General features: G+C 35.1%; 2 protein-coding genes and 2 long non-coding RNA genes across 4 annotated transcripts; 2 read left to right on the forward strand and 2 right to left on the reverse strand.

Moving 5' to 3' along the window:
• Window positions 1–6,455: 6,455 nt before the first annotated feature.
• Window positions 6,456–12,672, reverse strand: LOC147076207 (uncharacterized). Its single transcript, XM_085940318.1, has 4 exons — window positions 12,502–12,672; window positions 10,739–11,059; window positions 8,309–8,461; window positions 6,456–6,737 (listed from the first exon to the last, which is right to left on the reverse strand). Exons 1-4 carry the CDS (start codon window positions 12,628–12,630, stop codon window positions 6,456–6,458), a joined length of 885 nt encoding a protein of 294 aa, XP_085796444.1. The 5' UTR covers window positions 12,631–12,672.
• Window positions 12,673–13,796: 1,124 nt separating this feature from the next.
• On the forward strand, window positions 13,797–23,304 carry LOC147076208 (uncharacterized). The gene is made up of 5 exons (XR_015069566.1): window positions 13,797–14,005; window positions 17,242–17,394; window positions 19,803–21,212; window positions 22,051–22,203; window positions 22,405–23,304. It is a non-coding gene; the product is annotated as an uncharacterized LOC147076208 (long non-coding RNA).
• A 14,193-nt stretch (window positions 23,305–37,497) lies between these two features.
• Window positions 37,498–40,235, reverse strand: LOC147076209 (uncharacterized). The gene is made up of 3 exons (XR_015069327.1): window positions 40,089–40,235; window positions 39,377–39,514; window positions 37,498–38,507 (listed from the first exon to the last, which is right to left on the reverse strand). It is a non-coding gene; the product is annotated as an uncharacterized LOC147076209 (long non-coding RNA).
• A 20,348-nt stretch (window positions 40,236–60,583) lies between these two features.
• On the forward strand, window positions 60,584–62,581 carry LOC147076210 (uncharacterized). Its single transcript, XM_085940321.1, has 2 exons — window positions 60,584–61,172; window positions 61,961–62,581. The coding sequence occupies exons 1-2, from the start codon at window positions 60,702–60,704 to the stop codon at window positions 62,579–62,581; spliced, it is 1,092 nt and encodes a 363-aa protein (XP_085796447.1). The 5' UTR covers window positions 60,584–60,701.
• The last annotated feature ends 9,508 nt before the right edge of the window (window positions 62,582–72,089 follow it).

Consider the following 72,089-nt stretch of genomic DNA (forward strand, 5'->3'; position numbering starts at 1 on the left):
CCATAAATTAACAAACTATAACTGCAGAAGGGAGTAAAATAATGTTAACGCGCGTATTTGAACATGTACCTACCTACCTTCTTAGGTCAATAATTATTATAAAGCAATCATTATTCGTATGATGTTTATCACACTTGAATGGTCAAAGACATTATAATTAGTATTATTAGAATTATCTTCGAATGTGTTAATCTTGTCCATTTTTTGAATAATAAAATGCCTAATTCTTGTCAAATTTGAAACAGTGAGATTGTTCAAGTGAATGTACGCCAAAGCGATTATGAGCAATCTAGGTGCTCTTATTCTGAATGCACGCAGGAAATCAGGTATTATAATAATCTATTCATTTAAAATAATCCACATACGATTTAAACAGTGTTAACTCTGAAAAAAAAGCTCGATATCCGAATGGGAATGACTGGAGAAACTTTTAACTCGATGCGGAATGTCTGGGACTCACGATTGTACTTAATCAAAATCAAATTGAATTACATATTGAAGACGGTTTGAGAGAATTTTATCTTAGTGGATTATTGGATTTGCATCCTTCTGCTTCTAAGGTAGGTATGGCATTTGCATCTTTATGCTATGCATATCTTGGACTAGGACTTTCATCTCTCTGCCACTAATAGATAGAGCCAATGCAAACGTTTGACTGACAAAGCTCAGCGTACACTATTTATGTCGGATCTTAACAGCCTATCTTCCCTCTGCGCCACTCTAGATAATATTTAGCAGCCTTCCAGGACACCGGAATTCAGTTGACTTGAAGAGTAGGCAAGCCGGGTTGAAATGCTCTTTTGGCATACGCAGCACGTAGCTGAGCCATATCCAACATCGCATCTTCACTTCAGTGTGATGAGTGGCTACGACTGACTTCTAGGAGATGAAAACTCAAATTCTTAAGATTGTTTTATTAATTTTTACAGGTACCTATTACTGCCTCACAGCAGACAGTGGAATCGACAGAAGCATATGCAGAGGCATCTATAGAGGTCGTCTGTAGTACGCCGCGGCCTTCAACTAAAAGAAGAAGGATCCGTACTACACCCGACGTGGGTGAAATGTGTGCCTCAGCAATGGCAACCCTCCAAAGCGTGAAAGATATGCGTAACATTCCAGGTCACCCCATCGAAGCATATCCCGACCATAAGGATTTCTGTGTAATGGTGGCAAAACAATTAACTGAGAGAATGACACCCTTCAATGCACAAAAGTGTCGCCGTGCAGTTAGCGAATTATTATTTTTATACGACATAGATAATCCGGAGAATAAAAGCTGAATTTGAAGTGACAGCGAATATAATATATGTAAATTTCATTTAAATTGACCGACATTGTCCTTCACGATTCATTATATTAATTTATGTTGTGAACGTCTTAAATTAATAATTACTAATTTTCACTTCATCAAATAAATAAAATTTGCACTTAAGTGTTCTTACTTATTTGCTCTAAATCTATATTTTCACAATAGCCTAATATTTATAATGCTCTATTTTTATTCTAATATTTAGCATTATAAATATTAAGCCATTGTGAAAATATAGACTTAAGAGCAAATAAGTAATAACTCGAGTACCTATTCACATTTTATTGATTTGATGTAGTGCATATTACTGAATAAATAATTTAAGGTGTTCACAACATAAATTAATATACCTAATCGTGAAGGACAATGTCAGTAAATCTAAATATAATTTACTTATGTATTTAATAAAACATGGTAATTATAATAACGATTGATGTAAATGTAATTTTCTGGCATGTTTAAAAATCGTATAAAAAATCAATGTAGGTATAAATATTGCCCTATTATAAAAATATGACCAAATAGATAAATGCTTACTCATATGCCCATTGTATTCTAGATTATATTATATTCACACGAATATAATACAGTACACTTTCAGTAATCTGCCGCTCGATTAACCGACAACTACTATAATCCGCCGTTATTTTTACTAGTTGAAAGCACAAAATCAAGTTCTATAATTTGCCGGTATTCGATTGTCAAATTCAGTAGTCCGGCGTGTACAAGTCTACAACGCAGATGAGACGGGTTTATTTTGGAAACTTCTCCTTCGTAAAAAGTACATTCATCGCGAAGAAAGTAATGTTCCAGGGACGAAAGTGCCCCAGGACCGCATCACAATTATTAAACATAGTTTATACCTGTGTATAATTTTGTAAATACTTTATTTTGAAACTAAATAAAACTAATTTGCTCATATAAATTTCTCAAAAAAACTATTTTTACGTAATACTTGTTTTAATTTTTTATCAGATTTTGTATGTATGCACTATAATCCGTCGCTTTCACTAATTGGACACTTGTCTGGTTTTTGGGGTGGCGGATTATTGAGAATACTGTATTGTTTCTGTGAATCGTTAAACTACGCAACATTAGTGAAATCATGGTTTATTTTACCAACGTCATCAGTGTGTATTTTATTTTCATTATTATTTTAATTTGTATCTAAATGAAAACTTTTTACCAACAAAATCTATTTTGTTATTTGTAAGGATGAGATTTTAACCGATTTGTATCTTTTGTTTATTTATATAAAAAATTAAATTGTCTAATAACTTGTATTATTTTTTAATACCTACCCTGACCCTAAAACTCCAGCTAGTCTCTGATTATAAAATGTTACTTTGAATCGGACAGTGGTCATGGATAAAATGGAAAAACCACTTTTACTCACGGTTCAATGAAAAATTGGTGACAGTTGAGTAGGTACAGTCAAACGGGGTTATTCCGCATGGTTTTTCTACAGTGTCATTAATTAAATTTGTATTGGACGGGTCTGAAAACTCAGTGTTTTGCTTTACACGCCATGCTTTCGGACAAAGGTCGACTACATAATGGACGGGTAAATCGTATCGCCATTATTGGCGGGTTTTAACTTCTTTTAATATCCTAGTTTCTTTGCCATCCACAAGAACTGTCCCCGAGAAAATAGTTAAGTTTTATTCGTTCTCTGTACCTACATAATATTATGTTTCGGCGTTGTATAACTTTCGTGTAATAAATAATATACGCCATGGTTCTGGATTTCATTGTACAAATTCTTTTATTTTCCTATTTTTGTCCCTTGTTTGATTATTGACGATAGGTGGCGCCCAGCAATTCAATAATAGGTATTTGTTTCTGATTTTACGTTTGGATTCACCGCAACGATCAGTTCCCACAACCCTTCCCTGTAATCTATTCCCATCTTGGATAATTACACCCTTTTTAGTCTCATGAGTCTGCTCGTTTCACGAGGAGGTGGAACGAGTTTGAGTTAGTTGGTTTTGTTAACGTAATGTATGGTGAAATAGTGTTGTGCAGCCGCGATCATTTCTTACTATATCGACGCAATTCGCGCACATTTCTTTGTAACAAACTGGCCATTCTAAATCTCTTGTTACTATACCGCATTTCTTAGCGTTGGCCAATTGCATCGTGGGTCCCAGGTTCGAATCCTGGGTCTGGCAAGTACGCATATTGTTTTTCAATTTGTGTGTGGGTCAGAGTATGGACCTAATAGGTTGAGCAGGTGGCTGACATCCATTTCTCGTATAAACAAAATCTGTCAGTACAAACCTCCACTATGTGGTGGATCCTATTAGGATCAGACATGATCGAAAGAAATTTAATAGAATCAATTAGTCGAGTCGATCTATTTTGTTATATTTTTCTGTCGAGTAGCAACCCCCACTACCTCTCACTAAATACTAAACACGCCACGAGAAGAGTCTGAACACGTTATCTATAGTCAAGTTTATTAATTTCCGTAGAGATGACGTTAGGGTGGAGCGAAGATACTACCCATAAATTCGTTTCGGAATATATAGCCCGCGAGTGCTTTCGAATTTTAAATCTCCACTACTTATATAAAAATAAACAAGCTAAGCAATTTGTTTATAATGACTTGGAAAATACAATGAATATTTCTGGATTAGGTGAGAAGGAGATTAAGTCGAAAATTAAAAACAAAAGGTCAGTATGTATAGGTTTTTATGTATTACAAAATATTTTGTTTTTATTACAATAGCTAATTAATAACTTAGAAACCTAAAAAAAACCATTTCAGCATTATCAGACGTTATTAAATAAGTGAGGGTAAAATGACGTTCAGAAATGATAAACGTACTACATATTAAGGTAGCTTATTAAAAAAATAAATAATGTTACGGAATGATCCATTTATAGGTAAACAAGTGCACCTACATATGAAATTCAACAGCAACTGCATAAAACATTGTGGCAAAATTTTTGGTAAGTTCCAAATGGAAAACTCCATATATTGGGTAAAGGAATTGACTGATATGAGTAGGATAGGTTTACTCTGTAACAGTGATATGTTTATTTCTAATATATCTTGATAAAATAATTTATGATCACCAGAATTACGTAGGTACGGTGATGCAGTTTTGCTCCATTTTCGACAACAATAAATTATATCGTGTTTTACATGTAGTAACTAAATAGGTATAATCCGTTTCAGTGCGTCGTTGGAGAGTGTACATAGAACCTGCCACGCTTAAAGGCGAAACTAGAATTTATATTCAAATTTCATCAAGCAACCTTGATCAAAAGGATAAACAATATTATTTTTAATATATTATATTTCGAAATTCCACATAATTTAATAGAACACTAACGATACGATACCTCTCCATATTAGAGAAATGTGGAATGGTGTAGGGATTGCTATTAGGTAGCGAAACTTAAAATTACTATACCCAGTGGAAACTTTTAATGGTGGTTTCAATATTTCGTGAATTTAGAATATTATTACTAAATATCACCATAATTATTTTATAGATAAGTTATTAACGTTTAGCTTGCCCACTGTTGCGGCACACCCCCCTTTCGCCTAGAAATTATTAGTCGTTTTATAGTGACTAGTTGTTCATTTCCATAATCTTTTGTTTGTATAGTCTAAGACAGAGTAGGGTGAGGGGTGCAATCACTTATCTACAATAAAAATACAGGCTGCCAAGGAACCAAGAATATATCTTATTTAAGAGATGAATTTTTAACCACTGCACATAACTACACCCCTTAAAGATGGTATTTATTATTCAATTATTATAGAAGACATTCGAGACTTTGTATTTTATGGCAGGTACTACATTAAATCGCCAATTTAATGACATCTGACTTGATTCGCATGAAATACTTTTCAGTTTTCAAGATGTCATAATTTTATTTTGTTGCTTAGATCGAACTTATGGAACGGTTAACTGTCAAACGGAAGTGTGATACTGCGCATACTTTGTCATTTATGATCAGTATTTAGACGAGCAAATTATGGATAGAGTGACGATCGAACAGCGATTCCAAATTATAAATAATCTCTCACTTATGCTATGACGCTCGTTTTGGGATAAACGGGTTTGTTAATAAACGAAATTGGCGCATATGGAGTCCAATACCAACCTACAGACTTCATTACATAAAAAAGCACTCACTTGTGTGGTTGACATGCTGGTGGAATCATCGAACGTTATTTACGAAATAGTGAGGCCGGAGTTCGCGTTACGGTCAATGGAGATCATTTTGCTGTTGAAAATAAGGATGGCATTGATCCGGACAGGATGTGGTAGGTATCTACAGTATGAAACTACGTAACCAACATTATTCATGATTATTATTAAACTGGCGCTAGGGGCCGTTCAGGTCCATGGCCGACTGTACAACGTTTCTCCAGGAATCTCTGTCCAGCGCTCTCTCTTCCCAGTTGACTATCCCCAGCTTTTCCGCATCCCTTTGAATGTTGTCCGCCCATCTCCGTCGAGGGCGGCCAAGAGGTCGAGTGCCAGCTGGTGTGCCTTTGTAAATCCATTATTCATGATATTTGTGATATATGGCCAGCAGTGCTGGTGGCCCAAAACCGGACGTCAAGAATGCGCTTCGTCAAAAACAGCCGCGGAGGCCATGTGCCACAAATCATTTTGAACTGTTAGACACTGTCGACTGTCTGACAGTACAAGCTAGGTAGGTACTTATATTCATTAGTGTTAAAACTCAAATACGTTAATACTAAGTAGCTATAACTGCTAGCGAGGATGTTATGCACACATAACATTACAAGTAACTTAGGATTACTAAGTCCTGAGCAGCAATCACATCCGTGTGAATCATTTTTGACTTTTGAGAATACTTCCGCATCGAAAACTATAAAAATAAATTTAACTTTTCCTCCTACTTATATAATTATATATAATTTTTCTTAAAAAAAATCCGATCGCGGAAATAGTTTGCAATAACTTACTTCACCACGTTTCACGATCGTGATGTAGGACGATATCTACGTTGCAAGTGTTGCAAATCAATATATTATAATATTTGAGGCTTTCATGGTTGTTTTTTTATCATAGTGGATTTTTGGGTTTCCACCGTGTGTCCTTCTTCCTTCCTTAATCGACGTTTCGGGCTCGTTGCAGAGGCCATTATCATATCATCTCTTGATAGTGGCCTCTGCCCCGAGCCCGAAACGTCGAGTAAAGAAGGAAGACACACGGTGGAAACCCAATAATCTACTGTTGCAAATCAAATTACGTGAGAAATGTATTACCCTTGTCAGAATAAGACGAAGTTCCTTCGGAGTATTTTGTTTTAAAATTTCTCTTTTAATGTTTTCTTCGTCTATCGTCACTTCTGAATACTGCATCATTCGATCTTGGATTCCATCAGGCGAGGATTGTCTACTACTATCGGAATCGCGAATCCATGTAGAAACCTAGAAAACAAAATTATCGTTACACTATAAATTCTAAATTATGTTTTATACTATTCCGTTTAAAATATATTTTTTCAACGTTTTTGCTTTCGAGCATCTTCAGGCATCAAGGCTTCAGTTGATGCATGGTCTAAAAAGATCGTCACTAGGTGATGCGCGGATTATGCAAATGACGCGAGCCGAACGAAATATAATTTGTCATAAAAATTCAACACGCGTCCATTTAATGTTATTTTATTGTTAAATTAGTAATAATAATAGTATATTCATTGACATGTTTTCTTTTTCAAGTAAATGGGTAACTTCTAAAGGATTCAAGCTCTGTACTATTCCATTTAAGTCGTTTTATTACGACCCGGGTTTCGCCTTTCGGCATTTTTAGGCGTGGTGTAGACTCACCATGGGTTAACACAAAAAACGACTTAATATGACTTAATATATGAATTTTAATTCAAATTCCATCAAGTACCTTCGGTCGATAGTAATAATATTATCAATGGGAAACGTTTTTTAGTCATCTTTACACGATTTAAGAATTTCCGACACTATCACAAAACCAATTGACGTGCTTACACCTCAACTGTCGATCTCCGATTGGCGAAGAGTAAAAAACTTCGTCCTACATACTGTTGAAAATTATTTGCCGTTTCACTTATGTATGCTCTTAAGTAAAGAAATGAGAGTTAAAATGACGATAGGAAATGATAATAGTATGACACGACCCCGGACGTCAGCCTTATGCTGATGCTCACTATAAATCAGTAGGCGACGTAACCACATACCCCGGTCACATAGTGAACGTGGAAAACAAATTGTATGCGCCGATCTGTTGACGAACTGAGATGAAAATGTCCAGATAAAAGTCCCGCTGGGTACACTGGCGAATCCGTCAGGTGAACCGTGGAAGATATGAAAGTCGGCCATGAGTGCTTTAAAAGGTATATGTTATAATAACTAGCTATATAATGTAATATAATGTATAAAACTGTAAAATCGATATGTTAGAACGTAAGAATTACATATAACTTGATCCGCTTATTAAGGCGATGTCTTTACCTACCAGAGGCACCTTAGGAAAAATACGAAGCTTGCAAATTGAGACATTTTCTTGATAATTTACGATTCCAACTGTGTTAATTAATAAATGTGTATTTGAAAACATTAAAAAGAAAAATATTTTTTATTTTAAGTCAAAGATAAACTTACAATTCTAAAAAGTGTCATAAAATGTGAATTTGTTGAATTAGACCCCATCTTATTATTACACATATTTTTAAGTCATATTTATTATTAAAATTCAGTTTATTAAGTTTTCTAAGCAACGCTAAGAGATTTATTTCTGTATTTCGTATTTCTCCCGGCAGATTCGCAACTATCGTTTTACTGCGCATGCGCCCCGCTATAAAATATGCTCTTGCACGATAATACGTGTTACCACGTCCATTTTCTTGTTATGGCCGTGATTATACGTACTGTCAGCAGTAAATCCATGCACGTGTTTACGTGGTATACTCTATCATATCACAATTATTACACAGTAATAAATAAATAAATATTATAAACGTTCTTACCTGTTCTACTGGCTTGCATTCGGAATATGAGCAACCCGGTTGTGAATCTTCATATTTGATTTGGCATTGTGTGTCTTCTATAAATTCGTCCTTCGAATCAACTAGTTGAGGATCTGTCTCAGACTTTAGACTAGCAAGGTTAATGTCAGGCCACTAAAAAAATAGAATAAAATTCAATTGCCATTATTTTAATACGAGGGAGTTGCTTTTGTTTATAACCACAATGGTATTGAATCGAGAGAAGAAAAAAGTGGATTTGGGACTAGGAGAGGCCTTCATCTAACAAGCAGTGGATCAATTTCAGCGAATGATGAGGGTAACAATATATAGCTATCAAACTAGTAGATACTATGGATACTTGGATACTTGCCAGATGCAGGATTCGAATCTGGGACCCACGGCGTTATAGTCCTACGCTTAAGCCGCGCAGCCACCGTGGGTGTCTAATTGTGGGTACTTTATTAACTTTATAAAATATTGGCGACAAAATAAGGACAAGTAAAACAGTTTTGAAAAGCAAATTATATAATAGACATCGTAAAGTATGTAATGGCGTCATCTGACATGCCAATAGCACAGAACAGATTAAAGTGTCAATGACATTGAGCTTCTTTACGAGCTGTTTGTTGGCGAATTTATAAGCGGGCGATTGAACTACTGCGATTTGATGATTACACACAAAACTTTCCATTCGCTGAGAAGCCACAAACCAGCGACTATTTTGACAGAAAGTAGTTCGTTTTTTTACCGGGAGGTTGCTACTGCGCAGACGCAGTGTGTAGCGTGTAAAGTTGACCGGTTTTCAACTTTTCTCAGTAGAGTGTTTACAATCTGCTTGTTAGCTTGTTCGATGATTATACTGGGCGACTTTACAGGCAGATTGTAAACAGCTTGTAAAGAAGCTCAATGTGATTGACGCTTAAGACATAATTCAGACAGGCTATATCTCAATTTTATACATTTTGAAGAAGGAATTTGAATGTGTGACCTGCAAAAATGAAAAACACATTAATGACGAAAAATAGTGTGTGTTGCAATTTGAATGATCGTCAGTGCATAAACGGAGAGCAGTTGTCAGAACGAAGGGCAAGCTAAGAATAACGTATTCTTGATACGTGTTTAATTTTATCTTATATTCTTCTACATCCAAGATAGGTTGCCTGTTATTCTACACCCGTTAGGTATATCAGTCCCATTAATTCTATGTTCCCTGGTCTAGGCTGTAAAATAATCACTCAATGCTGTTTAAATATGAGACGGTGACATACGAAGTTAGTGAAGAGGCTATAATTAGTTGTCGTCAAAGCCTCTGTAACCACTGTCAAAAAAAGAATGTAACCAAAGCCACATGAGTGGAAAGAGATGGATGATCATTTTATTCAGCATTAAGTTTATTATGATAGAGGGTATAAATATGAATTACAGTGAAACTAGTGACATAGGTAAATAAAGTAACATGTGATTACAACATATATTAATTGGTTGGGCCAATTATGGTGGCTCCATGTTTCCCTATACTTCCCTCCACCGCAAATCCCAGCTATTATCAGATATTGAATAACATTCAGTTACCTCATGACAACGGGCGCGTGTAGGCTTATTACAACTATACCGTCGTTTATTGAGTAATTTAAACATACAGACTGATTCAAAAAATAAAGTGCATACAACGAGCGTGTCCAGTGCAACCGTCGTGGAAGCCATAAAGCGTCAATTACATTGAGCTTCTTTATCAGCTGTTTATTGGCGAATTTACAATTTGCCTGTAAACTCGCCCAGTGTAATCATCGAATAAGCTAATAAGCAGGTTGTAAACACTCTACCGAGAAAAGTTGAAAGCCGGTCAACTTTATACGCTACACGCCGGAGTGTGGGCCTACTGCGTCTGCGCAGTAGAGAGCAGTACCAACCTCCCGGTAAAAAAACGAACTACATTCCGTCAAAATAGTCCCTGGCTTGTGATTTCTCAGCGAATGAAAAGTTTTGTGTGTAATCATCAAATCGTAGTAGCTGAATCGCCCGCTTTTAAATTCACCAATAAACAGCTCGTAAAGAAGCTCAATGTAATTGACGCATAAATCCAACCGAGTCTCCGTGCAAACTCCGTCAATTAGACCACTTGTGTCGTGTTAGCGGCACAGGGTGTATCCTCATTTAGCATAAATTCATCAAAAGTGTACTGTGCTAGGACGAGAGAGCACGCACCAAGGATCAGCTTTAACCAGACAACAGAACATCGTAAGAGGTCAGTGTTTGGCATCCTACGTGTAACCGCCCCCTCTCAGCATCCTCATCCACCATCACAGTCATTCCACTAATCAATCACAGTCCACTATGAAAAACGCAACCATATATATTTCATTCAATTCCGAAGTGTTTGAATTAACAAATATGTAGTAGGTAGCAATAACACATGAGAATGGAACGTACCTGTGAATCGTTAGTGAACATTGACGAATCTAAGCATTCACCGAGGTCTTGGAAGGCTTGTGCTCGAAGGAGATCCACTTCATTATTACTCAGAGATAAGTCATGCATACACTTGTGATTGATCAGAATCTTTTTTGAAGAGAAAAATGCATAACATACATCGCATACAAAATTATTGCGATAAAAGGAAGCCCTTGTCAATTTTATACAGATTTCTTTTTCAGAAGCATTCACTATTTCCTGCTTAATGTCATGTTCTTGTATTGTAATTGCATCGTACGGCATTGCGACTTGCGTCTCAGGAATGTCGTGTGCTCCGTGCTGAAAAAATGAAAAGAATGCTCCTTGAATTATTTTCTTATGAATATTGTCATAAATGTTGTATATATAAATTTCTATAATGGATGAGCTATCTTTACCTAGTATCAGAAAAGGTTATCTTCAATATACCTATCTATAATATGTCAGTAGTGTTATAGTACTCTTTGTCAACATTACTTGTTAGCAAGAATCAAGACTAATATTAATACTATCGACCGAAGGCACATGGATTTAGGTCTTGTACTATTAATTCCATTTGAGTCTTTTTTTTGAGACCCGATCGGTGTGTATTTATCTTTTCGTGAGTACACATAGTGCTTGAAGATGCCAATAGGCGAAACACGGGTCGCAAAAAACGGCTCAAATATAATAGAAGTACAAAAACCTAAATCCATTAGAATTTGTTAAAAATTAACTGTTCACCATCCCCAGTAACCATAACACACAATAATGGTTCGTATGGCAATATTGTAGATATTTTTATGTATTGCGTTGTGAAAATTGGTAAACGTCAAAATGTTCTTCGCGGTGTTGTTAGTTTTTCCGGCACTTTAACCACTGTCGTTCTACTGCGCAGGCGCAAAATTCGCATAAGTTCGAACGGTCACGTGAAAATTTAGAAGCTGCTGAATTTTTTTGATAATAAATATGTACTTGTACAATCTTGCAACTTGCACGATAATATGGTTTGGTATGGCCGCGATAATACGTACAACCTGCAGTAAATCCATGCACATATAAACGGGATATAATAATTTCACCGAATCCGTTATTTTTGGATTACAGTGACACATAACTACAACAACGATTTGGATTAGGTAATATGAATAGAATGTTCCAGTAAACATTTCTGGCTATTTAACAACTCATTTCTGGCGAGTTGACGTTTACTTATATGTTCCAGCAAGCATCTGACCATCCATTAACCATCAAATTCAAAATGATAAATGTAAACAACACGACCTAACCTAAAAACTATATTCAGTTATTATTTTCATAAGCCGGGACCCACAATATTATAAACCGACGCGTAAGCCTCACGGCCATCGTTGGGTGCATTAATAATATTTTCTATATTTAAAATAAATGAATTCGACAATTAAATGTGTGTCCTTGTACCTAGACAACGGGCTATTATAACGCAGGCTAGAATTTCATGATACTCATCCCAAGGTGACATTTCAGTCAATGTGTTGCTGTTTTAGAGACAAAGTATTATTGAATTAAATTTAAGATACTGGCAAAACTGATGATTAGTTGTCGGATCGCGTCCTCGTAAAATATCTGTCAAATCGTTTAAATTGAACCATCCGATTTCATTTGTTTGGTTTGAAATGGTGGTGAATTGCGATGAAATATACCTACAATAAAAACGAACTAACGTCTATATACTTTCTACAAATTTAATAATAATAATTTAGGTACCTATATGCAAAACTAACCTCAAAAATGCACGTGGCTTCGTCAGCATTCTCTTGCTTTATGTTGGTGTTGGTGTCTGATTCTGGTTTGCTTGTATTTTGCACATTGCAATAAGATTCAAGCTCACATATTTCGCGTTTTACGTCCATTTTACGTGTTTGAATAATTGAGAATAAGCTAAGGACAGAACACAATTTGGCAGCCGTGAAATGACAATATGCCACAGTGTTGCCATCTTTTTGTAACCGAATTATTATAAGAACACAATCCAAGAAATTATAGTACGCGTTGTCATTTTAGCTGTTTGATATACTTACCTAATATATTTGATAATTTGAGATATCATAAGCTTCTTTTTTTTATTTAGCTTACTCTTCCGATCAAAAATGCTAACTGGTGAATTAAAAAAATATAATTTTACATGAAATACACGAAAGATTTATATTTTTATAGAAGGTCCCTAGGTAGGTAGGTATATTATTAATCTGATGTTGATCAAAGCAGGTGTATTGAATAAATTTTATTTGTATGATCCTGACCAGTTTAGGTAGGTAGGTACCTAACACAAAAAAATTATAGCTTGACCGATTTTCGAATTACTTATAATAAATAACATTACATTGATCTTATACATACGTGAAATATTGGGTGCAATCCGATTCTCGGTGCAAATTATTATGAACACATTGGATAACTACCTTGGCTTTAGTCTGCAAAATGCCTAAAGGCTCTATGACATTGAGCTACTTTACACGCTGCTTGTAAACTCGCCCATTGTCATCATCGATCAAGCTAACAAGCAGATTATAACAATCTACCGAGAAAAGTTGACAGCCGGTCAACTTTACACGCTTTCATGCTGGTTTGTGATCCTACTGCGTCTGCGCAGTAGATGGTGGCGACCTCCCGGTAAAAAACGAACTGCTCATTTTGACATTTAGCGTTTTGACGTTTTAAAATGGAAACATTATTCGGCAAGCATTTTACTTTCATTTACTTTCCACTTCATAGCGCTAGAGCCCGATAAAAGTAACAATATAATTTATTATGATTTCAACTCGCTAGCTTGTGTATATTATCTATGTTTTTGTGCGTATTTTATCTATTGTCTATAATCTGCAACTACTGGCTTGTGGCTTCTCAGCGAATGGAAAGTTTTGTGAGTTATCATCATCACAATCGTAGTAGCTGAATCGCCCGCTTTTAAATTTTCCAACAAACAGCTTGTAAAGTAGGTAGCTACAACCCAGTTCTCGGAAAACATAAAAATTGTGATATGAGGAATAGTAGAAAAACTGAAAAAGTGGCAACACTGTCATTGAATTTAATGTTGTCTTTGAGAAGAAAAGAAGACGTGTATTCTCACATGTCCGTGTCACATTCTTGATTTAAATACGTGAAATGGATATAAAACGCGAAGTAAATGAATTCGAAGCTGATGCTGAAGAGGAGAGTAGTCGAGAAGCGAACGGTATGGCGTATATTAAGCAAGAGATTCCTGATAGTGCCAGCGCCAATTTTGAGGTTAGATTATTAAAACATATATTTTACCAACTTTAGTTTTGTTAACCGATTTGGCCGATTAACTCAATAAGTCTTATATATTTACATGTTCAATATCGTAACCTAACTACCAGTGTGCGATTAAAGGTCTATGAGCCCATAGAGCAACGCCTGGATAGGTTTGTTACTAATGGAAACAAACTTTGTTGATATAGGTATTGAAATGTGGTGGCTCATTGCTGACTCAAGTAGAAAGCCAAAGACAACGACTGGTCTTACTTTTCCGCCCATCCCGTTGTTGTCTATGGATGGCATGGCAATATTCAATAGAGCTCATACTGACTCGTCTGTCGAATTCACACAGGGAATGGTTAGATTTGGATAGATGAGTTACTGTTACATGGTAAATAATAAACTAGCATGAACACACCTTCTTCAAATGTAATGCATAGGTCAATGCTACATATTTTTTGGAAATCGATATTACCACCGGTTTTTGTGTGAAGGACTAGTCTGAGTTTGACAGCTGATGATAAACAGGAATGTATATTATTTAACACTGATAGTTAATATACTTATTTGATTTGAGATTTTTGTGTAATTCAATTTGAAACGAGAAAGGGCGATTCAATATGTCAAGTAATCTGGGATCTGATTTTGACAGTTGAAAAGTGGACCACTCGTTGCTTGTGCAAAAAGTTATGATCAGGCTTTATTAATCTAAAGATGGCGGTGGCTGGCCACATTCTGATTCTTCTGAAGGCAGATAAAATCGGAAAAGATGAACCTATAATTTATTGCTTCAACCGATTGATGAAGTTTTAACTGAATTGAACCTCCATATAATAAAAATACAACATGCAGAAATGCGATGTATGTTTGTGTTCAATTTCAGACATCACAAAATTCTTCGTAGGTATAATAAAATAATTGTCATCCAATAACATAATATGTATCCATTTGTTGCTTCGAGCCCTAAAATGCATCTTGCTAAAATTAACTCTTTGACTGATTCTGAACAAGTTACGGAAAATCAATTATAAAGATCTCGAACCTCATTAGTCATATTCGGAATGCAGGCCAGTACATTTATATTTGCATGTTTTATTTATTTCAAATACAGACAATTAAATAGATGCAAAGTACCAAAAATACAACAAACCATATTTTACGTGGAATGGGTGCCAAGTACCATCATACGTTAAATAGCAAAGTGGCTATGGCTCCAGAAGTAGGTATAGAAAACATTTTATAGTCTATCAAGAGCTGATGGCAGTGATTAATGACTTCTATATTTTACAAATCATGGATTGTTATCTATTATTATCATATTGCTTTTTAAGTAGGTATTGTTACCTATGAGGCGAAATGTGGGGGCTGCATTGTAATTTTACTGACAAAAATGAATAAATGTTTAAAAAAGGTTTTTCTCAATTTTCCACACTTTTGATTCATGGCACATAGAACCTTTCTACTCAATGGTATTAAATTATTATTAACTTGATAATATTATTTTGTTTTCCATACATACCAAACAGACTCATGTATTAGAACGGAAATTCCCAGATTGGAATACACCTGCGTATTCGTCGGAAGTTGTTTGTAGTATATTCACGTTTAAAGTATGATTTAGAGGTTATGATTGTTGAATAATAGAGAACATTAATTGTTTTCTGTGTTTCATCATCGGTTCTGCATTAAAAAGAGACAATTAAAGTTATTTTCAGCTCAGGACGAAATTTAGTCAGTACCATACGCATTTAACCGCGGGGATAATCGTAATGATTTTTTATTTGATTATATTTATCTGTTATAGACACAGATATTCATAAAATCTGACTAACAATAATAAAACAGATTTAAATAAAATATGCCATAATCGATACTCACCATAGACAAGAAATAACGCGTATACATATAAACACGATCAAGATGTCTAGTTGTTCTTAGGTCACGACCATGCCATGATGATAAGTAACGATGTTTCTTAGCAGTGGATCCTGCTTGCTAGTGTTATACCAAATATGTTAGCTCAGAGTATTGGCGAAGGGTTGAGGTAGGCTCTTAAGATCCGCCGTAAATAGTGCACACTAAACGTTGTCAGTTGTACTTACTTGTTTTCATTGAAATAAGACAACAGTTTTCATATGGATTTTATAGATAAAACAATATTTTTGATCTATTATAGTTTGGTTAGGCAGGGCTTAATGAATTAAAAAAAAATGAACCAAAAATTTGTGTATTAATATTATGTATTCTTAATCCAACGAAAACAAATAAGTATAAATGAAAAAATGTTCATAATTTTGTCGTATCCCCAAAATATACTAAAACTATAATGGTTTGGTGGCAGGGATTAATTGATTTTTAAAAACTACACAATATCATCTGTAAATTGTAGTCTTAGTTCAAAACAAATACGTATGACTAAATAAAATTTTATGTGCACTATTTATGCCGGGTCTTAACTGCCTACCTGGCTTTAATCACCAATGTATGCTTCAGCCATGTTCATCTCCATACGACTTTCAGCACCTTTCCTGAAAGTCTGTTTTATGGTGGAAAGCAGAGCTTACAGTCATGATAAAAACACTTTCTGCCCAACTTACGAATGCTGACTAGATTTATTTTTGAACGTACATAATTTTGAAAAACACTTTCTGAGGAAATATATTATAACCAATAGAAAAAATCTTTTTGAAAAAAGTAAGCCACCCCAGCAGGGATCGAACCCTGCATCTCCTGGTTTACGCCACGTCCGTCGCATTTACCTCTATGCTACGCAGTGACATACTAATTGCGACAAAATTTAGCTATTGGTCTTTTTAATACCTACTCATCACGATATAGATTAGTAATTGAAGTAATATGTATCTACTTTGATTAATAAAAACAAAAACCGATTACCAAAGAAGCTTGATGTCGAAGAAAGCTGATGAGTAGGTATTAAAAAGGCCAATAGTTAAAATTTGTCGCAGTCAGTATGTCACTGCGTAGCATAGAGGTAAATGCGATGGACGGGGCGTAAACCCAGGAGATGCAGGGTTTGATTCCCTGCCGGAGTGGCTTACTTTTTTCGTAAAGATTTTTTCTATTGGTTATAATATATTCTCTCAGAAAGTGTTTTTCAAAATTATGTATGTTCAATAATCAGAGTGGTACATTCTTAAATTTTGTGAATTATTCGTTGAATAAAAGAAATAGTTAATTATAGATTTATTTTTATTTTGCAATACAATCGTATATTAATTTTTCAGAACTGTTCATTAGGCCTTCAATACATAAGGTCAGAGACTCATCCTCAAGGAATTGAGTTCAGCGACGGGTATGTTGAAGAGAAAATACGCCAAAGCAAATTCGACAACTCACAACCCGGCTGTTCTTATGTTAATAGTGGATCAACAAATCAGGTAAACAATATTCTGTGAAACTTCAACAATGTTGGTTACGTCATAGTTCAATCTTTCAACATACTTAGCAATGACTGCAGTGAAAATTAATTATATTTATTGACAATTTTTTTTCATGGTTTCGTCATTCCGCAAAATATTTTGAATGATCCCTATCTCAAAAATTCTACAGTATGTAGAGTGCCAACTCTATTTCGAATAGGCGTACACAGCAGACATATATACTAATTTAATATAAAATCTACAGAGAAAACCATTGAAAACAAAGAACGACACGCGTGAGGTGACCTCATTATTGTTCTCGTGATTTCGGCAGATTTCTCTAACTAACTAAAAGTTCAAAATGTTCTAAGGGATGGGAGCATCAGTCTGATAACATTTTAAATAAGTACCAAGAAAAACAACATTATATACGTTTTTTTCCCGTAGCGGCAGCTTATTGTGACAGCACATAACGTGATCATAATGTAACTGAACCTTAAAAGGTCTGCGTGAGAAGTAAATGGTATATTTATCATAAACATTTATTTTGAAAGTATCTAAATTTGAGTGAGTGAGTCTTATTTGATAAGGTCTATTTTGATCCACAAAGGGGTGTCCCCAGGGATCAGTTCTTGGACTCCTATGGAATATCCTTTTTGATGACCTTCTGTCAATCCCGCTTCCAAACGACTGCAGTATTATTGCCTATGTGGATGATGCTCTTCTTCTTGTGATTGCGAACAGCCGCAATGGTCTTGAACTAGCTGCTAACGAGGCTTTGGAAACCATTATGACCTTGGGTTTTACTAACAAACTCACTTTTGCTCCGCATAAAAAAGAATCCATCCTTCTTAAGGGAGCAGCCAACCTCACTTCAATGTCGCCCACCATCCATATGGGTAGTACTTTAGTTAAAGTCAAAGACAAGGTTACATATCTAGGCATTTTACTGGATGACAAATTATCATTTCTGCACCACGCCAAAACATCGGTGGCTAAAGCCAAAGCAGCTTACCATCGGGTCTCTTGGCTTACTGGAAGTAATTGGGGTCTTAAGATCAGATTTCTTGAAATAGCTTACGATGAAATCTTTATGAGTATCGCTGGATATGCCGCCAGCACGTGGTATCATAGATGTAAGTTATTGTCCATCCGGAAAACTCTTCTCAGCGGTAAACGCTCAGCATTACTTCCCCTTATTAAGGCTTATAAGACGACTTCTACCGACGTGTTGCCTGTCCTTGCTCGAGTGCTTCCGTTAGACCTGCACATTCAAATCCATGGTGCCACGACCGCCTTGCTTTGTCTGGGAGCGGAGGTTGGCGGTATCTTTATATCGCCACCTTTAGGTCTTGGATCCATGAGCCGGTGCGCTCGAAAAGTTATTGTACGCGACCTGGCGTATGACACGGCGCTGGGTGCGTGGCAAGGGCGATGGACCACTTCTTCCAAGGGCAGACAAACGCATTTGTTTTTTCCTAATATAAAGTGCGCATCAAGATAACCAGATTGACTCCAGACCATTGGACTTCTCAGTTCTTAACCGGACATGGTGGTTTTGACTCCAAGCTCTGTCAGCTTGGCCTAATAGAATGCCCGACTTGCTTATGTGGCGAATTGCTGGATGCCGATCACATCCTCTGGGAGTGTCCCCATATGTCGGTTGAAAGGAAAGAGCTTCTCAAGTCGGTCCGACCCTCAGTTGGACCGGTCGGCCATTGCGACTTGGTATCTTCGAGGGAAAATTTCTCAGCTTTTAAGAAGATTGCGGCATTATACGGAGAGCGAGAAGGTCTTTTCTCATCAAGAATTGACCGTAATACATTATATGGAAGTAGGGATCACGCACACTTTAGTGCACGCCAACCAAGGTCTTGAGATGTTGCTCCTGGGAAACTTTCGGCACAAATTTAAACAGCGCCTATCGTTCGTTACGCCACGGTATACGCCTGCATAACGGGTGTGGAGACGTGGCGGGTGGTGGAGGAAAAAGCAAGTCTACCTTGATATCAGAGGAGTACAAGCTGGCACTAAAAGATATAAAAACTTTTCGCGAATATGTTTACCTCGAATTCAGCATCTCTTATAAATATGCATTTAAGACTGGAGCTTACAAGATCAAGGTCAATGAAGGTCAAGTCTGGAGCCGGCTTTTGCATTCCTGTCATCGTTAGGCTCTATGCGCGGTGTTAAGTTAGCATTCGTTTGAATTGAACTATTTAAATTCCATTAGTTTTCAGTTGAAATGATATAACCGATATCACTACATTAATAGATATATATTAATATTTACCCCTTTTCTGCCGTATTCGTATTCAACCGTTTCCAGCATTCCAAGACGTCTTTAAGGTGTTTTAATTTATGGGGTATTATTCATTTATATATGCTTTTGTCTTAACATTAATCTAATATTCTATTTCTTTAAGATAATTCCTGCAACCTCTGCCCTGACATGCATCTCGTGTCTGGGATCGTCAGAGAGAATCTCAGAAATAAACGAACCATACGATGAAATTCAGATTGATGAACAACAATTTAAAAAAGAATTTGGAGAATATGAAGCGATTACACCATTTATTTGTGATCAATGTGACTACTCGTGTATAACGTCTAGCAAGATGAAATTACACAAAATGACCCATTATGGTGTAAAGCCATTTTATTGTGATCAATGTGATTACTCATCTTCAACATCCGTTCTCTTGAAAAGACACAAAATGACTCATTCTGGTGAAAAGCCATTTAAATGCGACCAATGTGATTACTCATGTATACAATCTAATAGGATGAAAAAACATAAAATAACTCATTCTAGTGAAAAATCATTCAAATGTGTTCAATGTGACTACTCGTGTAAAACATCTAGTTACATGAAAAAACACAAAATGACACATTCTGGTGAAAAGCCATATAAATGCGACCAGTGTGATTACTCATGTATACGATCTAATGGGATGAAAATACACAAAATAACTCATTCTGGTGAAAAACCATTCAAATGTGTTCAGTGTGACTACTCGTGTATAACACCTGACCGCATGAAATCACACAAAATGACTCATTCTGGTAAAAAACCATTCAAATGTGTTCAATGTGACTACTCGTGTATAACACCTGCCCGCATGAAATTTCACAAAATGACCCATTCTGGTGAAAAGCCATTTTATTGTGATCAATGTGATTACTCATCTTCAACATCCGATCTCTTGAAAAGACACAAAATGACTCATTCTGGTGAAAAGCCATTTAAATGCGACCAATGTGACTACTCGTGTATAACACCTACCCGCATGAAGTTACACAAAATGACCCATTCTGGTGAAAAGCCATTTTATTGTGTTCAATGTGACTACTCGTGTAAAACATCTAGTTACATGAAAAGACACAAAATGACTCATTCTGGTGAAAAGCCATTTAAATGCGACCAATGTGTTTACTCTTGTATACAATCTGGTGCAATGAAAAGACACAAAATGACTCATTCTGGTGAAAAGCCATTTACTTGCGATCAATGTGATTACTCATCTATAACATCTAGTTACATGAAAAAACACAAAATGACGCATTCTGGTGAAAAGCCAAATAAATGCGACCAGTGTGATTACTCATGTATACAATCTAATGGGATGAAAATACACAAAATAACTCATTCTGTTGGAAACCCGTTCAAATGTGTCCAATTTCCTCAATTGCTTCATCTGCCCAATAAAAAATCTGATATTAATTTTCAGGGAAATGATTTCAATGAGGAGTATGTTGAAGACACAATAAGGCAAAGCATTCATGAGGATTATAAGCCAGGATGCTCTTATTCGGAATGCAAATCATTAACTCAGGTACGTACAGAATATTCTATAAAAGTTGAACAATGTATGTACGTTCTATTATGGAGGCTTAGTTTTATATGTATTAACATCTTTTAAATTACATATAATTATTAAAACTTGGCTGATAGGTCATGTCAATGTCATTCCGTATTTCTGCTAAAACATCCTTATAAATAGCTCATAGGTCATTTTTACGGATCGTCAACACATTAAGGGTTATTGAGATGTGACAATATTTCGACAGGAATTGCCGAAATACATCATTGAGTTGATGGAGAGATATATTATTATTGCAATGCGTTTTGCAAATGCATATTATGTTCCGATGTTTACTCATAAGCCATGTAACAAGAAAAAAATTTAGAAATTTCATAAATTTAGGTAGGTACCTAGAAATATCAATTAGTTTTTTTTTTTTTTTTTTAAATCGTATGAAAATCGTAATAAACTATGATTGTCGTTTATGTATGATTTTAAGTAATAAAATCTATCATTCCAAATCTGTCATCAAGATCATCGAGACTTGGTAAAGACAAGCGAGAATGTCTTTCTCAATTACGCACTCTAGTGCACGCCAACCAAGGTATTGGGAAGTTGCTCCTTGAATAATCAGCTCAAAATTGAAGTTCGCAATACCAATACAATAAACATAAAAAAGCAAGTGGGCGCTGGTAAAATCGTACCTTTGCATAGTCAATATTAAAATGATCCACTATAGTCACACAACAACGTCGTTTGGCATACATGTTGCGGAACCTCACCGAATTCGTTTCAGGCACATTTTATTATACCGCCGCAAGAATACACTGGTTTGCTTTTTAATTATAAAATTAATGTATTTTTTTAGATCCCTTCAAAATACCCTACCTCTGTAAAATTGGAGACTGATTTCGAGCGGGTTGACTCAGAGAATGAGATTGTTCAAGAGGCTGTAGAGCAAAGAAATTATATGGACCCTCAATATAGTTGCTCTTATTCCGAATGCAACCCAGGAAATCAGGTATTCAACAATCTATATATTTAAAATTATCTACTAATATACTGATTACTTTGTTCTGATACCTTCTTCCTCAATTCTATCCTCCCTGTATGTCAAGATTAAGAAGTATCTTTAAGATGATTGATTTTTTTTTTAATAATATTCTTTCATATACCTACCTATGTTGTTTGTCTTCTTGTAATATACTCCACGTTCTTTTAGTTGATTCCTGCAACCACTGCAATGACATATTCCGCTAGTCTCGGATTTTCAGAGAGAGATTTACAAGAGCCATACGATGAAATACAGATTGACTATCAAGACATTAAAAAAGAATTGGGCGTATACGAAACGATTACTAATATAGTCAGTCACACTGCTAAACGTAACCATATACAATCTACCCACACAGATCCCGAATTATTAGTAGCTGTTATAAAGTTGGAGAAAAACACATTTAATGAGAAAAATTTTGTGTGCAGTTTTTGTTTTGATTTTTTTGCTTCGCTCTCTCTATTAAAACTTCACAAAGCGTGTTATAAAAAATCAATTGCGGAGACGACAAATTATGTAAGCATTCGATCTGATTACAAGAATCTAAACAAAATGACTCAATCTGGAAAAAAAAAACATTTAAATATGATAAATGCAATTACTCATGTAATAGATCTGATAGAATGAAATTAAACAAAATGTCTCATTCCGGTGAAAGACCATTTAAATGTGACCAATGTAATTACTTTTCTAAAACATCTGATCAGATTAAAACACACAACATGATTCATTCCGGAGAAAATATATTATGACCAATAGAAAAAATCTTTTTTGAAAAATTAGCGTAGTAATGCGCGGATGGGGCGTAAACTCGAGAGATGCAGGGATCGATTCCCAGCCCGGGGTGGCTTACTTTTTTCATAAAAGACTTTACTATTGGTTGTAATATATTTTCTCAGAAAGTGTTTTTCAAAATGATGTATGTTCAATAATGTTCTTATTTGCATTAACATTTACCTGCAAGATTATTATTGTTATTATTGTTATAATTAGTATAAAAAATATGTATTTTTAATTTTGTCAATCTGTTGCTATGTCTTGGATATTATTTTTAAAATAAAATTTTGTACTTTTTTGTGTTTTACTTGTAGAGTTCACTTTTTTACTTCGCATCACCATCGTTAATTTCATTCTTTAAAATATATTAATAATGTTATGATATTCACAACGACTATAATGAGGCAGCTCTCGTGGTGCAGTGCGTAATGCGCTGACCTTTCATCCGGGAGCTCTGTGTTCACCACTTAAATGGACATTTTCACAAACCGGAGCGCTCGATAATTTAACGAAAATATTAACCTACTTTAGTACCTATCTAATTTAATGTGAATCTTATAAAAATAAGTGTAATAGTATTTGTTATATGGCACAGGCTTTCAAGTTAATAATTTTCCACAAGACGGAGCGTTAATTTTGAGGATCTTATGAACCGGATCGGAGCACCTGTGCGCTCCGGTTCATTTCGAGCCCTGTCTGGTTTCAATTCCCTGTGAGGACACAATATATTTATGTTAATTTCTCAAAGCCTATGTGTTTGTGATTGTTCAAAACTACTAACAACTGGTACGAATAAACATGGACAATGAAAAAGCGTGTTTAACGATATGTTGGGGGGGGGGCTTCAGGATGTGAGATCCATGGGTCTGAGTGATCAGGACGAATCAGTATTATCAAGCACATGATTGAGAACATTTCAGATTTTTTAGAAACATGTAAGTAGTATAATAATAGGTTTTGATTATTTTGTCGAAACATTATTAAATGTTGACGTATTATTATTAAAAAAACAAAGAAATATATTTTTAATTACCTAACTATTTTTTTACTAAAAGAATAATTCACAAGATGTAAGAATGTAACATTCTAATTGAGCCGTTGCCCGGAATAACGTTGTATCCAACAATATTCTTGTTTTGAGAAAAATGGAAAAAACTAAATCAGTTATGTTTTTTTACATTTTATATTTGAAATACAATAAACAAACAATTATTAAGAGTTTTAAAATATAAAGTGTGAAGAAAGACAATTAAATTTGAATTTATTACAAAAAAATATAGTGAATTAATGGAATAATGTTGTATATGAAAATTTCACATACAACATTATTCCACAAAATGCTTTTTATTTATTCTACTTCACTCAATAGTGCCTTATAGAAAGCAGCGTGCTCATCTAGCATGAATTCACACATATCATTGAGGTCTTTGAGCTTAGCAGCCTTGATTGGCAGCGGATTGGAGTACATTGGAGTGAGTTCCAAGCTCCCTAACTGCATGAAATTTCTCCGTACGTTAGCCAATCTTCCCCGTCCTCCACGAAGAGGTGGTAGAAGACTGTATGATGTCCATGACTCCAGTTCATTGTGGGAGGTTCGAGCTCTGATTGTCGTGGGATCATCAGCAGAGAGCTGAAGCCAAATGGCACCAGTGATCTTCATTTTTGTTGGTCTCTGCATTGCATTTTCAACATCTGTGAAATTTTTAAAGTCAATGCGATCCATATTCTGTATATGAAATGGGTTGTTTGGACGGCTTTCTTTAATAACCTGATTCCACTGATCCGGCACCATTACCTTCGAAACCCGTTTCCTTTGCTCTATTAAAGCAAATTCACGGTCACAAAGCATAAGTCAATCGGTGAGTGATTATCATAATTAGCACTATCTTCGTCTGCTCTCTGAATACGGCGTCCGACATTCAATTTCTCGATACATGAGACGAGATAATGACTCTGTCCATTATGATTTAGCAACCTGAATGCTGATTGTATTTCTGTCTTAATGTTAAAATCGAGAACACATCCGCGATTCAAACATTTTTCGGCACAAACGCGACCCTGCGAAAAATAGAAAGAAACGATTAAAAAATTTGAAAAGGTATTATATTAAGTAACAATATAAAGAGTAATATAATGCAAGCATTATTATCAAATAACAATATGGATAAATCATTTGAATACAATCGATTAACGTTCGACGAGGAATAATATGTCGAACATAGTAATTTTATTCGTGACATCAATAGAACTGTCAAATCGTATACAACATTATTCCACAAACCTGTTTCGGTGGCTCAATTGCAGGTTTAATAATATTTTTTCTGGATAAATATTCTTTTCCTGCATCCTTCAACTTCTTGGCTTTATTATCTCTCCAGTTTAAAACATTGGATGTCCGTTTTCTTCCTTTATTTACATGAATTAAGCCACGCTCCGTGATATTGACGGACGGCGACGCCATTTTGACAACTGCATAGACAACGTTCTTCCATAAACCAATAACTTTAAAATGCTGCCACAAGCTTAAATATTGTTTCCCGACCATAATACTTACCTTAAAAGATGCATAATAACATACCCAACATTATTCCATCAATAACTCAACATTGACAGTTTTGTTGGATACAACATTATTCCGGGCAACGGCTCAATTATTGAACATACATTATATTGAAAACACTTATGACTCCTTTAGCATAGTGGTCTATGTGGTTACATGTAAGTTGTACGTATGCAGTTCTTCGTGAGACACGTATTCGTGCGCCGCAGTACGTGAAACATGAGTTCGTGCAACATTTAATCAAATAACGAGTTCTTCGTTGAAAATTTCACCGTGGAATACGTATTCTACAACATGTGGCGTTAGTTTGCTGTTCTAATTAGATTCAATACGATTTTTATGAGATATCTTTATTGGATTTAAATAATTTAATGTTGAAACTACATAAATAATATACCTATACGATGTGATTGTATTTATAATCTACTTACCTACCTATTTTTTAATGTGTGTTCCTTGTATTACGATGGTTTTATTACGTATTTTTAAGTGTTTTATTTAGACATTAATAATGTATGTTACAGAAATAGCAATATTTTGTTAAATATTATAAATAAATAATATTATAAAATTATAATTCCCTGTGTAATATATATTATTAGGATTAGCTAGTATTAGTATATTAGTAGGTAATATTGCACTTTAATGGTATAAATTATCAACAGCTATTGGTGGTAATTGGTAAAATATTATATTAGGAGATTATCTTTATTATTAGAATATTATGGTTTTAAATGTTTTATTCAGATTCCTATAATCTTATCAAAACATTTGCATAAAAAAATTATGTGAATAATGTTCTCTTATTGTATTAATATGTATATTTATATTTGTATATAAAACCGGATCAAATGTTTCTTATCCTCTTGCGTCCTGAGGTACACATATGTGGACGTTATTTAAATATTTTTTAGTAATGATTTGAATGGATACTTGAACCGCATTTGACTACAGTGGTATAGATAGTATATTTTTCTACCACTAGAGCAAAACACTAGCCTATGTAGTTTTAAAATAAATTGTTATTTTGACTTTGAAGTTATGGATATTTGCACAAGACAAAAATGGCGGCTAAAAAATCAACTCTGACAAGTAAGTGCTTTTAATTAAATATTAATATTTATTTATATTAAAAACCAATGATGTATTTAGTTTCACAATGAATCATAGTAATATTCCGTATACTTTAAATTATCTTTACACTTTTGTAAAATATTATAATCATAGTTTCAAAATTCGGTACACACATGAGTAACTCAGGTCTAGAGTGATATATTTTGACATTAGTATATCTGATTTCTTTAGACCGACCGTTTGACTGACATCCGCGAGTTCTTGCATTCTGCCTTGGAGGTCTTTCGGGTCTTGTGAGAGTATAACATCTCAAAGACAAAAGTAATGAGGAACTGTTTTTCGGACCCTGCGGTTATCTGTATTTCTGGAACCCAACTCGAGCAAGTCAGCAGCTACGTCTATCTCGGACAGCAGGTGTCCATAGACGGAAGCATGCACGATGAAATTGCTCGAAGAACAAAGCTGGGATGGAGTGCTTTCGGACGTCTGAATAGTATCTTCAAGAGTGACCTACCATTATGTCTTAAGCGTAGGGTGTTCAACCAATGTGTGCTACCCGTGCTCACGTATGGCTGCGAGACGTGGACCCTCAACATGAGAGATGTCCAAAGGCTAAGAGTCACACAGCGAGGCATGGAGAGGTGCATGTTGGGCATCACGCGAAAGGACCGTAAGAGAAACGAATGGGTTAGGAAGCAGACAAGAGTACGCGATGTAATAGACGTTGCCAAACAGCTGAAATGGAGATGGGCGGGGCACATTGCTCGCCGAAAGGACGGCCGCTGGACAAATGCCGTCATCCAATGGTACCCAAGGGGTACGAAACGGCCACAGGGTCGCCCTAAAAGTCGCTGGATTGACGAACTGGTAAAGTTCGGCGGAAATACGTGGCAGCGAACGACACAGGACCGAGAGAGTTGGAGAAAGCTTGGGGAGGCCTTCATCTAGCAGTGGATTGACCCCGGCTGATGATGATGATGATGATGATATCTGATTTATTGAGGTTATGTTTTTTGTTTACATTTAGACGAATCCTTGAATAGCCAGCATATTGGTGATATTTTGAATGATAATGATGTCGAAGTTGGTGGAGGATATAACCCTGACGACAGTAATGATGTTCACATTCATCTCCTGGGCCCAGATGATGACTTTATTCTGGAGAACCAGTGAACTTTACTCACTGCTAGAGGCTGAGATACATCCTTCAAAATCACAATCCAGGATCCTATCCTGGCTTATGAAACCATAAGGTATCAATGCTCATATTATATTACTTTATCATTTAGTCATAAATATCAAACTTATCATTTTATTAGGCAAGTGCATGCACTGCTAAAAAATCAATTAAGTACCAATTAAATTGATACAGTTTGTGATGAAAGGGTTTTGTGATCTCCATATTGAGGATTCGATGGACAGAATAATTAATATACTTAATATACCTAGTGTATAATACTATTGGCCATTAGTATTTATATTCCTGGTGTTGAATACTTAATAAATAGGAATAAATGTATCGATTAATTCATAGTATTGTATTTTCTATTGTTTCAGTACGCTGAGCCTAATAAGACGAATGATGCTGAGCTGAAGAGTTCAGTTCATGGCCATATATGGTTTATTGGGTGCTGGACTCCAATTGCTCTATAAATTATTCTCCATGTGGGGAAGTGAATCCTACCTATCTGATGAAGATACGATACAATCTCAATGCAACGCTGTGATGTTACTTTGGCTTCACAACAACTGCCCTTGTACGTCTACACATATGACTTTTTTACCAGCTTCAACCTCACCGATTCGTTATTTCAGGCCAATACGTGTTATGATTCAAAGAAGACGAAGAACGATATGCATCACTCAGTCAGCTGTTGTAAAATACTGATTACAAGTCGATGAGCCGCATTAATCTTCACAGTGGTGTGTTTGCTTTCACAGGACATCAAGCATGTAAACTGTGAGGATCTTTGACCACTGTGGACATGGACTTGTTGGACATGGACATGAAATAGTTTGCTCATTGTACATGCAAACTTATAGGCAAGAAAATATTCACTGTGATTGGAATACTTCATAGTCATGGAAAATCAGACTTGCAAACCCTACGATTTGGTATGAAAGTCATTTAGCCATCATTATCATCATCGATACAAGGTCATCCAAGAAACTCTTCACCATTAGCTTCCATAACACACCGAGTAAACACAGATCTACTTCTAAAGCAAAGAATGGTTGTCCCTAAACCTATTCCCTGAAGTGCGCGTTAATTAATGTGTAGTATTTTAGGGTTTTGACCGTTATTGTAATATATTTTTAATCTAAATAAATATAATTATCCAATCACCATTATATTATTATGATTATTGTATTATTTTTCTAATAAAATTGTATCATTATATGGATATCACATTGTTTTTCTTTCATTTCATTGTTTGTACTGTATCCAATATTGTACTCTATTGTGACCTGAGATGCACTCACGTGCACGTAGTGGATTTTAGTTAATATCGTCGCCGCGCTTGCAAAATCCGCTATGTAAAAAAACACAACTGTTCAGGAGAAGGAAAAAACTGATTTATTCAACAATGACTCACGTTTTTTTCAAAGTAAGTAAACCGGAAATTAGATCCCTACTTCGGATTCAGTATAAATGATATTTTATAATACAATATTTAGCACTTTGGTCGTAATATTTTTTTTTGTGGCTGAAAGACACATAAGTAGCTGATTTTATTTGGGTCTTTTAATCCGCTTTGTGGTTGGGGCAGCACTTAGCGGATTGTAAGTACGTGTATTTTAGACAGCGCATTTTACACCGGGTTTTTACAATGATAATTCCATAATTTAATGATGTTTGACTTTATGCGTAAAACATCTTTAACAAAGCCAATAGTCTGTTTTGAGCAAACCTTTATCTTCCCAACCAAAATTTGACATATAAATAAGTAATTATCAAGTGAAGGGGGAATAAAAATATGTGTTCAGAGTAGGATGGATAAATAATTAAACAAATTTGACAAATGACGTTTTATTTATCGAAATAAGAAAAAAATGGTAACTAGTATTACAAACCAAGTAATATTCTTAAGCAACACAAGATACATAATAATCATCTTAACATTTTAACAAAACAAATCAACCTCTTAATAATGCCTATTAATAAACAGTCATAATGCCTACCTACTAGTAAACTAAACTTTATTCTTTTTTATTCTTATAGCTATTGTTATATTTTAAAAAAATAAAAAAAGGTAAGTAGGTAGGTACCTAAGTTATTAACAAAATTAGTATTTGAGATTATCGTAAAAGAAATGATAATCTCGATGCATAGATAACTTTAGGGATTGTAATTTTTCAAACTTAGACTTGTCAATTTTTTTCGGTTCTGTGTAAATTCACACTGTTTTTATAGCTTAAATATTATTTTTCGGCGAACGTAAATAATCAACTATAATGCACTAGTGCTGCAAGCACAGAAAAGATATGAGTTCCCTGGCTGCAAATCACAACAAGACTGACCATAAAACGCGCGTTTTGAAGCAAGACTCGGCACGCAAACTCCGGTATGTGTCATTAACAGGCGCAATAGTAAGTTTTTTTCCTTTAGTTTAAAATGCGATATGTGAACGGACTCTTCATAGAGTATTTTGAAGCCATTTTTTAAATGAAAATACATAGCTTGTTTTGAATTTTTCTAAACTAGCTTTTATATTAGAAAACGGGTTTTACAGGCCTATCCGCTGTGTGTTGTTCTATCACATAGCGTAAAATACCAATTTTCGCAAAAAAATGTTTGTCGGATTTTGCAGGCGCAACGACGATATATAGTAAAAAAAATATTTTTTTTTTTTTTTGTGATCTTAATAATATTTATTGAACAGAAAAATGCACAAATATTTTTTCTCATGACTGGTTCTATCTCGGGTCTCAAGAGGTTATACACATAAATTTTGCGTGTGGACAATGGACTAGTTGATTTGAAACCTTTAGTAAGTAGGCATTATTGATAATACAAAGATGGCAATACCTACCTACTTTAATTTAAAAAAATAAATGTATATAGGTACAAAGGTATATTATAGATAAATGCTGTTATTTAATTCATTTAGGATAATATTGATTTTTATAGATAAGTACGTAGTACCTATTTTAATTTTAAATATTTGTGCCCAAGTAAGGGGAGCGGTCGTTTATGAAGAGTGGGTTCGATCCCACGGATGTACCAAAATACATGTTGTTTTTTTTAAATGTGTCTAATGTCGCTTATTGCGTTTTATTTTAATTAACTACCAAATATGTTTAAATTTTATTATAGTATTATAGAAAATGTGTGTGCTTATTATTTTTCTTGATTATTATTTGAAATATTATTATGGACAATGTTCATTTGAAACATTTTTGTAAATGGATATTATTGAAAATACGAACGTGTTAATAGCTGCATACTTTAATTTAAAAATCAATATACCTATTTAGGTATAATATATATATTATCTATCATTCAAAATGTATAAACAGTATACACAGGCTTTGTGGATATAAAGTGCTTTTATCTCTGATTGAGGTTAGTGTGGAATGACTGCTTTGCGTATAACTACGCTCAATTATTATTAGAATCGAATTAAAATGATTATCTCTGCGTTGCTTCGACTTTGTGATTGCACTTTGACAATCGCATGCCATGGTCGTAGAAATGGGACTCGTCGCAACAGCCTATGGGAATATACTCGCAATTACTAACATCATGATGTACAACACAAAGTGATACCGATAACATAAACATTATTTAACTTATAAGTATTCATTTTAATATACCCTAATTAACAGTCACCTGTAACGCCCGTCCACATCCCTCGCTTTAATATTAAATTTATCAAATCTATTATATTACATTTTACATTACAATTTAAATCCTGTTTATTATTACTAATCTATACCTGCTAAACATTTACATATTAAAGTAGAACATTGAATTACCTATTTATTTATTTATTATTATTGTAGTTTTTACCTCGATTATTTTGTCACCTATAGGTATGTGCATGTTCGGTGACCGATTTATTCCTTCTACAGCTCACCATGAGGGGTCGTTAGACCCATCAAGCTGAGCTGTAGGACTTTTGTACATATTATTTTTATCTTTGTCGAGGGTCATCGTCTTTTACCTAGTGGACGATTTGACAATTAAGGTCAGATCAAATTGGTTGCGTCGCCAACTATTCCACTTGGAGGGCACCCACGGAGGGCTGACAATTTGTGTTCGTATCATTAGGTATTATAGTGGAAAGAGCTTACTCTGTAAAACGCCACTTGCTCGTATCGATAGTTCCAATCCTGGCGCGTATCAATTATTTTAAAATATTAAAAGAAAATTAGCTACAGCTGATGTTTATAAGAGTATCGTACAGTTAGTAGGTTTCAATCATTTCAAGAAGCATAATTAGAGAAGTTGACTTAAATCAGTCGTATGTACATGCACAACGCGCTGTCTACTTTAACCATTATTTCAGCCAAGTATAATAAGGTGGATATTTTCGAAAGAAAGTCTTGGTGAAAGGACAATGAGGATCAGCTTCTTATGCTTAGATGGCCATTCATCGGCTGACAATATCTTTTTGAAAAGATGAAACCATTCCTGTAATATATTATACACAAAGTTAACGGAGTAATAAGCAAAATAAAACGAGAAGATTGTTGATAAAATAATATTCTGTAAGTATAACAATATACTCGTACATATAATGTAATCAAAGAAAATTACTTATAAGATATAAATATGTATCAAATAAAATGTTTACTGTAATCTGAATGTTTTGCTTGTTTTCCCTAGCATCACCTCAAGGATTCTACACTTCTCAATGCGAAAGCTAATCGAGTGACCGGTATGAGTATTATGAGTAAGCAACACAGGCTACAAGAAATAACGAAGGGTCTGAAATATTTAGACGATGAAACCTTAGTCCAGATGTCACGGTGTGAGGTCACAGTATTATTTACATAATCCAACACCTTTATGAATTCTTAGAGACTTGGAGTTCTGTCGCTGTGGTGTTAAATAAAAGACAATATATTTTTTTTAAATCTTCCTATTTTTATTTCGAAAACTATGTGATTGACTGAAGGGGCTTAAATTCTACAAAACATTAGAAAATTAATTGTATCGTCATCGAGTATTGCCACTATTATGGAGCACAAGATAAATAATGTAGGTCATTCAAAAGTAATTTAAATTAAACAAAACAATGTAATCAGTTAACGACCAAGACGATAATTTTCCCACAATATCCATGGCTGCCAAATATGGGGGAAATTATAAAAATCGGCCTTAGTTACCTTAACAACCCGTTAAACTATATTAACCATTACAATAAAAGTACGTTTTTTACTATTTTAATGTTTGTACTTAGCGTATTTAGATAGGTTACAACATTTAAGGGTTATAAATCAATATTTTAATGTGTAGGTAGCAATAGAAAACAAGTTTATTAAATTTATCGGGTTGAATTAGGTATATTTAACTAAGTCGTATTTGTACTAAAATAACTACCTAAATACTAGTTATTATCTATCATGCCATGTTAAAAAGTATTCCCATAAATACTAAAAGTAATATTAATAATACTTATTCGAAGGTTCTTACAAAGTTGGAGATTATTTTTTAAAAACAAAAAATTACAAAATATTCAATATATTATATACTTATACTTAAACTATGCACATACTTTTATAATCCATTAAGGTACTACTTCGAGTTGAGGTTTTTTTGTATCTTGTAAATATGTCATTAAATTTACTGTGTATTTTTTAATTTTTAATGAGGAAGGTATATGGGTAATATATAATATCGATGAGTTTCAAAACCCGCTATAACACCTTTTTAAAATAATTGAGATATATATATCAATGGATTCGTTATTAAAATCTCTACATGAAAATTTTATTGTCTCTTTCAAAGTCCGCTACGATTGACTGTCATTTATGAAAGAAAATCAATGTGTCAAACAATTCACGCTATAACACTATGTGTTACATTTAAAATCCCCCATAACACAACTGACCAATAAGAAGCGAGAATCAGACGAAATGCAACATGGCCGCTAGTACATTTATGTTGTGAGTTGCGGTAGGAGTGCTGTTTTGTTGATTTGATATTCTTACGATTTATAGTCTTAAAATGTGTGACGAACTTATAAATATAGTTAATTCTCCAGTTAATAAAGCTAGGAAGAGGTTGAGCCAACCAAAGTCTTGGAAAGTCAACGAAATACGCCATAAACGGTAAGTTTAATGAGACATAAATGTGTTAAAAATACGCGGGTCATCATCTGAATTTCCAGTGGCGTGTAACTCAATTATGGACTGGTTAAAACTGTTCTTTTCTCTAATATATTTTTATAATTTATAAAAATAAGTTTATTTTTCTGTATAAAACTCTATAAAAACCTTTTGATGGGTAAACGTTATCACCTTATCACATATTCAGCAGTGGCAGTGTTATGTTATTTAGAATATTTGTAGTATGATTTTCTGAAGAAAACAGTTTGTTTGTCAAGCACGCCACTGTTTTAAAGAAAATATTTAGCTCTACAGTATTATTCAAATGGTTGCTTTGATATTAAATTTGATACTTTTCATAACATGTGAGCACCAAACCCCATAAAACCGATTTATTGGTCAGGCACTAATGCGAGACGATAAACCATGTAAATTATTAAATTTTGGAGCATTTTTCAATGGCGCCATTCACAAACCGCACTTGTATGTTATCAATGTGTAGGTACTGTGAAATGTTTTATAATTTATTACACATAATAATTTAGTTACTTTATAAGTATAACAAATACCTTTCACATTCAAGTTCAAGTGGTGATGCTACTGGCTCAGCGCGGTGACAGATTATTTGACTCACTTTTTTACATGTTATGAAAAATAAAGAAGGCAAACAATTAATTTACTCGAGTAAAATATAAAATACATGAATGAAATATGTTTGTAATTTTTAATTATGTTTTTATATTAAAGTTTTCCCTTAAATTTGTAATTATGTAATATAGGATGATAATGTTTTTTTTTTTCATTTTAAGCTGCTATTTTATAATAGCTACCTACTTATAATATTAATTTTAAATGAATAAAACGTTTATTAAATAAAAATATGTAACTTTTCCCTAACAAAATACGCCGGTTATTAACGAGTATTTCAAAAACCGCAATAACACTATGTAACTTACAAAAGCCGCTATAACCAATTAATCAGTGGACTAGAATAAAATATAAATAGATATGCAAAATATTTCCAAAAATAATCCATCATTGGGCAAAAAAAGAAAAACATCGATACTCCCTTTATCCATAAACTGAGAAGTTTTTATTGATTTTCTCAACAAACTGAAAATGTGTTATAGAGGGTTTTGAAACTCAGAGACAAGTAACTATAATTTAAGAATTTATTATTTCAGTAGCTCATTCCATGTCACCACATTATTATTGTAATTTCTCATTCTATTTAGCATTCAAACCTCAACTTATCTCTTTTGTACATCCCTTTTATATTAAAATATTGTTTTATGTAAGTAATTAATAATACTTCGTTTTTTCAATTAATTACATTGAATGCGGTATTATTTGATGCAGTGAACGTACGTACACAAAGCCACATATGCGGTTTTAGGCGACCACCACCCCATCGATATTCGACTTTGTCCTGACGATAATCGATGATTACATATTGTAGCGGCCGTTTCTAATAATGCAGAACGAGACAAGACTTAATCGGATGTATGTACATTCTTCGATGTATTGTACGGTATTGTACGGTTCTTGATGTACGATTGCGTGTTAATTGCATGTTATGTACACAAAACAATGTGTTAATCGATGACCAAAAAGTATTTAAAAACATGGTTAACCATTTCAAAGGATCATTTATCTTTAAAAACGCTGTAAAATGCGAAATTTCTTAAATGTAGCAGAGTCTAACGCATGGAATCGTACGATATTTTTAAGATTGCATGGAAAAGGTTAACTTGACAATGTTCTTTTGTTGTGTTATTTCAAATAACCTGATGTTATGGATGGGAAAAAAATTAAGACGTTTTTCACCAGAATTGTCATTTTTGATTTCAGTGATTTCAAGCCACCGTATTTTGTACAAAAGTATCAGAATCAGCGGCGGCTCCTCTTAAACCATCCAAGTGCTACGCACCGCCTGCATCTTTGAAGACATCGCTCAACTTTTCATTATTATTCATACCTGTATCACACACTTCGCGAACTATGTACAATACTCCGTTCGTGCGCAAAGCGATTACGATCCAAACAGATTTTCAGTTTGCACAGGATTACAATGAGGTCATTATATACTTCTTAAACCATAGTCGAATATCCCATAATGACGTTTTGTGTAGAATTTTTTACACACTTTTAGATCGGCGCACGAAATTAGGACTCTAGAAACAAAAACGCCAGTTTCTGTTTTATAACAATGTTTAATTTTTAACAGTTTTACATTTAAGATTTAAAGAATCGCCAAACTTTTACGAAAATACAAACTACCACATTTATTTCTAAACCACTCAAATACATTCAATAAACAAAAAAACACATCAGTGGTTATTTATTTGGCTGAAACATTGTTTGCCCAGAGCGTAAAGTCGTAAACCGTGACATTTAATTTTCTTTATTGATATTAAATCATTTGAACTGTTTAAAAACTCTTTTTAAGAAATATAATGAATAAACAAAGATATATTTAATTTACCTTCTGAGAAGTTCAACGTTTCGGCTTTTTACACTAAGATATTATCTTAGCTTATTGACACGGCAGCCTTCGGTGATTAAGGTAATCATGGAGATACGCTTTACGACCTTAACGTGGCTAGGACAAGTGTTCCTGATGCCGCCAAGGAGTGTGACACAGCGCACCCTTATGGCACAGCCTAAAGGGTTCCGTTGCCATGGCCGGCCCTCCCTCACCCTGCAGCGGGGCTACAAAAGCAACCTACGTGCTGCAGGTCTGACATGGCGGGAGGCGCAAGAGTTGGCGTTGAACCGATGGAAGTGGCGTGAACTTGTGCTTTCCCTATGCTCCAATGCTGGGTATAGAAGGTAAACCATTGCGCACTACCAGAAAATGCTATTCGGAAGACCACCGGCCGCCACTGATCAAAATAATTAAAAATTAAAATATTTTACACATTAGTATTAATATTCGACAACCTTAAAATGCTTTGCGCCAGAATGTGATATTTCAAAAATTTTCAGGTTAAGATTGATTACACGACTAATCTTATAGATTTAATTTTAACAGCATTTCACCAGAATGAGTCATTGTATACGATCTAAGTGTATCAGGTCATGCACATGAGTAATTGCATTGATCACATTAAAATGGCTTATCAACAGAATGCGACATTTTGTGTCTATTAAGGCTGCTAGAATGTATACAAGAGTAATCACACTGATCACATTTTGAAGGCTTTTCACCAGAATGAGTCATTTTGTGTTTTTTCATAACATTAGATCGGATACATGAGTAATTACACTGGTCACATTTAAATGGCTTTTCACTAGAATGGCCCGTTTTGTGTAATTTCATTTTACTAGATGTTTTAGATGAATAATTACATTGGTCACATTTAAATGGCTTTTCATCAGAATGAGTCATTTTGTGCATTTTCATATGTTGAGATTGGAGACAAGAGTAATTACATTGCGCACATTTAAGTGGCCTTTCACCAGAATGAGTCATTTTGTGTTTTTTCATATCACTAGATGTTATACAAGAGTAATTACATAGCGCACATTTAAGTGGCCTTTTACCAGAATGAGTCATTTTGTGTTTTTTTATATCACTAGATGTTATACAAGAGTAATTACATTGCGCACATTTAAGTGGCCTTTTACCAGAATGAGTCATTTTGTGTTTTTTCATATCACTAAATGTTATACAAGAGTAATTACATTGCGCACATTTAAGTGGCCTTTCACCAGAATGAGTCATTTTGTGTTTTTTCATATCACTAGATCCGATACATGAGTAATTACACTGGTCACATTTAAATGGCTTTTCACCAGAATGGGTCATTTTGTGTAATTTCATTTTACTAGATGTTGTAGATGAATAATAACATTGGGCACATTTAAATGGCTTTTCACCAGAATGAGTCATTTTGTGTTTTTTCATATCACTAGATGTTATACAAGAGTAATTACATTGCGCACATTTAAGTGGCCTTTCACCAGAATGAGTCATTTTGTGTTTTTTCATATCACTAGATGTTATACAAGAGTAATTACATTGCGCACATTTAAGTGGCCTTTCACCAGAATGAGTCATTTTGTGTTTTTTCATATCACTAGATGTTATACAAGAGTAATTACATTGATCACATTTAAATGGCCTTTCACAAGAATGAGTCATTTTGTGTAATTTCATGTTGCTTGATCGTTTACATGAGTATTCACATTGGCCGCATTTAAATGGCTTTTTATCAGAATGATTTATTATATTTAGATTCTTGACATCATTTCGAATGCTTTTGAATTTATCCATTTTATCCGTTATTGATTTTTTATGACAAGCTTTGTGAAGCTTCAATAGGAGTGACGATGCAAAAAAATCAAAACAAAAACTGCAAGCAAAATTTTTGTTGTTAAACGATTTTTTCTCTACCTTTATTACGGCTACTAATAATTTGGGATCTGTGACGTTATATTGTGTATGCTTAAGCCCCAATTCTTTTTTAATGTCTTGATAGTCAATCTGTATTTCATCGTATGGCTCCTGTACTTCTACGATCCTCTCTGGCAATCCGAGACTAGCGGAATATGTCATGGCAGCGGTTGCAGGAATCAACTAATAGAACGTGGAGTATTTTGCATTAAACAACATATATAGGTATATCAGAGAATAATATTTAAAAAATCACACACCTAAAGATATGTGGGAATATTTAAATACAGAGAGGGTAGAATTTAGAGAAAGAATGGGTGTGTTGAAAAGTTATATCAGTATGTTTATTTGAAGTAAATACGCATGGATCCTAAATATATAATTTCAGACGATTGCTTAATATGTTCCCAACACTACATAAATTATCATCCGATGCCCATTTCTAAGGTATGCGTAAGACCTAAAGATAACACTTATACGGAATTTGGCTACATGTTTTCGCTTGACCTTATGGGAGTTCATAATAAAACAGCAGTCTCCAATCTATTTTTATAAAACACTAGTAATTTGGGGCCAGTGGCAAAGGGTGGAGGTAGGCTACTAACATCCTATATAAAAATAGTGCACATTAAACTTTGTCAGTCATACGTAATAATACTACAGTTTACAGATGGTGAAATTATTACAGACATTTTAACGTTTGCGGAAGTTACCATAATATACCTCGTGCGAAAAGGATCGAAAATATCTTGTATTCACATTCTCCGAATCCGTAGTTCAGCCAATTAATAAAACAGTAGACACCTAATAATAACAAAGTGCACGTGACATATTGACAATTATTTAAATAAACTTTAACTTTTGTGGAAGTAACCATATCATCTACATTTATGTCCTAACATTTCGTGTGAAAAGAAAAATATATAAGTACCTTATATTCACTTGCCCCGATATGTGATTTCAAAGTTGAAATAAATCCTCTGACATAAACTTTTCCATGTCATTACTACCTACATGCATTGTTTAAGTTTCTTAAAATATTGTGTACCCACCTGATTTACTATTGTGTATTTAGAATAAGAAGAACCAGGTTTTGGATCCTCATGGATGCTTTGGCTTATTATGTCTTCAACATATTCCTCTTTGAAATCAACTACCAGCAAATTAATTTCAGATTATTTAGCGGCCTTCTGAAAAAATAATAATTTATAATTACATTTAAAAAATAAAAAAAAAACGGTTTTTGCATTGGAAAATCTGGTAAGAGATTGTTCTAGAAGAGACATGTGCGGGCCTTTATTTTGCCTGCAGCTGCCGCATGAAGAAACATGCGTAAAGAGAAAGTAATGCACGTTGCATGGAAAAGGTATCAACTGAGAGGTAGGTACGTCCAGTGTACATTGGATTCAGAATGGCCAGAACCATGGCAGTTAAAAACCATAGCAAATAAAAAATATTTACGTACTAGGAAATTCAACATTGGTCAAGCCGTTCGTTTCATTTATTCGTGTTGTAGAATAAAGACAGTTGGTAAATCAATGGGATATATAACAATTGGACTTGAGCAGTTTTACTATTTATACTGAGGTACATTATGATCCTATTAGGATCAAACATGGTTGAAAGAAAGAAATTAGCAATCGAAGATTTTGTCTTCATTGGTATTACAGATTATTCATATATTCGAGTGTTGTCAGTTCTTCCATCTCTTAAAGTTTTTACACGATTAGTATTTCTGTCAGTATTTAAAATACAAGTACCTACCCGATTCACTCGCTCCGAATAAGAACAACCCTGTTGCTGATCTTCATAATTGAATGTGGATTTGAGGTCTTCAATAGACTCAGTCTTGATGTCAAGTAGCTCAGTATCTCTTTTCAATGTTTTTGATGTCGGGTCTTATACAATATTCTAAAAAACAAAATATTACAGCGAATATTTATACAGTACATTTTAATAGTACATTAAATATAAAAATATTATGACAGTGTTGGCAGTAAAACTAAGTGGGGATATATACGGTTGACGTAGGCCGCTCGGAACTGTGTCGCAATTTTCATGCGGTTTTTATTACACAAAATACATACACTGTTAATAACGTCCGACGACACGCATCTTAAAAAAACAATACTACGACATACAACAATCCGTTATGAAAAACTAACTTCAAAAATGTATCCAGCCTCGTCGGCGTCCTCTTGCTTTATGTAGGTAAGCAGCTGGCTGTTTAGATAATAATTCAAAGGTACCTCAAACAATTGCTTCCCTTGTACAACAGGTTCGGAGTCTTTTAGTTCGCGTTTAATATCCATTTTACGCATACAATTGGTCCTCAAGTTGATCGTGGCACACAGAACGTAGTAGGCGTGACGTGACGTAAGTATTTCGCCATAGACAAAAATAGATAACCGTGTTGCCACTTTTGCAATATTATAAAAATTAAATACAACACTAAACTTCCTTTGGTACATCTACTCATGCCGCCTTCCCGTAATAATATTCATAGTCCACTTATGTCCAAAATTATTGGATTGGATCTAGAATGCTAAATTTTTGATAATAATTGTCCCATGTCAGTTAAATTCATTCGGATTTAGACGTTTTTTGCTCGTTGATAGATTTATGTAAGTTCCAAATAATGTTATTAATTATTCATCTAGATCCACCTGAGCAGCCGAAAGCAATTATATTATGCAATAATTGACTTCTGATCATTTTGGTTAACAATACAGTAAATAGGTAGGTACCTGGGAAAGTACTATGTAGGTAGGTGAGCGATTTTGAAAAATAATATCCCGAAAGATAATATTATTATCACGTCGTCTATATTATAATATTGACCTTATGTGAGTAAAGGTGTGGGCAGACACTTGTCTTATTTGTAGATCCATCCAACACTTTTACCAACTTTGAAAGTAAAAGAATTATTCTTAAACTTAAGGTTAGGCAATATAATATCAAAGCACACCTATCTGTGGTTCGTTGAACCGTCAAACTTTTTCAGTTAAAAACTTGTTATAAGTAGTTTAATTCGGCATCATTGATATGACCGAATTGACCACGTTCAATGTTTTTTTTTAATTTTCACCCAATTGAGGGTCCTTCTTTTGACCCAAATACATGTCACATAAGAAATCTCTGAAATATAAATGTTAACAACATCGTCATAAACCAACTTATTTGTTTAAATAATTTATGATACCTACGCATAAAATGCTATGATTTATTTTGTACTAAAGTACCTGGGTACTTATCTAATATCATATTATTCGCTATTGACTCTGAAGTCCCTTGAGATGTTGATCGTATTTTTGCCTTGTGTTCTTCTGCGCTGGCCCCGTTTTACCCCCTTTTCTTCTCGATTATTTACCTCTCTGGTTGTTCATCTTGTTTTTTACCGGCTGGCAGGACTGACGCTTGTATCGTGGCGTGCTTTGTCTTTGGTATTCAATTGTGTGATTGTATTGCTTTTGTTCGAAGCGAGAAAATTTTGTCAAACGTTTAACTGTGAAATTTGTGCAATAATGGAGCGTAATGAAGCCAACAACGTCGCGGAGTGACTAGCGATGGAGACCGACTCGAATGAATCGGAATTGCTGTTGGACGATCCAGTGGGTGAATTGAGGGCAACAGTAATGTCTCTTGACAATAAGGTATCACAGATTTTTTCAATCTTGACCCAACAGGGCCTGCCTGCAGCGGTGCCTACTCCGCAGAGGCCGACGGTAAATATCGACTCTCCGGTAAGTTTTTTACGGCCGCCCGCAAGGCCTGAGACAGCGGAAAAACCCAACAGGATTCCGTTGCCTGTATTCAGCGTCATAGTTCAGGAGCCTGCTTTTTCGACGTCAGACAAAGCTCGGGTGGCGGAACTTACCAGGCTCCAACTGTTCGACACAGATAATTGGGCGGGGGTTCGCAACGCTGAAACCCAAAAACAATATTTGGCGGCCCCGTCTTTCGTTGAGTTGGGACTCAACGATGAGTTACGCCCCTACGACCATTCATCGCAAACAATACATTTAATGGAGCGTACGATTGCCGGCCTCCAAAATGCGATGCTCGCTCAAAAAGAGTGTATTCGGGACGCGTTGCAGCGAGTGGTCGACTCTGTCAGCGACCACACCATCGGTACGGCTCTTTTTGAGACGGTCGTAAAAGAGTTCGGGCCCTCTTCAGCACTCAACAAAGTGTCTGAAGACGTCACCCGAATCCTTTGTGGAAAGCGGGCAGAGTTAGTTCAGACGAGGCGGAAGAAAATCCTATCCGGTATAAGAGACACCTTCACCCGAGAGGCTCTTAACAAGATCCCACCTACCGCCGAACACATCTACAATAAAGATAAACTGGCGGTATTCCTAGTGAGAGGTGGGGGTCGTGAGAAGGTCTTCGATCAGACCACCAAAGTGGTTGACCAGGTCAGGGAGAGTCAACCTAGCACTTCGTCAGGTGGACGCAAGGACACCTTTCGGAGGCAGGGATATACGAGAAGGATACCAGACCAGGTTAGGGGTGGCCTGCCGAGAGGCCCACGCCCATCCAACCGAGGTTTTCCCAGAGATAACCGAGGTGGTGCAAGGGGCACTTACCCAAGACGCAGGTGACCGGGTCTCCCTCACCACGTTCAAAGGGGGACGCCTCCAGCATTTCCAGGAAATCTGGCAGGCCAAGGGTGCACCACCACCATTATTAAAAATAATAACGGGAACCCGTATTCCGTTTATAAAGAAACCCCCTCTAATAATGCCTTCCGTGCAATTCCAGAAGGATTTCCAAACGCGACAATCGCCGGAGATCACTTCACAAATCGCGGAACTGAAGAAATCGGGAGTATTGGAATTGGCAGAACCATCTCCAAGCTTCCTCTCAACCCTGTTCCTAGTAAGGAAGCAAGACAGCAGTCAACGACCCGTCTTCAACCTAAAACGCCTAAACGGTTTCCTACAACCAAGGCCGTTCAAACTGTTCCACCACTTCAAGGTCCCAACATTCCTGCAAAGGGAAGACTGGTTAGTAAAAATAGACCTAAGCCAAGCGTACCTACATGTACCTATAGCTATACAACATCGCCGATTTCTTCGGCTAGTTTACCAAGGAGAACTCCTTCAATTCACGTGCCTTCCATTCGGACTGTCGGCAGCACCAAGACTGTTTGCCTCGTTAACAAACTGGGTGGCCGAACACCTCCGGGGAAAGGGTATGAGAATCGTCACTTACTTAGACGACTTTCTGATGGCAAATCAGTCCAGAGAGATTCTCCTGTCGCAACTGACTTATATGATAGATTTCATGCAAGCTCTAGGCTGGATAATCAACAAGAAAAAATCTTGTCTGATTCCAAGCCAGAGTTCTTGGGTATCACGTGGGATACTCACAACAATCGGAAATATCTATCAACAGAGAAGTGCACATCACTTCGTCACCACCTGCAATTGCAGATCCAAAAAGGCAGTTGGTCGCTCAGGCAGGCCCAACGCCTCCTCGGGCGACTCAGCTTTGCAACCTTCGTCACTCCACAGGGGAGGTTGCATTGCCGACGTCTACAACGTACGAGCGCTCAATTATCGAGGAGCCACCCTCACAAATCAACATCGATTCCTCCACAAGCTCGAGAGGACATCATGTGGTGGATTCGAGCGGTGGGCTCCTCAGGAAAGATTCACAGGGCAACCTACAATCACTTCCTCACCACAGACGCAGCCGATTCAGGCTGGGGAGCGCAGTTAGACGAGTACCACCTATCAGGTACATAAACAAAACGCCAATCCACGTGGCACTCCAACCGAAAAGAGCTGTTTGCGGTACTTTCAGCCATACAACTCCGGGAACAAACGCTCAGGGGATCAGAATTACTCCTACAAACCGACAACAAAACAGTGGTGGCCTACATCAACAACGAAGGGGGCACAAAGTCCGCAAGCCTACTAAGTCTTTGCCGACAGATCCTGGAAATCGCCAACCAGGCCAGTATATCATTGACTGCACAATACCTTCCAGGAAAATACAACTGCGTGGCAGACCATCTCTCACGCAGCAAAATTATCCCAGAATGGCACCTAGTTATGGCGGCTACAGCTCCCCTATTTCAAAGATGGGGACTCCCAGACGTAGACCTGTTCGCGTCCAACACAGCCCATGTTGTCGCAACGTATGTCTCACGAAATCCGAACGATGCTCTTGCACTGTTCCACGATGCCTTCAGTCGACAGTGGGACTTCAAACTAGCCTGGATATTCCCGCCACCGAATCTAATTCCACAAGTATTGGCACACCTGAACATGGCAAGGGGAAAATATTTACTAGTGGCCCCATGGTGGAAAAAGTGTTCTTGGAGCGCAGACCTACAGCAGAGATCACTGGAACCCCCCTACCCGATCCCGCACTTGGAGTCATTTCTAGTGGATACAGTGACAAACCATCCACCTCCACAAGTCCGGGACCTATCACTCCAGTTATGGATAATTTTGGGTGGGCAGAGTTAGTTTCTAGCTGGTCGGTAGAGGACAGATCACTTCTCACTTCTGGCTGGCGACCATCCACTTTGAAGACTTATAGACCGGCATGGGACAAATGGAAGACATGGTGCATGGCCAACACGATAAGCTATAATACCCCCGAGCCGATTGAAGTGGCTAGATACCTGGGTCACTTATACAATAAGGAAGGTCTTTCGTATAACACTATTCTTGTACATAAGTCAGCCATAGCTACCTTTTGCAAACCTATGATCAGTAAAGACATCAGCAGTAACATAGTTGTGCGTCATATGTTAAAAGCCATATCCACCCGCAAGACTAGACCTACAAAACCACCGATTTGGGATCCTAGAATAATCGTGGACTACCTCAAGAAAACAACACCACTAGTATACAACCTATATGAGGTTTCACGCAGAACAGCTATACTATTATTACTCGCATCGGGACGACGGGTTCATGACCTTACCCTACTCAGTATAGCGGATAATGGCCTAGTCGATAATGGCGACCATATAATTCTATGGCCAGTGTTTGGTTCCAAGACGGACACATCAAGGCACCGCCAATCTGGATGGAAATTAAGCGCTTCCAGTTGCCAAAACATCGATCCAGTTTTTTGGCTACGAAAACTTATCTGCGTTTCCAATGAGAGAAGAGAAGAGGGTGGTAATATTCCGGCATTATTTATCTCGTCAAGAGGCCCCCCAAAACCTGCGACTCGAGCAGTCATTGGAAATTGGGTGAAGTCAGTACTCGCTGATGCAGGGTACAGGAATCACCAGGCAGTACTCGATCAGCAGTCACCTCTCTAAATTGGTTAGAGAACTACCCCATAGATGACATCCTGCAGAGAGGTAATTGGCGCCAAGAAGCTACTTTTAAGACATTTTACCAGAGACCGATAGACACACAGACTTCTACAGCGGGGGAACAAAATATGTTGACCTCTTTATTCAGCCCGGTACACTGAGCCTAAAAGCAAGGAGATGTTATACCTAATTCTCATGTTAGGTTCATCCACCTTATCTTGCAGGATCTATCTTGCTTTACCAGGTGATAACAAACAGATATCTCAAGGGACTTCAGAGTCAATAGCGAATAATGAAAGGAGTTTTACCTACCATTAAAACTCTTATTATTCTTGTTGACTCTGAAGTCCAGAGAACACCTACCTGGTTTCCTTGAGACATATCAAATTGAATACCAAAGACAAAGCACGCCACGATACAAGCGTCAGTCCTGCCAGCCGGTAAAAAACAAGATGAACAACCAGAGAGGTAAACAATCGAGAAGAAAAGGGGGTAAAAAGGGGCCAGCGCAGAAGAACACAAGGCAAAAATACGATCAACATCTCAAGGGACTTCAGAGTCAACAAGAATAATAAGAGTTTTAATGGTAGGTAAAACTCCTTTCATTATCTATGATGTAGTTGTAGGTAGGTAATGATTTTTTCATAATTACATCAACAGCATTCAGACCTACAAACTTATCTGAAAAATGGGATGGGAGAGGCATTGTCAAAACAACCCAACCAAGACTCGTAACTGGGCAAAATCTGACATTCGAATGGAATTTTCAGAGAGGCGTACTATTAATTGTTTGTAGTTCCATTTTTGGCCATTCTATAGATAAGTACGTACGTCTGTAAAATTGTCGCAGTGACAGTGCAGACGTTTTGTCTATGGCCGAGAGATGAATTAACTTTAGTCAACTGTCTATTGTCACGTCTGTCAATCTACTTACCGAGACTTGTGACATTTTTGCGTCAATTAAACTTCGTAAAATGGATATAAAACGTGAACTAGATGCTTTTGAAGATGATGCGGAAGTGCAGCAATGGGTCGATGTGCCAATAATCCATCCAAACAATCCGCTTACAAACATTTGTATTAAGCAAGAGAATGCTTTCGATGCCAACAGCACTATTGAGGTTAGGCTTTCCAAACTTATTAATCATTCTAAGTTGAAGTGGTTTCTTACTGATGCAAATAAAACAGTTGCGTGATATATTGGACTTTACTAACTGAAACATGCAATAATACTTATACACCATTGTGTTGACTCTTAACACTCCCGTTGCCACGATGGTCTCGCAGTTTAGAAATGACCTAAAATCATAGATACCCCACTTATTATTATGTATATAAACGTCTACTTTTAGCTATTTGTAGATAAAATATTTAGGCATAAAAAGAAAAATATGTCGGTAGTTGAATTGAATGTCTTATATGTAAAATTAATCATTTTTCGAAAGTCTAATCAATATTTTGATAAGACAGTGACAGGGCTATCTAGAAAGATATACGTTAGAGAAACGCGCATAATAGTAATGTAAACATGAGACACTATTTTAAAATGTCATTTGTTAGTCAGAGATAGAAATGTATGTCTTTGTTCAACATAATTCTGTGAAAAATGCATTCAGTGATAGCCTCCCATAATATATCGAACCTTGAAGTTTACATTTTTCAAATACATCTGACGATAAACGCCAGAGCAACCTTTAACGCAATGTTATTAATGTTCATTTTTCCGTGTTAACTTCGCTACATGTGGCGTTTTTTCATAAACAATTAACAAAAAGGGTCCATTGCCATTGACCATAATTCTAGTAATAAAATAATAAAGTAATAAAATCTCTCTCCCCGGATTTAGAATACGGACCCTTGTTGCAAGGTTGTGTAAGGATTACATCAGTTTGTGGAACACAAGCAATTGAAAAAAATCTCGAGCGGGCTAAATAAAAACAGCACAGCATGTGGCGTGGCGTATTCACATGTTCTACATGTTTATACTATTATCATATTAGGCAATGCAATATGTTAAATATTGGCGAGGGTAATATTATTTCATTCTGTTTTAGAATTTTAGGAAAATAATACAATGCGATAAATTTCATAATATTGTTGTACCTACCCATTCAAATGTTGTATTCAAACCCAAATGTTAAACCCGTTTAAATAAATACCCTGCATTGAAATCAGACAGCTACAGAAAATGTAGGTATGTTCTAATGACTGGCATCAATAATAATATATTTGTATTTATTTATTATCGTTAACTGTAGCTTTGTAAATTGCAGTGCGGTGTAGTTAATACGATATTCTAAAATATCCTTTTTTTGACGATATTACTAATACCTACCTATATTAGTTTTTTTTAATTATAAAAGATTATAAATGAGACATTATTTTGTTGGTCCATGGTTGAACCGTAATAAATTGTATTGTCGTCGTAAATCACTAATAATAGCTTTCATCCGAAAATAATAATGAGTCAGCAAATGCAATTCAAGTGCAACTAGGTAGTACACGTGGAGTTTCTTTTGTTTATGAAGTAGACACACAGTTGCAAAAAAATATTTTATAGTGTTTGCAGTTACCTATGTTCAAACTTTCCCGTCGGAAAAATCGGTATAATATCTTTTAGTAGGTACAATGAATATTTACTTTTATTTTGTTTACATTTGTATCTCTTAATTTTATAAGTACCAATAATAAAATTATAAAGTAGGTACCTACTTACATACCTAATATGTAAATAAATAATCATAGTGAACCTGTTGTGTTTACATGATATTGTGTTATAATATTATATATTATTAACTAAATAATATAATTTGTCCATAAATCGGTGGATTGTAGGTAGGTACAAGAAATTCATTTTAAGATTACTGAATCATTCTAAATTCATAAGTACTTACCAAATAATATTATTATATAAATAAATATTATCATACTCAATCTGATGTAGGTATATACATAATATTATACTATTATTTCTTAGTGGTGAAGTGTGGAGGTAGGCTGTCAAGATCCGACATAAATAGTGCATTGTGAGTCATACGTACCTATTTGTTTTTCTTGAACGAGTACTACAATAATTTACATAGCATGGTGTTGGATAGTTTTAAAAAATCAGATTAACCCAGCCAAAATAAAACCATAATAAGTAGTTTCGGTACGCTTTGGGCAATCCGACAATTTTTTGCACACTTTTTCATTCATACTTATTTCTTTTCGTTGAATATAAAATACATATTATTATTACACGTCATGTTGTTGGTATTTTTTAACTCTTCAAGTGAAGCGCCTAGTTTCAGAAGCTCTTAAAAGGTTTTCATAAAATTTTGAGTTTGATATATATTTAGATATATGTTTTTGTCCACTATATATTGGACAAAATGTAAGCAATAAAACTTAATGTGTTCATTAAAATATATCGAAGCCAATATTATTTCATAATATGCTAGGTATCTATCTATTTTATGTGGCGAACGTAATAACGAACGCCTGCACACGTGTTATTCTACCTTACAACACCCTCGTCCGCTTCGGATGAATTAGCCATCCCCACTCTCCGTGAAATGACAGCGTGTGTTCGTTGTTCCATTTAAAACAGATCGAGACACACCGTGGTTTGGTTATGACGTACATTTATCGATGCCCGATTATTATACAAGATTATAAGATAATTGCATGTGATATACACAGAATAACATGTTAAACGATGACTAAATAGTATTTAAAAACATACTTTACCTTTTGAAGCAATCAATTAGCTTTTAAAATGCCATAAAATGCCAAATTTCTATCGGGACACTGAGTGGACGGCATGGGAACGGGCGTAATTTTTTTTTACCATGGTAAGGGAAAGGTTAAGTACCTAATAGCGATTGTTTGACCAAGTACCTAGGTACGTATAGGTTCTGCTTCTCTATGACTGCAGGCAAACCACTCTCATTCATCTGAAGACAGTCGTAGCTAGACAGTATACAGAGACCGCTTGTTTGTCTCATCGCATAATAATATAGGTGTAAACACGTATTATAAAATACCTTCTGTCTTGTGTTTCAGAGCCCTGTAACCAGCCTTGCCAATCTTAAAACTGAGATTGATCCTCTCCGAGTTGATTTCAAAGAAGAATTTGTTGAAGACAGTGATCCGGCACCTGGCTGCTCATATTCAAAATGCGAGCCGACAAATCAGGTGCTTACATACTTATACAATATCGTGTAATATACATACATCGTGCTTGTAAGTGATCATGTCAGTTTGGCTCCGTTTTTATTATACCATTAAATTCAAAGTGTATTTTGTAAGAATATGTTTTAAGTATATAAATTTATCGTAACGAACAAAACGGCACATAATAATATATCAAATGCTTAGATTTCAGCTCCTTCGGTGCTTTGTTTTCGGATACTAGATTTCTGAATAGTTATTTAGTATATTTGGTATTATATTAATGACATTAATTAAGTGCGTCTCATAAATATGTTGCATATTAATCCCGGTGTTGTGCTTATCTACAGCGATGTTATGTTCTACATATTTGTTATTTAGGAGCAATGTTTAATGTCAGGTATTTGGTATTATTGTTTATTGTGTGGAATGTACCGAATTACGAAAAAGTCTGGTCCTGTGTTCATTACGAAAGTACCTACCGAAATATTTGATATGATCGTTCAAGTAAAATTTATTATTGAGTGTCCCGAGATTTTCACTTAGGCAGGTACTGTTATACCCCCGAATAGTCCCCATTTGGGGATGTCTCCTCTGGGGGTCTAATAATGTTTGAACCATCATTGAGCTGACTAATAGTAAGGGTTGATTTCGAGGAAAAATAAATGATAACTAGTAGTAAAACCGGCGATTCTGTACTTTGTTTGAGCGTCAAAATTTAATAAAACAGCAACGTCGCAATCTTGTCCATTACTATGAGCGTAAAACTATCGCTAAAAGCGATGGGAGAATGCAGACAGCGCTAAATTATTGCAGCAGAGAGATCGAAAAGCAAACAAGCTTGGCGCGTATGCGCAGAAGAGGAGAAGGTTGATCAGCCATTTTGAAAACACAAAGAAAATCGTTTTATCATCGTAACAGAAATGAGCGTAATTGACGCGCTCCGCAAATAAATTTATTCAAATTTAGTAATCATAGCTGTAAGATTTAAAATAAATATCGCCGTTTTCCATCATCATTCCGGTGTTATTTCTTCACTCCAGAGTCCCAAAATATGACAGACGATAATCAAAATACCGCCATGAAGAAAAAATTCATGTCACTTGCCTCCATTTGGAGGGAGATGACAGTACCCACATAAGTGTGAGGCAGAATTCAAGCCAAGTGTTTTTCTAGATATGAGTGTGTGTGTGCTGTGTGTCGCCGTGCGTTACAGACAGATGAATCAAGACAAATATATTATAATGTATTTGAAAATGTCTCCAAATATAAATGAACCTCAAAGTGTTATGAGTTGTATTGTGGGGTACATTTACAAACTAAAATAAGCGCATGTAATGGTACATCGGGTGGCAAAAATTAGCTTAGTCGATAAACTTACCTACATATTTTAACCGTGTAAGGATTATACTAATTTATTTTTAATGACTATGCTATCACAGATTTTTGGCGCTTGGTCCATTTCTGTCTTGACTAAATTTATGGTAGCTATGCTTGTTTTTGTTGATTTTTATAACACAAGTATTTAATTGTCGAAACCAATCGTTTTTTTTTACATATCTATTGAGGTGTAACTTTTAAATAGATGGCAACAATCTTTTGATCCACTATCACACTTTATTACACACACAACTTTTTGGTTCACCATATTATCTCTTCATAAGAAGACACTTATTTGCTTTTATATTTATAAAATCAATGTATTTTTTTTTTCGCTTCAAAATACCCTACCTATTTAAAACCTGAGATTGATTTCGAGCGGGTTGACTCAGAAAATGAGATTGTTCAAGACGATGTAGAGCACAGGAATAAAGGCGACCCGCAACCTAGTTGCTCTTATTCCGAATGCAACCCAGGAAAACAGGTATATTACAATCTAGTTATTTAACACAATCTACTAATACTGATATAACTTATATCATATTATACACATTTTCATTAAAATTCAATCCTCCCAGAATGTCAAGATTCCTACATAATATCATAAAGATGTTTCATTCTTTGAATATTATTCTCTTATATAGATGTAAGCAAAGCAATGATGAGAACCCGCAACTTAGTTGCTCTTATTCCGAATGCAACACAAAAAATCAGGTATCTACCTACATTCAAGTATAATGGTATTACAACTGAAATAAATGAATACGTGAAAGTGCGCAATAGGGCAACGGTTTGACTCCCTAGTGGCCTTAAATTCTAACGGTTTCACTATGTTTTAGGTGGAACTTGCTTACTTTATTGAAGTTCCCATTTAGTAGTTCCTTATTTATTTGCTCTGATGCTCTAGATATTCCTCCTGATATCAACCTGATTCCTATTGGTCAGTTCTTAAATAAAATACATAAATATGACAATGCTTGGCGTAAGTGATATTATTAATTGTTTTGTAATATGAATGTAATGTATATCTAACGATTCACACTTAAGACTATTACTTATGTATAGTATAAACATATATTTTCTAAGGGTAGATTTTCAATCTAGAAGCGTATAACTGTAAATGGAAATATACCTAACGCACTTTAAACAATTCACCACTACTAGTTCACAGAAAATAGTCGAATGCTGATAATATAAATTGCATCCCTTGATATCCATCTGTTGTTTATCACGTTGATGTTTCACTATTCAAGAATGAAAACAATAGTAGCTGAGTAAAATTTTTATAAAAACAAGTTAAATTGCGTGATTTCTTTCGCGTTTGTTTGCCATGTGGCTACTAGCTACACTGTTTGTGATATAAGTTTCACCCGTTACACTTACCATGAAACATTAAAACAATTATCGTTTGTAATATCAAATTTGTTGACTATATGAACGGTAAAAGCCTGTACACGTGGAACATCGCTCTCTTGCTATGTTATACCTAAATCGATAGTAGGATGTGCCTCAAGAAATATTCATTTTTTTCAAACATAGTAATAAACACATAACTCAATTTTTTTCCAGAACCCTAACCCACCGCTAAATTGAATAATTATTTTCAGGAAGAATATGTTTCTGACATAAAATCCCAAAGCAAACAGCCTGGTTACTCTTATTATGAATGCATGACAGTCAATCAATCACCTACACAATATTCTATAAATTTTAAACAATACGGCAGTTTGACGTGCACTCACGAAGGATTACAAGCTGCTGCCAATATTAAATAAGTAGGTCGTTAGCGAATATTTTTGCTAGGATCAGATATCTCTGGTTAAGTGAATACATGTAGCCGGGTTCTGTATTGGTGTAATCTTTAGGCTCTACGCGTACCTTAGAAATCATAATATACACATGAATACAGTTATGGGAACATAAGCAATCGTCTGAAAAATTATATATTAAATTAACATGCGTTTTCATTTGAAATAAACAATTACTTATCAACATAGGGGTTATGTTTCCTCTAAATTCTATCTTGTATGCACACTCTACAAGTATTTGATTTTTTAAATATTATTCTCTGATATTGGTACCCATGTCGTTTGTCTTCTTATTAATATGCGATACTCTACGTTTTTTTAGTTGAGTCCTGCAACCACTGCCACGCCTTATTTCTCCACTTTCGGAATGTCAGAGAATGTCTTAGAAGTACAAGAGCCATACGATGAAATGCAGATTGACTATCAAGGCATTACAAAAGGATTGGGTGTATATGAAACTAATATAGTCAGCGGCACTGCTAAACGTAAGCATATACAATCTAACGTCAGAGTAATTCAGAAATTACACAAAATGCCTCATTCTGGCGAAAAGCCATTTAAGTGTGACCAATGTGATTACACTTGTATCCAATCTCTAAATTTGAAAATCCACAAAATGACTCATTCTGGTGAAAAGCCTTTTAAATGTGACCAGTGCAATTACTCATCTATTAAATCTGTTCACATAAAATTGCACAAAATGATTCATTCTGGCGAAAAGCTATTTAAATGTGACCAATGTAACTACCAATTTCAAAAATCTAATAACATGAAACTACACAAAATGACTCATTCCAGTAAACAGCCATTTCAATGTGAGGAATGTGAGTACTCATGTATTACACCCGATTCGATGAAAATGCACAAAATGACTCACTCGAGTGAAAAGCCATTTAAATGTGATCAGTGTAAATACTCTTCTATAACATCTCGTGATATGAATAGACATAGAATGACGCATTGTGTTGAAAAGCCATTTAAATGTGACCAATGTAATTACTCTTGTATAACATCTAGTAATATGAAAATACACAAAATGACTCATTCTGGTGAAAAACCATTTAAATGTGACCAATGTGATTACTCATGTAAACAATCTGGTGGTATAAAATTACACAAAATGACTCATTCGGGTGAAAAGCCATTTAATTGTGACCAATGTAAGTACTGTTGTATACAATCTAGCGATATGAAAAAACACAAATTGACACATTCTGGTGAAAACCCATTTAAATGTGACCAATGTGACTACTCATGTAAACAATCTAGCAGTATGAAATTTCACCAAATGACTCATTCAGGTGAAAAGCCATTTAATTGTGACCAATGTAATTACCGTTGCATCCAATCTAGCGATATGAAAAAACACAAAATGACACATTCTAGTGAAAAGCTGGTTAAATGTGACAAATTTAATTACTCTTCTGTAACATCTACCCACATGAAATTACAAAAAGTGACTCATTCTAGTGAAAACCCTTTCAAATGAGATCATTGAGATTACTCTAGTATATTATATTCTGGTTGTTTGAGAAAACACAAAATTACTTATTACGGTGAAAAGCCTTTCAAATGTGACTTATGTAATTACTCGTGCAACTAATCTCGTAATATGAAATTACACAAAATGACTCATTCTGGTAGAAAGCCATTTAAATGTGACCAATTTAGTTCCTCTTCTATGACTTATAAGTCGATGAAATTACACTACATGACTAATTCTATTGAAAAGCCATTTAATCGTGATTACTGTTGTATCCAATCTTGCGATATGATAAAACACAAAATAACTCACTGCTTGAAAGGGGTTTAAATGTTAAATTAGTAGCTTCTCGTGTTTTACGTATGGTAACATGTAATCACTACAGAAAAACTTTAATGTAACTAGTGTAATTACACATAAATATCAACTGATAGGATGAAAGCAGACAAATTAACTTATATTGTCTCGTATAAGATATGATGACAATTTCATTTGGTTTTATAAAAAAAAGCATGGGCGTTTTTTATTTTATAGAAACTGTATTATTCATGTATATTAAAAAAAATGTTTAGAACTTTACCATATATCAGCCGAATGAGTCAATTTAAATTCTGTACGCACCATTAACAATGTTACACACAAAATTGTATTAATATGGCATTATTGATATTATCGGAATAGTGGTTATTTGAGTGCATTAAAATTACGCAAACTATGAGAATAAAGCAGTTTTATTTATAATTTGATGACGTGCATTATGCGTTAGAACATTACTTTTAGCTGCCTGTCTGCCTGACTATTTAATTATATTATAATAACTCCTCGTTTGCAGTAAATTCTATACACAATGTAATGTGGTCTATAAACAAATTTTAATCTGTAATTTATAAATCATGAAAAAAGGTTGTAAACCACTGGCAGTGGCTGACCTATGCGTCTTTAAATGTCTGCCATGTATATATTTTTAATAAACTCAAATAATTTGAACATTATCAATCAAATCAGTTTCAAAAAATGATCTTATCAAATGTCATTACTTACATATTTCTGCGTATTATAATCTTTATTGTCATAAAATAATAATAATATATTATAATGTATATTGAAAATAATGATATAATGTAAAACGAATATACTTGTTTTCCCTATTTTAATAAATAATTAGATAAGAATATGTACCTATGTGTTTATGATTATTTTATAAAAAAAACTTTTTGTATTTGGTTTAGCCATTTATATTCCCATTCCATTCCTTGTTTCCTCACCCACCTCATAATCCCCAGTGTTATTGTCACCAGCGAATCGACGAGTAATTGCTGGTCATGAGAGACCGTATTGTAAAGAGAAAGGCAGTTACTACTAATCAGCCGACGAGAGCGGGCTTCTGACAGCTTACTGTGGCTAGTAATTCCATTGAAAACTCAAAACATATCTGAAAGATATTTGTTCAATCATACATACAAATCATTATCATTCATCAAGATCATAATCATCCATAAACTGTGAAACAAGTGCGCGAACAGGGTGACCCAAAACAACCAGTGAAGGTGTGTATGACCTGGGACCAGTGCCAGTGCGCGCCAGCCCTCATCTCATCAAATGTTCATGTTCATCACCCCTTCACCTATATCCGGAATTCCCAGCATCACCTTCCAAATAATACAGTCCAATTTTCGAAATGCACAACCAGTATGTAATAAATTGTATGTTTAAATTCAAAATTACCTACATAATTTGAAAACATTTCAATTGCCTAGACACAGTTTAGACAAAATTATATGGAGAAAAAAAAACGATACCCGATGAGACTTGAATCTGTACCTGCTGGATTCACGCCAGTATACTTTTCCAATTGAACTAAATTATGATGATTTAAACTAGTACTTTGACGATACCCCGGTCTTGGTGAAGATGCAAGGGCGTTAAATTCTCAACCGGCCCAGTCCCTAGACCAGATTGAGAACCCCTGCTTTAGGATAGCTCAGCGCGGGGTCGAAGAGGGTAGTTAAGTAAGAGTTCTAAACGACACTAGTGAACACACCACAGCAATACTGTGATATAAAGGTTTAGAGACGCCTGCTCATATTAGGATAACGCCAGAATCTAAGGGATAGGGTAAGCCGCCCAGTGAATGCACACTTAAGGACTTTGGACAATTGTAAAATTTCTAAAAAAGTGTAGGCAGTCTTATAGTTTCTATAAAAAATATCGTACTCATCTATAACTTGTGTAGATTTAAATGAATATAATAGATATAATGTGCTACACATCTCTGTTTGATAAAAAAATAATATATAAAGTAACACAGAAAGCCCAGTAATTGAACACAGAATCTAAAGAATGAACCTGAAAAAAACCAGTAAATGAACTAAGCATATTAAACAATTTAAGCATTTATTATTTTGCAATTATAACAATATGTAAGTATAATGAGTTGTGTATAGCTATGTGATTATTAATTTTATGGCATTGAAGATGATTTATCTTAAAAAATAGGAAAATTTTGAAATTTTGTTTAACATTAATGTTGCTCATTTATCTGCCGCCACATCAAAAAACTGTTATTGTACTGTAAATATTCCTTTTTGTGAAGTAATCATAGATAAAAAAGTTGAGGTTTTCAACTATAATACATTAATAAATTATTTGGTCCATTCATTAGATTAAAAATGCTATTTAATGAATTGGTATCGTAGTATTCAAGAAAAGTGTTCAAATACTAGCTAGGTATAAGCTTCCTAAAACATTTATATACAGAAATATCGACATTACAACTATATATTATAATCATTACAGGGTATAATAATAAATAAATGAATTATGACTAATCTAAAGAATAAACACACCGTTTATTAATTGGATTAACCTCCATTAGAAAGACAACTTAATGAAGACTCATATTTAACGTTACGGCACAAAAAAACATACAAATAAAAGGATATCTTACCTTTATAATCTTCAGTTACTTCAGCAAAATCAATAATTGGGTAATATATGCAGGGAAAAGGGGTAAAAAGTCACAATTAAAATTTCGGACTACGCACACTCCTTAGTAAAGCTAGGAACAAAACTTCATGACCAAAAAAGTTGACCGAATATCTGGCAACTGACGCAGGAGAGGGTTTCTAAAGTTGTTTTTATATGGATTTAACTGTTCCCAACGTAAAAAAAGTGCCCTCTTCAGAAAAAGATCACCCAATTCTTATGATTTTAAATAATCGAGTTTTCTTCATTCACTGGGGGACGTTTATTCACTGGGTAGCTTACCCTATATTGTATATTTTATTTAAAATTATTTCACGGTTGCTACATGGAACGTTAAAGAACAGCTGGTGATCTGAATTCAAGGTCATCGAGCTTAGGAGCCGTATTGTAGCTCTCGTAACATGGATCGCGGATCTATTTCAATTAAAAGTTTTCGTAGTTTTGTTTAATTATTCTTTAATAAAATAATTTTTATAATTAATTTTTATTAGATGTCTTATCACTAGTATTTTATTTTACAAATAAATTGAAAATATTTATTCATATAAACTCATTTTAGTTACTTAATTTTATTCTACATAACTATTTATATTTATTTAAATTTATTACACACGTCACACAAATTCATAAGATGAGAATCACTGTCCTCCTAGATTTAGGACTACTGATTTGAGTACCTAAGTCCTCGATGAGGTATTGGAAACCAACTTTCATGCGCGGTTGATGATGAGTGATGTCATCGTAAGATGATGCAATTGTTTACATCGAACGCGGGATAATCGACAATTACGATATCTTTACACGTTAAATGCTTCTCGAACTCTATTTGTGGCAAGGGCTTTCTCATGGAAAACAAATAGATACATTGAATGCACCACTATTTACGCTGTTAGATCTCGACTTTTTTTCCCGGGTGAATATTTTCAACTTCTTTCCCGCGGAGGAATCGATACGACCTGCCCCTGCGGATTAATTTTTCCCACTTTTTTATTAAACATTTTAACTCAGTAACCTGGACACTGTCGGAAAAATGACAACATTTCTGGCGAATCATATTCCAGTTAAAGTTTACATTAAATTTACGTTTCTTTATATACTAGCCGCCCATTGATCGGAAATGTATTCACATTCAGTCAATCGTATGCTATACAAATGTTATCATTTTTATTCAATTTTACATTGCTCAAAAATAGATCGGACACGTTATCGATTTTATTTTCTTACGAAATAATCAGAGCTTATTACATATTATAATCCTTTACCTACTCATGAATTCTTGTGCGTATATTTATTTTTGCAAAAATTAGCAGCATTAAACAGCAGAATATACTCCAGCACCTGGGCAGTTTACAATAGTATCGGGTTGGTTGAGAAGTTGCTGGTGATAAACATTTATTAGAGTCTGTGGGACTATTCGAAAAAATAGAGGTCTTCAACTTGAGTTCAGTCTTTGAACGGAAGGGCGAGTCGGTTATCTGTATAAAAGTAGATCTTACATTTTTGGAGAGATAAGCGCATAGTGAGGATGATATCATCTGTCCATTCCAGCGACATGATAGATTTGGGCCTCATTACAGAAATAAGTATGTAACGAATCCCGAATCTGCTGTTACTTGATTACTGTCATTTGGTAACGATGTCTTGTCTTCTCCGGCTCCGAGGCGTAATGCGATGCTGGATTCGCCTGTCAGATTATCTGGAGATATATCTGGACATACCTTACAGACGATTCCAGCAACACAGAAGAAGGCATACCCGTCAAGGGTATGTAAAGAATGTGCCAAGATGACGAAGAGAGGCGAGACTCGGTACACGAGCGAAGAGTGTGGTGTTCCTCTGCACAAAGTAGGTTGTTGACAAAAATATTACACTCTTTGAAATTATTAAACTGTTTTCTATTGTTCTTGAGAGTTTCATTTAAATATTCCCATAAATAACGCAATAAACTAAGATTACTATATATTCTATAAAAAAAATAATTTCACTCAAATTTGTCCGGGAATAAGACTAGATTTATTAAAACCTGCCAGGGTTGAAAATATTAAGGAAAAAAATGTAGTCACGCCCAAATTATCTCAGTACGGCCTAAGAAATGGTTTGTATGGAGGAAGCCGTAAGTACATTTTTTGTACGAAAAATAACATTCATCAAATTTTCAAGGTATGTGAACAAAATCTTAAACAAAAATTAAGTATTATATGCAAATAAAATAAACAAAAAGTTCCCCACTATTAGCAGGAAACGTAAAATAATATGGAATCTCAGATTTCCACTTGCCTAAAATGCAGATACGGCATCTGTGCTTAATAGGGCAGTATACCAAACAATCGAAGTGAGACGCGAAAGAAACAATGGTTTTTACTATGTGTCTTTACATTCAAATAAAATTTAATAATTAATCAATAAACATTGTTTCAAATTTATTAAGATCAGAAACCCAAGCCGTGTCAGCATATTGATCAGCGATATTAAATAATTGACTGGAATTATGAATTCCTTAATATCCATATCCCGTATAGTCAGGCTGTGTCCAATTATCGCAGACTCGCAAAAAAAAGCTGACTCAATTATTGTAATAGTTATTTACTATATATTCTGTTCAAGATATTATTTCGATTGTGAGTATGTCGATAAATAGCGGATCACAATTAATTGCGAATTCCACTCGATTATAACTTCCTGGGGTGTCAGTATCTAAATCTCTGTATCGCTGAACAAATAATCTACAGAGCCTCGGACCTCGGAACATTATCATAACTCTTGTAACATAACTCGAACACCGAGTGTTTTAGCCGCAATAAAAACTCGCTCCTCCATCCATCGGAGCAATCACCAAATCTCGACTTTTCTAAACACCTGTGCACCTCACTACAACGGTCTTGTGCTTTTACAATGAGACCGCCAAAAAAAATATTCATTTCGATAATTAGAATGTTTTTTAAATGACAACAAATCTAAATGAATATTTTTAAACACTTATCTTAAATGTTTTCATTTAAAAAGTGTGACACGACTTATATGTCTGCATTCGAATTAATATTCGCCGCACTCAAAGGGTTTTCAGTGATATGAATTTTCTTATGTTTCTTTAAGCCGCGTTGACACGATCCAAATACGATCCAAATACCATCCAAAAACCATCCAAGTTGACGCACTTGGATAGCTACTTGGAAGCCGGTCCGGTCATCCAAGCGCACTTGGATGACGGCGTCCGATCTAAGTGAACGTCGACCGCGTTCTACTCATCCAAATATACTCGTATAGGAGTAATAAACAACATGGCGGCCCCACAAGAATCTCGCATGAAACATAAATGGTCTCATTGTGAAACAGCTAGATTCGTGGAAATTTACGAAGCAGAAGAGGTTCTATGGAATATAACATTGCGCAATTATAAAAATAAAGACGCAAGGAACGCGGCATTGCAGCGCATAATTGACAATCTAGATTTCGACATCACTATGGAGGAAGCAAACAAAAAGATCAACAACATCCGAACTACCTACAGTCATGAAAAGATGAAAATTAAGAATTCTCATAGTACAGGATCAGGTGCTGATGATGTTTATGTATCTTCACTTCCGTGGTTCGATATAGCGGACCGATTTTTGGCCAATGCGATCAAATGCAGAAAATCATTTACAAATGTAAGTAGCTTATCTTTATATTTTTATTATGCTAATTATGATTGTGTTTTAAATGAAACTGCTAGGTGGCTTTTAAACTTTTATTCATATATAGCATACAAATAGGTATTACAATAAAGTCGTCAAGTATTTTTTACACTCTAAAATATGCAGTTATTTTGCCATTCGACAACACCTTCTCTCATAAAATAATTTTTATATTTTTGCCTTCGTTGTTCTGCAACCAGAGAATAATTATTGCTGCCTTGATTTCCAAGATCAGCAATATAATTGGACCTGGGTTCTAGTCTCCATGAACCAGATATTCCGTCGATACTCATTGTTCCAGTAGGTGCATAGTAACGTAATGATGTTTTTATTAGCCAATTGTGTAGTGCACAGGTTGCTTTTACAATCTTGTCAACTTTATCAGGGCATACATATACTGATGTACGATAAATTCTAAATTTCATTACCATTACACTGAAAGCATTCTCGACAATTCTCCTGGCACGAGACAGACGATAGTTAAAAATCTTTTCTTCGGCTGTTAAAGGCAGCCGACGTGAATATGGTTTCATGAGATAATTTTTTAATGGGAAAGCTTCATCTCCCAATATGACACCCCAAGTTGGGAAATTCAGTGTTCCATCCTCCAGTCTCTTTTTAAGTATTGAGTTATTAAATATGGAACTATCATTAACTCTTCCCTGGCTGCCTACGTCAATAAACGTAAAGCAGTAATTACTGTCAACAATTGTTGTTGTATGTTAATGTGCTTTCCATCTAACGCACCGCAACAACCAGGAAAGTTCCAACGGTTATTATATCCTCTTTCAATTGAAGTCCATTCTTCGGTTGATTTTGGGATCTGAAAATGATAAATAATAATTTCATTATTTTTTTTACAGTTGGACTCGGACTTGGGCATAGCTTCACCTGATATGATTAATTCTCCAGACATACCAGCACATCCTTCTCCAGAAATACCAGAAAATTCTTCTCCAGACATACAAGAACATCTTTCTCCAGACATATTACCAGAACACTCTAATAGTGTAACATTTACTAAACCACAATCATTCATTAAAAACAAACGACTTAAACGAACATCGCTACCTAAGCACATTGAAGAGTCTATCGACAATCTTAGGTCGATAAAAGACCAAGTGTTATACAATAAAGAACCAGAAGACGAGTTCTCATATTTCGCAAAAAATATTGCCAGCCAGCTCAGACAACTGCCTGTCATGGATGCTCTCGACATTCAAGCAAACATATTGAATATTGTAAGACGAAGAAGACAGCACGTACATCGAATGCAGATGGAAAAAGATTCTTCCTCGTCAATTAGTAGTGTAGCAGAATACATCATTGAAATTCCAGACCATGCATTCGACAATATGGATTCTCCGCTTGATGCAACAATCCAAGAAATGGCACCATCGTTCGAGGTACAAAATACTGCATTAGAAGAGGCAATTAGAAGCATTGGAGGGATTTATGATGATGACGATATAGACGGAAACTGATTTTATTTTGTAATTTACTTGTTTGTAATGTACCTACCTAGTTTGATTTTTAATAGAAAAAATGATAACCTGACAATAAAATAATTTCTTGTTACTAACCTGTATGTACTCCTACAACTCTTCATAGATTGCATCTAACACGGATGACAGAAACTTGGATATGGAGCTCTTTGGAATACGAAAGCTACTTTCTAGGGTGGAAAAACTATCACCAGTTGCTAAATATCGCATAACTATTTGTAGTTTAATTCGTGCAGGTAAGGCAGCTCTCATGAGGGTTACTTCTTCTGTATTTTTGGCCCAACTTTTTGTAACAGGTATTCAAATTGTTCACTGTTCAGCCTCAAATTATTCTTAAACGTAACCTTATCTTCAAGTTCTACTTCACGGAGAAAATTGTTAGATGCACCCTGCTTATCACGCCTTAAAATCCATTTGCGGGCCCAAATTCTCTTGCGTGACTTTCTTTTCTCCTGGTAGTGGTTTTCCAACTCTTCTATTATCATATCTGCAACAACTTCGACACCTTGCAGTAACAGATTCGTAGACGCCATGTTGAAATTGTGATCTTGAATGAAATGACAGCGAGTTGAACTTGGATGTGTGTCAACGCTACGATCCAAGTACGATCCAAGCTACTTGGACCGCGTTCTACTCATCCAAGCCAGCTTGGATAGGAATTATTAGTATGAAGCTGTCACTTGGATGGCGCTCGGTCCAAGTGTACTTGGATCGTATTTGGATCGGACGCCGTCATCCAAGTGCGCATCCGAGTAATTTGTATGAAGCTGTCTCATACAAATGCGTTTGGATGGCACTCTGTCCAAGTGTACTTGGATGGTATTTGGATCGTGTCAACGCGGCTTTAAGCTACTGGAATCTTTACATGCGTAAGCACACACGTCACACTTAAAAGGTCTTTCGCTACAATGAACCAAAAAATTATGTCTCTTTGAACTGCGTGGGTCTTTACTTCTGTATTCACACAAATTACACAAAAAGGGCTTTTCGCCAGTGTGTACCAATTTATGTCTTTTTAAGTTAGCGGAGTGGCTGCATTTAAAATCACACAAATCGCATTTGTAGGAGGTTTCTCCAGTATGAACTCTTATATGTCTCTTGAGAATCCCTGACTCTTTACATTTGAAGTCGCATAGGCTACAGTGAAAAGGTTTCTCGTCACTATGTACCATCATATGGCACTTTAAGGCAGTTGAATTTTTACATTTGTAATCACACAAAGAACACTGGAATGGCGTTATTTCACTATGAATAATTAGGTGTCTCTTCAAGTCTGTTGAGTCACCAAACTTGCAATCACACAAATTGCACTCAAAAGGTTTTTCACCACTATGAATCGCGATATGTCTTTTTAAGTCGGCGAGGTATTTTGTTTTATATACACATGTTCCGCATTTGAAAGGTTTCCCTGTACTGTGAACCATTTTATGCTGCTTTAAATTACTTAAATCTATACATTTGTAATCACAAAAAGTGCATATCAACCGTTTCTCTCGAGTATGAACCATTCTATGTCTGTTCAAATGAGACACATTTTTTGTTTTATAATTGCACTCATTGCAAAAGTATCGATCATTAATTGAATCAGCTGCTTTCTCTTGTTCCAAAACAAGTGGCATCTGTGGAAAAACGTACATATTTATATTGATATTATCTTGAAACGTCTTACAATGAAGAGATCCTATGAATCCCAGGAATCTCTGAGAATCCTATGAAGAGAATCCGATGAAGGGTGTTTACACAATAAAATGACAGAAAATCCATAATTGATGGCCTTATGAAGCGAACACATTACCACCACGTTACTTGCTTTCACGTGATGTCATGCTGATAAATTTAGTGTATGGCTGAATGTATGAATGATCATTATCTCAATAAATCCAAGTATGGTAAGTACATTTTTAATTAATTTATAAGCGTTCTTCAAAATTGATTACGATAATGTATGCATAGATAAACAGAACACAACCAGCAGACTATTAGATAATATTTATGTACACACAAGTCATGGATAATAAATAATCTATCAGACAATCTATATACCAAACCAATGAAAACATAGGGCACCTAGTTTTGACATAAGTCGAAAGTGTGTAGCCCTGTAGAAAATAAAAAAAGACAATCACTGACTCATGCGTTTGATGAAGTAGCGTACTTACAAGTGAGGTCACATCATTGTTGTTCTGGCCACTTCGTCAAATTTTGGTAACTGACTGTGTTTGTTTTTGGTTAAAAATGTGCTATGAGATGGAAGCATCAGTCTGATAACTTTTTAAATAAATACCAAGAAAAATTATATTGCAAACTTTTTCCCGCAGCTCGAGCTTATTGTGACAGCACGTAACGTGATGGTAATGTGTTCATCCCACTAGAGGGAAGAAGCTCGGATGAATTTTTGCCTGCCGTATCTACAAATAATATTAATTATTACAGCTGGTCTGATTTCAGTAACATGGTTCTTTCTTCAAGCGCAAAAGAGGGTCTTTGAATATACCTCGGTTTATTTTTATGTAGGGAATATTGTAAACCACGTCTCTCAATTATTAATGACACCTATAAGCTACACGTTCAATAAATTGTCAATGTACCAACTTGATATGAACATCCGGGTAGTGAATCTTCTAATGAAGAAATTGTGCCTTCAACAAACTCGCCTTTGAAGCCGTCCTGTTGAAAATCAGTTTCCGATTTTACATTTAACTGGCCGTCCTGAAAAAAACAATACCAAAATTGAACATACATAATTTTGAAAACACACTGAGAAAATATTGTATAACTAACAGAAAAAATCTTTTTTGAAAGAAGTAAGATACCCCGCAGGAATCAAACCTGCATCTCTCGGGTATCGCGTCCACGCACATCGACCACAATGCTAAAGGAGTCATACTTAATTACGAAAAATTAAGACCAATCTCTTTTAATACTGACTCATTTGATCTATCATATTTTTTATACCGAGATGAGCTTAGTCCTATATTCGAACACCTGATGATTTAGGAATGTATATCTACCTATAGTATATTTTAGGTAGCAGTGGTAAGGGTGGAGTTAGGCTGTTATATTCGACATAAATAGTACACACTTAACTTTGCCAGTCATACTTATTTGGTTTCTAATGGATTTAAGTTTTGTACTATTCCGGGTTTCGCCTTTCGGCATCTTCAGGCGCTATGTGCACTCACCAAAAGGTTAATATACACTGACAACGGATACAATTGATTCTAATAAATAAATACAATAAAGTAGGTAAAAACTTTATCAGCCACCTAAACTAGCGCGTAACGATCAGACAGCCTATCGATGTAATTAGCATGCTATTTTAATGAGATAATTATAAAGTAATTATTTACTCAGCAGTCAATTATGAATAGTTGAAGTGTTTGTAAAAACCCCTATCAATAATAAGTAATACAATCAATAGGCGTATACGTTGTCAAACCCTAATAATATATCATTAAATAATAATCAATATAATACTACATCCAAAAGGTCTAACATCGTCAATTATAGGAATTTAATGAAGTTAACTAATGATATATATCAATAATACCTATTATGTCTTTAAAAAGTTATATGAGACAAGTATTCTTACACGCTATTGAACTAAGAATACAATTTGCAGACGGTGTTGGTTAGTTTTTAAATTCCACCGAACCCTGCCTAACAAAGCCATAATTGTTCAGGTATGGTATGGGTGCACACTTTTTCAGACATACTTATTAGTTTTAGTTTAATTAAGAATACATATTATTATTGTAGATGGCGTTGTTTAGTTTTTTTTTTAATTCAATGGTGCCTTGCTGTACGCTTGCTACGTCCTGTGGGGGTAGGCAGATTGAGCGTTGCTTAGGGGCAGCAATTACTCGAAGGGCGGCAAATCAAGGACAAACATTTGGTATATATAGAAATAACTGAGTACTTAATAACGAAAATATATTTCCTTAGCTCTCTGGTTCGAAACAAAATGTATTAATTAGCATAAACATTACTTTTAATTGTTGTTGGGTTCGCGATGTTTAGTTTACTTCCGTTGCCCTTCGACGTCATTGGTGACCATAAACGACACGAGCATGGAAGAAAATATTGTATAAAAAATGCCGCGGTATTATGGCGCCGCCCAGGGGCGGCATTTTGTTTAGGAACGTCACTGCTGCTTAACAAACCCATAATCGATAAAAATATTTTTCAATCTATAAAATATCTAAAATTAAGTATGGTTTGATGGCATAGTTTTAGATATTTTAGAGATAAACAAATATTTTTGAAATTATTTTTAAAAACTAGCATTGCACATTGTAGTCTCCGTTCAATGAACACTAATACGCCTGAGGTACAATGTTTAGTGTGAACTATTTATGTGGAATCTTAACAGCCTACATCCACCCTTCGCCACTGTTAGGCAGGTACCTACCCAAAACCATAACAGTATTATGTCATAGGATTTGATAATATATTATCTACACTTGAAAAAATAACTCTAATACATTATTAACATACCTACAATCCTTTGGTGCGAATAATGAAGATTGAAGCTACATAATATAATACAACCAATCCATAGAACCCCGTCAATAACAATTGACGCGATTAAATATGAAAATGCTAGAATATTAGTACTTACCTAATAATGAATTACGCAGTATTACACGACTAGTTATTTTTAAGTAGGTAACTATGTGAGTACGCTTCGGTTTATAATGCCGTGAGTCCCAGGTTCGAAATCTTAGTATGCAAAATACACAATACTATTGTTTTCAATTTGAATTTGATCAGAGTACCATGGACATAATTGATTGAACAAGTGGCTAACATAGATTTCTCGTGCAAATGAAAATCTGTTAATACAAACCTCCGCTCTGTGTAGACCAATAACAATATGACCCAATTGGGATCGGATATTAATTGTCAAAAGAAAAAGGGTTAATTTGACCTGGCATCGTCGTATATTTTCATAGCTAATTATTATAACATAAAGCAAATACATCAGTTAAAATAACAGTAAGTACCTAGTTTAACAAACTAACCTCAAAATCGCAAATGGACACATCGGCAGTCTCTTCTTTGACATGAGTGCTGGATTCCGGAATGTTTGGTGGCAATATTGGCACATCAAACCAACGATGTCCTTCCTCATCGGATTCGAATACGCCTGGCTCCTGTTTTACGTTCATTTTTACATGGGATATCAAATAAACGAGACAGTTACGAGGAACGTGTCCTGATAATAATATAGTTTGACAGCTAGGGTTGCTCGCAAATTATCGATGCTTCATTTCGTTACATAGTATCAATACTTTTCAAATGCACTACCATAGTTAATTGAAGCAAAATTCTTCTTGTCTATACCTACAATAAAGAAAATTATCTAAAAATAATAATTAATAAATTTAAGCGGTTTCAACTTTTTACAAAATAGTTATGCACAATCTTTTAAGCAGTAATTACAATGATAACCTACCAATAATTAATTGACAGTAATTGAATTAAAATGTTAATTATTTTAGGTTCCTTCGTATCTTTCAACCTGAACGAAACTAAACCATATACAATATACGTACAAATTGTATGAGTAGAAAGTAGACCGGAAATGGTTTGAGATTTGACGTTTGGTTCAGTGTATCATTGAAAAACAAACCGTTCTCGGACCATCAGAAATGGTTTGACATAAAACGTCAAACCGATTCGGACGATCCATAGACTAATGGCAATCTGTCAAAATGTTGATAAGCAATATTCGGCATTTATATATCGTGAGATATTCTTATTAATATGTTAGACATTTACACCATAGGAGTTTACTTAAATTGTATATATTTAAGATTAATAATCAACACCTATTATTCATAAGTAACCATACGCGAACAAGAAGCCGCTTTTGGTATTATTATCCCAAAATCCAGCCATATTTTATATGCAAAGAGTTCGATTTATCATCGTTACTATACTCATTATATCAGACAAAGAATTTATTTTCATATTATTTATTATTTGTGACGGAGATTCTAAACTACAAACTGTGTGTTAAATACACCAGGAATGATCTTTATATTATTACCTAACGAGTTTTATCAATTTAATATGTTCGATTGTCGTCTAAGTCACAATATCGTACTGTCGATATGAATCTCTTCTTGAAGTCTCTTAGAGATCGTAGGTACTGGGTTATTTAAATCGTTATCAAAATGAATCAGAAGAATGCAATCTCTTCCATAATAAATTTAATGTAATGGCGTGGCAATACTATTATATATTATCTATTGTCTATGGTATGACGTAAACATTCATTGTCTACTATCACGTCTGTCAAATTTTGGGCTGTCAGGAATGCTTGCACTCCGTTCGTTTGAAACGATAATCTGTAAAAACAAGCGATTTTAATGCGTAAAATGGACGTAAAACGTGAAACTGTTGACTTCAACCCTGATGCATTTGAGCAACATTGTTTCGATGCGTCCTTTGAGGGAAATAACCCGGAGCCAAATACATGCATCAAACAAGAGTATGCCGATGATCTCGGCCATGTTGCGCAGGTTAGTTTTTCAGAGGTTATTTATAATAAGTTTAATTATAATCAGTTCCGAGCGGCCTACGTCACCTGTATAACCCTAGTTAGTTTTGCTGCTAACACTGTTCCTGTATTTTTAACTATGAGTTTTCTTTACCATTGACATTGTTGTTGATATCATTGCCCACATACAAGGCATTTATTTCCATAAAATAAAGTCAGCTGCTATAACTATGGGACTCCGGATAAACGAAACTACAAAAATATACATTCCTGTTCTAAACAGTGCAACAAATGATAATAAAAGCTTTGTATTGGCAGCAACGATTTTGAAACTGGATTCATTTGATTCCCTTGTCTCTGTTGTCACAAACACTAATACACGAGCGACGAAATATATCGCCGGATCATTTATTTTTGAAATAACATTTAGTATTCTTCTAGAGGTTTATAGCAATTGGATTGGCCGACATAATTATTGAGTACCGACAAGTTTCCTCCAATTATGCTCGGTACACGCTCGGTACCGCAAACGAGAATCCTCGTTATATCAATAATTACGTTGAGTACCGCGCTCGAGAATCCTCGTTTTGTCGCGCGTTTTTAAATAAATATGTTTACTGTGACATCTATGTATTTTCAACGAAAAATTTGACATATTCTTAAATATGAAATTATTAAATAAAACTCGAAATTGTATTATTGTGAGACGCCATATTTGCTCATTCTCCCGTGGGACTTTACCGAATTATGTACTGATTTTGAGGACGAAAATTACAGTAATAAGCAATAAAAGAATTCAATAAGGTAAGAGAAATAAGTTTGATTATCAATGATATTTTATATAATTATTTTTGGTTTCTGGCAATATAAATTAAATTTACGTGTTTCTTCGTGCACGCCGCTTTACTGTCAAAATTTCCGAACGCAAAGTTTTAATGTTCTCATTATTTACTAATCCTTTGATAATGTGCCGATATATTACTTTATAAGCTTAGAATATTGAATTATTATGAATATTCTATATAATTATATGAGTTTGAACTAGTATTTAGTTAATTTTACGTGTTTTTCCAACATTCAAAATTTGTTGACTAATGGTGATTTTGTTGTTCACAGCTTTTCCAAACCAACCGATTTGCCTCCAGAGGAAAAAAATTACACAAATAAGCAAAAAAGGGATTCAATAAGGTAAGATAAATATTTTATCTATCATATTTTATATGTTTATTGATGATTTCTGGCAATTTTAATTAATTTTACGTGTTTCTTCGTACACGACACTTTACTGTCTAAATTTCCGAATGCAAAGTTTGAATGTTCACATTATTTTCCAAATACTTGATAATGTGCCGATATATTAGTTTATAAGTCTAGAATATTGAATTATTATGAATATTCTATATAATTATATGTGTTTGAACGAGTATTTAGTTAATTCCACGTGTTTTCTCAACATTAAAAATTCGTGTAGTAATGGCGATTTTTTAGTTGTAACTAATCCAAACGAACCGATTTGCCTCTGATATCCAGATAATTGACTGATCAGATACGTCACAAGGTAATAATTTATACGCAAAATATAGTTTATATAAGATAATCGAACATCTTGATAAAGCCACATGTTTCCCAAGAATTAAATTCTGTTTACTAATGTGGAATTTTGTTATGATTCCAGCCTATTTTCACGCATTGAAATGAAGGCCTTTGGAACAGACGACTCTGAGCAAGATTATGCATTCGAGTTATTATATGACTCTGATTCAGATGTTCTACTGGATGCGACCACCGATGTCGCAGACATCACCGATTTCACCGCCGGCCACTCGAGCAACTTTGAGGACGACTTCAACGGTTTCATTAACCGCATTGCAGAGGTGCTAGATGAAACCAGTATGGTGTCAAGAGTCGACACGTTCGAGGACCTACTCCCTGGCCCATCTCGGACAGAAACCAGAGGTCGAGTGGGTGGACGGCGTGGAAGAGGAAGTAGGGGCGGTCGTCCCAGAGGCAGCCGAGGAGGACATGCGAGGTTTAGTGCCAGTGTTACTGAACCGTGGTCAACAAAAGACTACACTCCAGCACCTGGACCGTTTACTGCTGACCCAGGTGTAAAAGTGAATGTTGACGTTCAGTATGTTCATTGATTTTTAAAAATGTAACCCTTGTCGTAAATTAGAATATTTTTAAATTAAGAGTATTCAATTTCTTTAATGTCTTTTGGTAGCGATGTCTTGTCTTCTTCGGCTCTGAGGTATCATGTGACGCTGGATTCGCCTGTAAGATTATCTGGAGACATGTCCAGATATACCTTACAGGCGATTCTAATGACGCAGAAAAAGGCATATCCAAGAAGGCTATGCAAGTTATGTGCCAAAAATAAAAAAAGGAGTGAGACTCGGTACATGTGTAAAAAGTGTGATGTTTCTCTTCCCAAAGGCATTTGCAGGCAGAAATATAACCCTATTCGTAATTATTAAACTGTTTTTTAATTGTTCCTGAAAGTTTTATTTAAATATTTCCACAAATAAGCCAATAAACCAAGATTATATCATTAACTAAAAAAAAACAATTTCACTGAAATCTGTCCGGGAATAGGGATAAATATAATAAATACCTGCCGGGGCTGCAAGTAGGTCCATTTACCTGGAACACCCAATGTTAAAACTCCAACTTTTTTTGCGTGCATTTGTTTGTGCATCGTTAGTGCACGTTTGTGTACGATTTTTTTTCGTTTATGCACGTATAATAACCGAAAAAATCCAATTTCAAATTGGGTGTTCCAACTAAACGTTGGGTCACCCAATGTTTAAATTTCAACTTTTTTCGAGTGCATTCGTTTGTGCATCGTTTGTGCACGCGCTTCTTTCGTTTGTGCACGCACATTAAGGGGGTTATTCGCATTTCAGTTTGGGTGACCCAGCTAAATGCTGGATACTTGTGTCACTAAACATGTGTTTTTCCTTAAATTTAAATTGTAAA

The sequence above is a fragment of the Rhyacophila brunnea genome, unplaced genomic scaffold (genome assembly GCF_057557595.1).
Source record: "Rhyacophila brunnea isolate RB1 unplaced genomic scaffold, BYU_Rbru_1.0 scaffold_13, whole genome shotgun sequence".
In the NCBI taxonomy this organism is placed as follows: domain Eukaryota; kingdom Metazoa; phylum Arthropoda; class Insecta; order Trichoptera; family Rhyacophilidae; genus Rhyacophila; species Rhyacophila brunnea.

What these genes read in the sequence shown, in the direction of transcription:
- LOC147076210 (XM_085940321.1), top strand. Translation starts at nt 60,702, where the DNA reads ATGGCGGCCCCACAAGAATCTCGCATGAAACATAAATGGTCTCATTGT. An exon ending in ATTCATATATAGCATACAAA is followed by an intron (nt 61,173 to 61,960) that starts TAGGTATTACAA and finishes TTTTTTTTACAG; the next exon opens with TTGGACTCGGACTTGGGCAT.
- LOC147076207 (XM_085940318.1), bottom strand. Translation starts at nt 12,630, where the DNA reads ATGGACGTAAAACGCGAAATATGTGAGCTTGAATCTTATTGCAATGTG. An exon ending in TGTTCACTAACGATTCACAG is followed by an intron (nt 8,462 to 10,738) that starts GTACGTTCCATT and finishes CTATTTTTTTAG; the next exon opens with TGGCCTGACATTAACCTTGC. An exon ending in AATGCAAGCCAGTAGAACAG is followed by an intron (nt 6,738 to 8,308) that starts GTAAGAACGTTT and finishes TTTGTTTTCTAG; the next exon opens with GTTTCTACATGGATTCGCGA.